Below are 72,089 nucleotides of genomic sequence, written 5' to 3'. Positions count from 1 at the left end.
TACCTGGGTCCTAAACTCTCATTCAAACTGAAAATGGCAGACACAGAAGCAAAGCCTCTCTTTGAACCTGACCAGACAATTAAGAAATATCTCAAGAATTACCTCCACCTACCCATGCAATGGTCGGTTGTACTCAAACAGGCCAAATGGTGGCTTAGGTACACCAAAGTTGTGTACAACTGCACGCATTAACAAAGAGAACAATCTATTGCATCTCAGAGAAATTCCAGACTAGTACAATGCTCACTTTTACATGTAAGCAGGAAATATATAAACAATATATTTGATCACATTATCAAAGCTCACAATCTCAAACTATCAGACAGCAGATTTCTAGGCTACACTTTGTAGCTATTAGCATCTTAAGATTGGAGAAAAGCAAATTTTGAAAAATGGAAAAATCTCACCATACAATGGTGAAGGTATAAAATATTTAGAAAATAATCGAACCTCAATCTTTGAGATTAGGAAATGCATGTAACTAAAAGAAAATTAATACATAGCCATGTATATGCTTAGAGCAAATGTCATGAAAATTAGAGAAACAATATCTAGAAAAAGAGACCAATAATTTGCTGCTGGTAGATATTGTAAAGATGTATGTGAAGCAATTGCATCAGGTGCATGCTCTAAAATAAAAGACAGAAGAATTACAAGATATAACAAAATCCTGGATTTACTCATTGATCGAACTAAGAGATGTGGTTGGCTAACATTAAAGAAACCTTATTTAAAGAACAGTCGAGGTGAATTAAGAAAACCTGATATAGGGGGTTATTACAACTTTGGAGGAGGTGTTAATCCGTCCCAAATGTGACGGATATACCACCAGCCGTATTACGAGTTCCATAGGACATAATGGACTCGTAATACGGCTGGTGGTATATCCGTCACTTTACCGTCACTTTTGGGACGGATTAACACCTCCTCCAAAGTTGTAATAACCCCCATAGTGTCATAAACGTTAGCATAGGGATAACTGGTTTGTGATGACCAAGCATTGATAGGGACATCGCTTTTTTGATCCTTCGATGTCGACTTGTCTTACCATTGTGAAGCAGAATTCACCAAGCGTTAAGTTGTTCACCCACTAATAGGGAATGTTAGCTGGGTTTAGGCTGTTGTGAGACAGGTTAGTTTTGCCTTTCTGATGATGTGCTGTTGCAGTAGCAATCCTGCTCAGTACAAGAGGAACTGCAGGGTTACACATTTGCGTTTATATGCTTGGCTGAGGAGCCAATGGGGCCAAGCGACCATCTGTAGGATTATGATGGAATCAAATCAAATCAAATCATTAACATTTATAAAGCGCGCTACTCACCCGTGCGGGTCTCAAGGCGCTAGGGGAAAAAGGGGGGGGTTATCGCTGTTCGAACAGCCAGGTCTTTAGGAGTCTCCGGAAAGCGGAGTGGTCCTGGGTGGTTCTGAGGCTGGTGGGGAGGGAGTTCCAGGTCTTGGCCGCCAGGAAGGAGAAAGATCTCCCACCCGCCGTGGAGCGGCGGATGCGAGGGACAGCAGCGAGTGCGAGGCCAGAGGAGCAGAGGAGGCGGGTGGGGACGTAGAAGCTGAGGCGTCTGTTGAGGTATTCCGGTCCCTTGTCGTAGAGGGCTTTGTGTGCGTGGGTGAGAAGTCGGAAGGTGATCCTTTTGCTGACAGGGAGCCAATGCAGGTGTCTCAGGTGTGCGGAGATGTGGCTGCTGCAGGGTATGTCGAGGATGAGGCGGGCCGAGGCGTTTTGAATGCGTTGCAGGCGATTTTGGAGTTTGGCTGTGGTCCCGGCGTAGAGGGTGTTGCCGTAGTCCAGGCGGCTCGTGACGAGGGCGTGGGTCACGGTTTTTCTGGTGTCGGCGGGGATCCAGCGGAAGATCTTGCGGAGCATGCGGAGGGTGAGGAAGCAGGCGGAGGACACGGCGTTGACTTGCTTGGTCATGGTGAGAAGAGGTTCCAAGATGAAGCCGAGGTTGCGGGCGTGGTCTGTGGGGGTCGGTGCGGTGCCGAGGGTCGTGGGCCACCAGGAGTCATCCCAGGCGGACGGGGTGTTGCCGAGGATGAGGACTTCAGTTTTTTCAGAGTTCAGCTTTAGGCGGCTGAGCCTCATCCAATCTGCGACGTCCTTCATACCCTCTTGTAGGTTGGTCTTGGCGCTGGCGGGGTCCTTGGTGAGGGAGAGTATAAGTTGGGTGTCGTCGGCGTAGGAGGTGATGATGATGTCGTGCTTGCGTACGATGTTGGCGAGGGGGCTCATGTAGACATTGAAGAGTGTCGGGCTGAGTGATGAGCCTTGGGGTACGCCGCAGATGATCTCGGTGGGTTCTGAGCGAAACGGAGGGAGGTAAACTCTTTGGGAACGGTTTGAGAGGAAGGAGGCGATCCAGTCCAGGGCCTGGCCTTGGATCCTGGTGGAGCGGAGGCGGGTGATTAGGGTGCGGTGACAGACGGTGTCAAAGGCAGCCGAGAGGTCGAGCAGAATGAGGGCGACTGTTTCACCGTTGTCCATCAGGGTTCTGATGTCGTCAGTGACTGAGATGAGGGCGGTTTCAGTGCTGTGGTTGGTTCGGAATCCGGTTTGTGAGGGGTCGAGCAGGTTGTTGTCTTCCAGGAAGGTGGTCAGCTGTTTGTTGACGGTCTTCTCTATTACTTTGGCTGGGAAAGGCAGAAGAGAGATGGGGCGGAAGTTTTTTAGGTCACTCGGGTCAGCCGTAGGTTTCTTTAGTAGGGCGTTGACTTCGGCGTGTAGGTAGCAGAAGGTAGGTAGCAGAAGAAAAAGAAGAGTTGATGACGGTCTGGAGGTGCGGGCGATGATGTCGTCGGCTTTGTTAAAGATGAAGTGCGGGCAGGGGTCCGAATGGGCGCCGGAGTGGATAGAGTTCATGATGGATTTGGTTTCTTCCGTGTTGATGTGGGACCAGTTGTTGAGGGTGATGGCCGTGGATGCCGGTTCGGTGGTGTATGGTTGGGTCTGGTGTCCGAAGCTGTCGTGGAGGTCGCTAATCTTGTGATGGAAGAAAGTGGCGAGGGATTCGCACAGATCCTGTGAGGGCGTGACGGCGTTGGAGCTGGGGTTGGAGAACTCCTTGACGATGCTGAAGAGTTCTCTGCTGTTGTGTCTGTTTTTGTCCAGTCTGTCGGTGAAAAAGTTCCTTTTGGCAGCACGGATCAGGTGGTGGTGTTCGCGGGTAGCGTTCTTGAGGGCAGTCATGTTGTCAGCGGTGCGGTCCTTGCGCCAGGCTTTCTCAAGGGCACGACAAGTTTTCTTTGATTCTTTGAGGGTGTCAGAGAACCAGAGAGGTTTTTTGGTGTTGGTGTGTCGATGCGTGCGTTTGAGGGGAGCAAGGATGTCTGCGCAGTTGGAGATCCAGTTTGTGAGGTTGAGGGCTGCGTCGTTGGGGTCGGTGGTGAGGGTGGGTTGGTTGGCGGCGAGTGCGGAGAAGAGTTGCTCTTCAGGGATCTTGTTCCACTGTCGACGAGGGATGGGTTGGGTGCGGAGGTGGCAGGTCTCGTGTCGGAATGTGAAGTGGACGCAGCTGTGGTCGGTCCAGTGTAGGGCGGAGGCGTGGCTGAAGAAGACGTGTTTGCTGGCGGAGAAGATGGGGTCAAGCGTGTGTCCGGCGATGTGGGTGGCGGTGTTCACCAGTTGTTTGAGGCCGAGGTTGGCGAGGTTGTCGAGCAGGGTGGTGGTGTTGGGGTCGTTGTTTTGTTCCAGATGGAAGTTGAGGTCACCTAGGAGGATGTAGTCCGGCGAGGCGAGGGCGTGCGGGGAGATGAAGTCGGCGATGGCGTCGCTGAAAGGGGCGCATGGCCCGGGAGGACGGTAGACGAGGGATCCTCTGAGGGTGGTCCTCGGATCGGTGCGAATCTGAAAATGCAGGTGTTCAGCGGCGAGAGGGGTGTCTTCGGTGGAGGTGGTGACGCTGATGGAGTCTTTGAAGACGATGGCGATACCTCCTCCTATCTGGTTGGTGCGGTCTTTTCTGAAGATCTTGTAGCCTTCGGGGATGGCAGTGGCGATGTCAGGGGCCGAGGAGGAGTTCATCCAGGTCTCCGTGATGAAGGCGACGTCCGGTGCTATGGAGTCCAGGAGGTCCCAGAGTTCAATGGCGTGTTTGTGGACGGAGCGAGCGTTGACTAGGATGCACTTGAGTTGGTTGATGGCGCGTGGGCTTGTGGTCGTTGCGTGGTGGAAGGTGCGTTTGCAGGAGTTGCAGGCGAAGGGTCCATGGGTGCGTTTGGGGTGAGCTTGGAAGCAGGTGTTGGAGCGTCCTGGGTTGAGGGCGTGGAGGGTGGTGGGGTCGTAGCGGGTCAGCGGGGCTTGGGAGAGCTGGGGACCAGGGGTCGTGGCGCTGGGCGCGGGCCAGGCGCGGACGGGCGCAGACGGGCTTGCCTCTGGTGCGCCGGAGTGGCGCGGTCGCGCAGCAGCCGCCATATGAGGTAGGAGGGGGGGGAGGGGTCAGGTGGGGGCGAATGGGAGCTGGGGGGCGGGGGCGTGCAGGAGGTCGCGGCGGGAAAGCGCGAGGGAGGGGGGGACAGGTAGAGTGAGAAGAGCTGGGGGAGGGGGGTTTAAGGGTGGAGGGGGGTGAGTGTTAGGAGGTTTAGGAGATAAGGGAGAAAGATAGGAGTAGGGTTGAGAAGATAGGGGAGGGGGGGTTGTAGAGGTGGGTGAGGGTGAGAGGTAGAGTGAGAGGATAGGAAGATAGGTAATAGAAGATAGGTAATAGATGGATGCCTCAAAGTCAAAATCCCCTTAAACCATAACAATGTTGGAGTGCTGTGGAGCCTTGGTTGGCCTGGCCTAGCTGGCCTCTTGGCAAATTCATGGAGCCGCTCGCTCGGGGACCAGAGCGTGGACGGGAGGGGCTGCCTCCATCACCCTTAGTATCACTCATTATTAGCACCCGGTGCTAAATCATTTGTAGAGAATTTGATTCTGGATCAGTTTTCATAAGAAGCAGAGCAGATACCTCGCTGCAGTCTACTAAAAGTCATCCTCAGAGCCAAGCTTTTGTCTCCGTTCATGGGCACCCATGCTCCTCCGGGTCCCTCTGCTGCCAGGCCAGCAGTATAGGTGTGGCACGAGCCTGCAGGAGGCTGCCTCCACCACATACAGAGTGGAACAGGGGCCTCCCCCTACCTCCTTCAGTCGCCGGGTGCAGAAATGGGGGCACACTTTCTCGCTGGGCAGCAGGATCACCAGGTGAAGCAAGCGCCAGCGGAGTCATCTGGAGGTATGAAGCTTCTGGGTGTCTCTAGGAAGGATCCTCTGGAGCGTTAGCCTCTTCTCCGGCGGCCGCCTGGGCATTCTGGTCCCCAAGTGTAGGAAAGTACCATCTTCCTTGGCATGTTACCCCCATTTTTCACATGTATGTCAGTGTGCTTTGCCTGTCTCACTGGGATCCTGCTGGTCAGGACCCCAGTGCTCATAGTTTGTGGCCTAATGTGTGTACCTGTGTAGTAACTAACTGTGTCACTGAGGCTCTGCTAACCAGAACCTCAGTGCTTATGCTCTCTCTGCTTTTAAATTTGTCACTATAGGCCAGTGACCACTTTTACCAATTTCAATTGGCATACTGGACCCCCCTTATAATTCCCTAGTATATGGTACTTAGGTACCCAGTATTGAGGTTCCAGGAGATCCCTATGGGCTGCAGCATTTCTTTTGCCACCCATAGGGAGCTCAGACAAACCCTTACACAGGACTGCCATTGCAGCCTGCGTGAAATAGTGCACACACTATTTCACAGCCATTTTCACTGCACTTAAGTAAGTTATAAGTCACCTATATGTCTAACCTTCACTTGCTGAAGGTTAGGTGCAAAGTTACTAAGTGTGAGGGCACCCTTGCACTAGCAAAGGTGCCCCCACATAGTTCGGGGCCATTTTCCCGGACTTTGTGAGTGCGGGGGCTTCATTACACGCGTGCACTACATATAGGTCAATACCTCTAAATAACTCCAAATGTGGCCATGTAATATGTCTAAGATCATGGAATTGACCCCTAATTCCAAATCTGGTATTGGGGAGCCAATTCCATGCAACCTGGCTGCTCCACCATGAACCCCCAGTACTGCCATACCAGCCTTCTGAGGTTTTCACTGCAGCCCCAGCTGCTGCCATCTTACAGACAGGCTTATACCCTTCTGGGGCTTGAGCAGCTCAATCCTGGGAAGGCAGAACAATACATTTCCTTTAGGAGAGGGGTGTTACACCCTCTCCCTTTGGAAATAGGTGTTATAGGCATGGGAGGGGTAGCCTCCCAGAGCCTCTGGAAGTGCTTTGAAGGGCACAGATGGTGCCCTCCTTGCATAATCCGGTCTACACCAGTTCAGGGATCCCCCAGTCCCTTCTCTGACACGAAACTGCACAAAGGAAAGGGGAGTGACAACTCCCCTGTCCATCACCTCCCCAGGGGTGGTGGCCAGAGCTCCCTGAGTGTCCCTGGGCTCCCTGGGCTCTGCCATCTTGTTTTCAGGATGGTCAGGGAACTCTGGAAGCATCTGAGTGGCCAGTGCCAGCAGGTGACGTCAGAGAATCTGGGAGTGATTTTTCATTCGTCGTAATACCATCCGACAACACCTCTTCCAGTGATTCTGAGGGAGACGATGAGGACAGACGTGCCGTCCCTTCACAAGCACAGTCTGTGCAGAGAGACAACAGCTGGTTATCCCAACCTAGAGAGCAGGTGCGTGCGGCCGCAAGCACAGAGAGAGTCCTCTCTTGGCAGCCCCCCTGATTTAGTTCAGCCCCATATTACTTTTAATGGTGATGCTGTATGTAAGGTCGATAACACCAACTTTTTAACAGTCGACTGCATCAATCTATTTTTGGATGTTGACTTCCTTCAGGAAATTGTGCAGCAAACAAATTTGTGTGCAGACCAATTTCTGAGGGAGTTCTTAACCAGTATAGAAGGTCCAAAATTCCTTTCCTAATTGATTGCCCAATTGAGAAAAGTATTATGTGGGAACTCAAACTTTAAGGGGTATGGACCATAACCCCTTTCGTAAAGGAATCCAAAACTTTTAAAGGAATGAGAACCCACGTTGATAAGTTTAGTGTGCACAGTCTTTATTTATAAGTTCATGAATCCATTCTGGTGCAGTAGATAAGAATTGAGCCAAAAAGAAGTGATCATTGTTGCAAAAATTTATCCAGAGAGTTCAATGAATGTAAGACAGATTGCAGCAGCCGACACGTGTTTCGCCCCCTATGGTAATTCCACCTGGGGCTTTTTCAAGGCTGAAAACAATTTAGAGTGAACAAATTAAGGTCACTTATAGACCTATTAAGGATAGTTTTAGTAATAGATAGGATCTGAGCATGCAATATAACATGCAGGGCTGTGACCATTCCATTCTTTTCATCAATGGACTATATAAAGAGAGAAACAAATTAAGATAAAGATAAAAGAGTGACTAAGGATCCCTGTTAACCCGGTATATAACGATAAGATAGTTTTATAGTTTCCGTGAAATAAGAAGAAAATAAGATATAGTGAATTAGTTCTAGTCCATGGATGACTGATAGTGACTATTTAGTCCTATCGTGAAAAAGATAATTCGTTAAGATCACCCGTGAGGAAAGTACATACTTTAAACTAAAATATTTTTTAAGAATTGCTGGCACTACAAAAAAGCCAAAAGTGAGTTTTTTTAGTAGGCCATAACCATGATTAATTCCTAGTGAGCATTTTGTAAAAAACACTGAGAAAGTAGTGAAAAAACAAATAGTCATACCAGTATAACATTCATGGTTATTCATCACATCATTATGGTCATTGGTCTGAATTTTGAGAAAAAATGTGACTAATTAAAGACTTCAAGAAAGACAGTCTCCTGAATTAGAGTCAAATACAACCTATGTAGAAATACCAACATAGTATTGCAACAAGTAATATAAAACTATTGAGAGAGAAAATTAAGAGAAAAAAGTAAAGGTTAAATTTAAAGAGGTAATTTAACAGTATGTTAAATAACTATTTTAGACTAAAATTATGTATTTGCCCCGATAATAGAGAATTAGCAGATAGCTCCTTAGTTGTTCATAATTGTGGTGAAATCTAGAATACTGGCAAACCAGATATCAGAAAATAACTATTTCTGGGGTCAGGGTAGTAAAAACGGACCCGAATACCTTTACAAAACAATCCCTCTATTAATCAACATCTCTTGCCTTATCCGCAAATGGGTTTCAGAAGGGCTTCAAATCTTAAGGATAAAATCTGTTCTTCTTTCTACTCGGATTTACCCTCAATACAGAGTGTGTTACCAAGACCTAATGGTTTTATTGCTGTACAAAATGCTCCATCTGTAGACTTGGTCTTTCAATATCTAAAACTGTTCTGATTAACGATCATGTATTCAAGATTAGAGATTTCATTAATTGTCATAGCACTAATACTGTCTACATTATCATTTGTCCCTGTAAAAAAGCATATATTGGGAGCACGATCCGAGCACTGAAGACCAGGATACAAGAACACTTTCGCAATATACAGAAAAATGATACTAAACATCCGCTGGTGGAACATTATCTGGAACATCACCCTAATGACCGCACCTTTTCATTCTGTGGTCTCAAACAGTTGAAACCCCATCGCAGAGGGGGCAATTTGGAACTTCAACTACGTCAGAATGAAAGTCGCCTCATAATCCGTTATGACACCGTACGGAGAGGATTAAATAAAGACTCGGAATGGCATTATTGGCTTTAATAATCATCTTTATCTTTTAGATCATGTATAGTGGTATATAATGTTTTGTACAAAACGTCTTTTGAATTCCTTTTTTATTTTGAATAAGGTCTATACTTCATACCACTTACATGTCTATGGTTTTCTCCAATATAGCCACAATATAATTTTATTTCTTGTCTTTAATTCTCATTACTACTTGTTTCTGTCTTTTTCTTTGCCTTAATTTTTCTCTCTTTCATTGCAGCAACATGTAGAATTGAATTATAACTCATAGTTTTCGAGTATACATCACTTTTTCTTAATTATCCGAGTTTTTGATTTGTTCGAGCACAATGCTCGTAACTCCACAACTTTAGAGCAGCACTCAGGATTAATTTAACTCTGACGTACACGAGTGTTGTGACTCTCTATTAAGGGTGCTTGATCACCTTAGCACTTCTGCCTAATTTTTCCCGTTTTCCGAACTTTTTTCGACATTACTGATTAAATTAAAGTAATCTTTTCCCAAAACTCTGGGCTCTTCGGCCCACCTTAACATGGCAACAGTTTTTTCCTGGAGTTCTTACTCTGATGGCTAAAAAAGTGAAAAAGGACTAAGCAAGTCAAGGATAGTCCTTTTAAACGCGCACACACGGGTGGACACCTTTTCAAGATGGAGTCCGATCAAGACACGCATTCGGCAACTAACTGCCGTTCTCCCCGAACATTATTATTCCAAGGTATTCGGGTACTTCTTTACTACCCTGACCCCAGAAATAGTTATTTTCTGATATCTGGTTTGCCAGTATTCTAGATTTCACCACAATTATGAACAACTAAGGAGCTATCTGCTAATTCTCTATTATCGGGGCAAATGCATAATTTTAGTCTAAAATAGTTATTTAACATACTGTTAAATTACCTCTTTAAATTTAGCCTTTAATTTTTTCTCTTAATTTTCTCTCTCAATATTTTTATATTTTACGTGTTGCAATACTAGGTTGGTATTTCTACTTATGTTGTACTTGACTCTAATTCAGGAGACTATCTTTCTTGAAATCTTTAATTAGTCAAATTTTTTCTCAAAATTCAGAAAAATGACCATAATGATTTGATGAATAACCATGAATGTTATACTGGTATGACTATTTGTTTTTTCGCTACTTTCTCTGTGTTTTTTACAAAATGCTCACTAAAACTTAACCATGGTTATGGCCTACTAAAAAACTCACTTTTGGCTGTTTTGTAGTGCCAGCAATTCTTAAAAAATATTTTAGTTTAAAGTATGTACTTTCCTCACAGGTGATCTTAACGAATTATCTTTTTCACGATAGGACTAAATAGTCACAATCAGTCATCCATGGACTAGAACTAGTTCACTATATCTTATTATCTTCTTATTTCACGGAAACTATAAAACTATCTTATCATTATATACCGGGTTAACAGGGATCCTTAGTCACTCTTTTATCTTTATATTAATTTTTTTCTGTCTTTTATATAGTCCATTGATGAAAAGAATGGAATGGTCACAGCCCTGCATGTTATATTGCATGTCCAGATCCTATCTATTACTAAAACTATCCTTAATAGGTCTATAAGTGAGCTTAATTTGTTCACTCTGAATTGTTTTCAGTCTTGAAAAAGCCCCAGGTGGAATTACCGTAGGGGGCGAAACACGTGTCGGCTGCTGCAATCTGTCTTACATTCATTGAACTCTCTGGATAAATTTTTGCAACAATGATCGTTTCTTTTTGGCTCAATTCTTATCTACTGCACCAGAATGGATCCATGAACTTATAAATAAAGACTGTGAACACTAAACTTATCAACGTGGGTTCTCATTCCTTTAAACGTTTTCAATTTCTGAGGGAGCATGGAGGCACTCTAGGGCCCCATTCTAAGGCACGCCAGTGGACTCCCACTTTACTGGTGGAGTTGAAGATATTTTTGGGCTTTACACTCAAAAAGGGGTTAGTGCAGAAACCCACCTTGCAGTCCTACTGGACGACTCGCACGGTTTGGGTAAGCCCCATCTTTGCACCATACATGAGCAGAGATAGTTTTTTTGCTATTGCAGTGCATGCTGCATTTCAATGGCAATTCTGCAGCATTGCCCCGGGACCATCCAGACCATGACAGGTTGTTCGAAATTCGGCCTGACATGGAACATTTGTCAGCCAGGTTTCCAGACATTATACTCCTGGAAAGAATATAGCAGAAGATGAGTCCTTGATCCTGTACGAAGGACGGCTGCTGTTCAGACAGTACATTGCGAGCAAAAGAGCTCACTATGGCATAAAGCTGTACATGCTGTCTGAGAGCTCTTCTGGCTATGTGTACAGCTTGACCCTACCCTAAACCATGTAGGTTGCCTCCCGGGTTAGGGGTCACAGGTAAGATTGTATGGGAACTTGTCCAGCCACTTCTTCACAAAGATTACAACCTTTATGTGTACAATTTCTATACAGTAGTAGAGCTGTTCAGTGAGCGCTACAAAGCTGGCACTGTGGCCTGCGGTAGAGTTCGTTGTAACCGCAAAGGATTTCCACAGGAGCTTGTTTGCAAGAAGCTCCAGAAATCCCAGAGTATTGCACTGCATTCCAACGAACTGCTCGCAGTCAAGTTCTTGGATAGGCGTAATGTATACGTGCTCACTACAATTCATGATGAGAGCACTTCCCCATCATGGTTTGGGGTCAGATGGCCGTAGTCCACAAGCCCATCTGTATACTTGCTTACAATAAGTACATGGGCGGAGTGGACAAGAACAACCAGGTTCTTCAACCATACAATGCGTGTCGTAAAACTCGCACTTTGTACAAGAAACTGTTTACCCACCTGATCCAGATGGCAACATACAATGCGTATGTTGTTTACAACCACGGGAAGACTCATGACTTTCCTTGACTTCCAGTTATCTGTGATTGAAAGCCTCACTGCTGTTACAGAAGCAGCCTCCACATCAAGGGCCATATTTATACTCCGTTTGCACCGGATTTGCGTCGTTTTTTTTAACGCAAATTTGACGCAAAACGAACTCCATATTTATACTCTGGCGTTAGACGCGTCTAGCGCCAAAGTTCATGGAGTTTGCGTCATTTTTTTGCGTGGACACCTACTTTGCGTTAATGATATGCAAGGTAGGCGTTCCCTTCTAAAAAATGACTCCGAGGCATGTGTGCCGTATTTACACTCCTGGGCAAAAATGACGCCCGGGAGTGGGCGGGTAAAAAAAAATGACGTCCAGCCGCTTTTGCGTCGTTTTATAGCGCCTGGTCAGGGCAGGCGTTAAGGGACCAGTGGGCTCGGAATGAGCCCAGAGGTGCCCTCCCATGCCCCAAGGGACACCCCCTGCCACCCTTGCCCACCCCAGGAGGACGCCCAAGGCGTAGGGGGGCCTGATTTGTGCCCCCCTACATGCCACTATGCCCAATGACCATGCCCAGGAGACATAAGTCCCCTGGGCATGGCCATTGGGCAAGGGGGCATGACTCCTGTCTTTGCTAAGACAGGAGTCATTTCAATGGGGGTTGGGAGTAAAAAAAAATGGCGCAAATCGGGTTGAGGCGAAAATTTTGCCTCAGCCTGACTTGCCCCATTTTTTGACGCCCAAGCTCCATATTCACCTACGCCGGCGCTGCCTGGTGTAAGTCATTTTTTTTTACGCACACCAGGCAGCTCCGCCGGCTAACGTCATTGAATAAATACGGCGCCCGCATGGCGCTTCAGAATGGCGTTAGCCGGCGTTAGATTTTTTGACGCACAACTGCGTTGGCGCAGTTGTGCGTCGAAAAGTATAAATATGGCCCCAAATGTTCTGGAGGATGTGGCAAGGCTGCAGGAGCGACACTTTGCAGATCGCATTCCTTGGAGGAACACATAGTAGAAGAACAAGTGTTATTGTCCCTTGTCTTTGTCTACATTTTGTCCTTCCATTTGTAAGACAGCGTGTAAAAAAGAAGTCTATTTGAGAAATGCCCTGTAATTCACATGCTAGTATGGGGACCCCAGAATTCAGAGATGTACAAATAACCACTGCTTCTTAACACCTTATCTTGTGCTCATTTTGGAAATACATAGTGTAGGAAGTTGGCTCTGTATATTTCAAAGTAAGCAATAGTGTGCACAGAGTCCAAGGGTTCCCCTTAGAGGTAAGACAGTGGCAAAAAGAGAGAATTCTAATGTTCTATTTTGTGGTAGTGTGGTCGAGCAGTAGGCTTATCAGAGGGTAGTGTTAAGCATTTGTTGTACACACACAGGCAATAAATGAGGAACACACACTCAAAGACAAATTCCAGGCCAATAGGTTTTTATATAGAAAAATATATTTTCTTAGTTTATTTTAAGAACCACGGGTTCAAGATTTACAAACAATACTTTAAATGAAAGGTATTTCACTCAGGTATTCTAGGAACTTTGAATAACCACAATAGCATGTACAGTTTGGACAAAAATGGCAATAAGCTATTTTAAAAGTGGACACAGTGCAAAAATCAACAGTTCCTGGGGGAGGTAAGTATTTGTTAGTTTCATAGGTAAGTAAAACACTTACAGGGTTCAAATTTGTGTACAAGGTAGCCCACCATTGGGGGTTCAGGGCAACCCCAAAGTTACCACACCAGCATCTCAGGGCCGGTCAGGTGTAGAGGTCAAAGTGGTGCCCAAAACACATAGGCTTCAATGGAAATAGGGGTGCCCCGGGTCCAGTCTGCCAACAAGTAAGTACCCGCGTCTTCGGAGGGCAGACAAGGGGGGTTTTGTAGGGCACTGGGGGGGACACAAGCAGGCACAGAAAGTACACCCTCAGCGGCACAGGGGCGGCCGGGTGCAGGGTGCAAACAGGCGTCGGGTTTCTAATAGGAATCAATGGGGAGACCCGGGGGTCTCTTCAACGATGCAGGCAGGCACAGGGGGGGTTCCTCTGTGTAGCCACCACCTGGGCTAGGCAGAGGATCGCCTGGGGGTCGCTCCTGCACTGGAGTTCGGTTCCTTCAGGTCCTAGGGGCTGCGGGTGTAGTGTGGTTTCCAGGCGTCGGGTTCCTTGAAGCAAGCAGTCGGGGAGCCTCTGGATTTCCTCTGCAGGTGTTTCTGTGGGGGCTCAGGGGGGTCAACCCTGGCTACTCACGGGCTCGCAGTCGCCGGGGAGTCCTCCCTGTAGTGTTGGTTTTCCACAGGTCGAGCCGGGGGCGTCGGGTGCAGAGTGGAAAGTTTCACGCTTCAGGCGGGAAACGTGTGGCCTTTAAAAGTTGCTTGTTTTTGCAAAAAGTTGCAGTTTCTTGAACAGGGCCGCTGTTCTCGGGAGCTTCTTGGTCCTTTAGATGCAGGGTGGTCCTCTGAGGCTTCAGAGGTCGCTGGACCCTGTTGGATGTGTCGCTGTTGCAGGTTTCTTCGAAGTAGGGAGACAGGCCGGTGGGGCTGGGGCAAAATCAGTTGCCCTTCTTCTTCTTTAGGTTGCAGGAATCTCTCTTCCTCGGTTCTGGGAGCCCCTAAATACTCAATTTAGGGGTGTGTTTAGGTCTGGGAGGGCAGTAGCCAATGGCTACTGGCCCTGAGGGTGGCTATACCCTCTTTGTGCCTCCTCCCTGTGGGGAGGGGGGCACATCCCTAATCCTATTGGGGGAATCCTCCTTCTACAAGATGGAGGATTTCTAAAAGTAAGAGTCACATCAGCTCAGGACACCTTAGGGGCTGTCCTGACTGGGGGGTGACTCCTCCTTTTTTTTCTCATTATCTCCTCCAGCCTTGCTGCCAAAAGTGGGGGCAGTGTCCACGGGGCGGGCATCTCCACTAGCTGGAGTGCCCTGGGGTGCTGTAACAAAGGGGGTGAGCCTTTGAGGCTCACCGCCAGGTGTTACAGTTCCTGCAAGGGGAGGTGAAAAGCACCTCCACCCAGTACAGGCTTTGTTCCTGGCCACAGAGTGACAAAGGCACTCTCCCTATGTGGCCAGCAACATGTCTGGTGTGTGGCAGGCTGGCAAAAACTAGTCAGCCCACACTGGAAGTCGGTATGTTTTCAGGGGCATCTCTAAGATGCCCTCTGGGTGTATTTTTACAATAAAGTGCAACCTGGCATCGGTGTGCATTTATTGTGCTGAGAAGTTTGATACCAAACTTCCCAGTTTTCAGTGCAGCCATTATGGTGCTTTGGAGTTCGTGTTTGACAGACTCCCAGACCATATACTCTTATGGCTACCCTGTACTTACAATGTCTAAGGTTTTGCTTAGGCACTGTAGGGGCATAGTGCTCATGCACATATGCCCTCACCTGTGGTATAGTGCACCCTGCCTTAGGGCTGTAAGGCCTGCTAGGGGGTGACTTACCTATGCCACAGGCAGTGTGAGGTTGGCATGGCACCCTGAGGGGAGTGCCATGTCGACTTAGTCATTTTCTCCCCACCAGCACACACAAGCTGGCAAGCAGTGTGTATGTGCTGAGTGAGGGGTCCCTAGGGTGGCATAAGACAGGCTGCAGCCCTTAGAGACCTTCCCTGGCATCAGGGCCCTTGGTACCAGGGGTACCAGTTACAAGGGACTTACCTGGGTGCCAGGGTTGTGCCAATTGTGGAGACAAAGGTACAGTTTAGGGAAAGAACACTGGTGCTGGGGCCTGGTTAGCAGGGTCCCAGCACACTTTCAAATCATAACTTGGCATCAGCAAAGGCAAAAAGTCAGGGGGTAACCATGCCAAGGAGGCATTTCCTTACACATAGGTTTCCTTGATACCTATTTTTCACTCTTTATATTTTACCAAATGAATTGCTGTATACCCGGTGTACAATGAAAATCCATTGCAAGGCGCAGCTCATTTATTGGTTCTGGGTACCTAGGGTTCCTGATGAACCTACAAACCCTATATATCCCCACAACCAGAAGAGTCCAGCAGACGTAACATTATATTGCTTTCAAAAATCTGCCATATCTGAAATAAGTTACAGAAGAAAACGTAGATAGACGTTGCTGTTTTTTTCAACTCAATTTCAATATTTATTTTTATTTCAGCTGTTACTTTCTGTAGGAAAACCTTGAAGGATCTACACAAATTACCACTTGCTGAATTTAGAATTTTGTCTACTTTTCAGAAATGTTTATCTGTCAGGGATCCACCATTGGTTTCACACCCATTTCTGTCACTAACTGGAAAGAGGCTGAAAGCACAAACAATAGTAGAAATGGGATATGTCCCAGTAAAAGGCCAAAACTATGTTGAAAAATGTGTTTTTCTGATTCAAGTCTGCCTGTTCCTGAAAGCTGGGAAGATGGTGATTTTAGCACCACAAACCCTTTGTTGATGCCATTATAAGGAAAAAAACAGACACTTTTTCCCATTTTTCAAAAAACAAAACAAATTTTAGCTTTATTTTGGCTAATTTCTTGGTCTCCTCCAGGGGAACCCACAAACTCTGGGTACCTTTACAATCCCCAGAATGTTGGGGAAAAAAAGGATGCAAATTTGGTGTGGATAGTTTATGTGGACAAAAAGTTATGGGGGACGAAGCCCAAACTACCCCAAATAGCCAAAAAAGGGCTCAGCGCTGTGTGGGGTGGAAGGTGGGAGGCCCGATAGCTAAGTGGTTAATTCATCAAAAGATACAAAGGCATTGTTATAATAAATATATTTTAAATAAAAAATACCAACTTTAATCAAGGATTGCCAAAATTTTGTCTGACGTGCTAATTTTAACTAAGGATTTTACCATAGTGACAACTTTGAGGTAGGTGATATAGGGAATTGGAAAATAAAGTCTAAATCTTGTAATATTAATTTTGTAGATTTCAGTATTATTGATCTTTTTAGCAAAGCAGTAGAATTATCCATAGTGAGCAATGCAGTTAGCAGAAATGGTGAGTTCAATTTGAAGACATGAAGGTCGATTATCAATTTTTGTATGATGAAACCATAGGGAGTTTTGTTTTAAAATAAACACTTTATGATAATTAAGAAAATCTGCTAAATCAAAACCGCCATTGGCCTTAGACATTTTAATTTTTTTATGACATTCACGAGCACATTTGTTAGATTGATTGAGGGTTGCCAATATACAGAAGAACATCATCAGCACATGCTGAGGTTTTGATAAGGAGATTTTTTATATTGAGACATTCAGAGTCTATACAATTTCTGATGGCAATTAGTAAAGATTCAATGGCAAGAAGACAAATTAAAGGTGATAATTGGCAGCAATGTAGTGCAAGAATTAGAACAGAGAGCTGATATCATGTGAATAAATGAATTTCCAAAATTAAATGCAGCTAAGGTACAGAAAAGATATTGCCAATAAACTTTATCAAAAACCTTTTATGCATCTAATTTCAAGACACCTGCTGGTATTGGTAATGATGATCCAAGATCGATGGCATGGAATAATAATCTGACGTTATTTACTGTCTATTTTTCATAAAATCAAATTGGTCAACATGCACAATAGTATTTAACGGCTCCCGTGAGCCTTTGAGCTGACGAGTTCTGGTGAAGCACCTGTGCGCCTACTGAGTGGTACAAAAACCTGAGAATATGTTTAGGCGGCATTTCAAGCAACCCCGTCTGCCACACTTTGCTCTCCGCTGATGACGGCCGAAAGCCAGAAACACGTGTCCGGAGATACGGCATTCGCCGCACCAACTTATGGTGAAAAACTTTCTACAACGTTACAGCACCTGCTGCACCCATTTATGCTGAAAGACTTTTTGAAATATTATTCGAATTCATTCTAATGACTGCATTGATCATGATGCTTTGGGGCTATTCGAGCTGAAATGTAAGACAGGGCGCTCCCTTTTTGGATTATGCACAGTAGTATCAAGGATAGAAGCCAACCTTGTTGCAAGAAATGTTGCGTACATTTTGCAATCTTGATTAATTAAGGAAATGGGGCGGTAATTTGAAACAATATTAGAATCCTTGTTAGGCTCGGGTAGAACTATAATCAAAGCTTCAGTAAAAGACCCAGTATTTGTTCCTGTACTACTGAAGTTAGTGAATAGCTTGAGTAAATGAGATTCAAGATGAGGAGAACATTCTTTATAAAATTCCGCCGGGATACAGTCTGGACCTGGAGATGGAAGTAATTTAAGTGATTTAACTGCCACTTGTACTTCTTCCAAAGTGATCGTCAAATCTTTATTTTGCTTTATTATTACAAATGTGTATGCCAGCTCTACTGCTTAATATAGAATTTAATTCCTAACAAAGTTTTTGTAATTGTATCTTATATTGGCTGTTGTTGGATGTGAGAAAAGGGCATTAATATTTTGCTATTTGTGTAATTCTAGTGTTAAATGATTTATTGTTATATGCCATAATAGATATTGCTGCACCTCTAATATAGGCTTAAATGCATACCAACTATTAACAACTGAAGTAGAATCGACAGAATCAAAGGAAAAATAATCATGCATAACTGACAGCAATAATGGATCACATATAAGGTTAAAGCCACCTCCAATAATAAGTTGAATGTTACCCAATTTTAACACTTCCGTTGTAAAAAGGGACCAAAAAGTCTGCTAATTAGGCTAGTTAAATACATTTTTAAGGCATTTTTTTCAAGTATTAGCCTCGTTCGCTTCCATGGAGAGTTATGAATGTTGGTCCAAAAAGAGGCGAAGGTCACCAGGAGGTGAAAGGACTTTGAAGTACCATCTTTCCAAATTTGCATAGTAGAGGGGTCAAAATGCCCATATTTAAAGCCACAACTACCCAACCTTGGCCGAAGATCAGTGAATTCTTTGTGGAACTTAAGCGTCTCCTTGGCAAAGTCTTAACGGATGTGACTGACCCAACCTCAGCCCGATCAGCTTTTCAGAGGCAGGAAGAGGACTTGTGACTGACCCGGACCCAGCGTCACTGACGTCCCTGGGAACCAGCGTGGCACGTGGCTGATTCAGCCCCAGACGTGCAGGCCTTTCGGAGGCACTGGACTGGTTCATACCCGACTCTGCCCTAGCTCCGCTGCCAGCGGAAGCCTGGAGCCCTGCACGCCCACTCACCTTTGTGTGGCAGAGGAGGTTTGGGTAAACACTGGCACGGCCTCACAATAGGGGAGCAAACATTGCCAGACAAATGGAAAGAGAGCCCTGAAAGCAGCCACAAGGCAACCTGCCGCTGGCAGGTGTGCGCAAGCCAGGTGAGTCTGCGGTAACAAAGGGGCCGGTGTCAGCAGTGATGTCATCTGTGTGTGTGGCTGGTGGGGCACCCTGAGGCTGATAAAGATCTGAAGCCAAGGCACCTGCTACTGCGATGATGTGTGTGAGCACTGCAGAGGTTTGGAATGGTACACTGACTGCTGGGTGGGACTACGGGACCCTGACTGCACGGTGGGGTGCACCATGGTGCCCTGACTGCTAGGTTGGCATACCACGGGATACTGACTGCTGCAGGGACACACCGTGGGACCCTGACTGCACGGTGGGTGCACCATCGGGCCCTTACTACACACTGGGTGAATGTATGGGACCCTGACTACACAGTTGGTGTACCAAGGGGCACTGACTGTATGGTGGGAGCACCATGGGACCCTGGCTGCATGGTGGGTGCACCAAGGGACCCCTGACTGCTGCTGGGGCACACAGTGGACTCTGACTGTACATTGGGTGCATCATGAGAACCTGACTGCTAGGTTGGCACACTATGGGACTCTGATTGCACAGTGGGTGCATCCTGGGGCCCTGACTGCACAGGGCGTACCAAGGGACACCGATCACTCGGTGGCCATACCATGGGACACTGACCGCTTTGTGGTATTATGGGACCCTGGCTGCACAGTGGGGGTACTAAGAGACACTGACTGCTGGGTGGGAGTATGGGACCCTGACTGCACAGTGGGTGCACCATGGAACCCTGACTGCTAGGTGGGAGTACCATGATAACCTGACTACTGCTGGGGCACACCGTGGGACTTTGACTGCACGGTGAGTACACCATGGGGCCTTGACTGCACCCTGGGTGGGAATATGGAACCCTGACTGCAAGATGGGTGTACCAAGGGACATTGACTGCTGGGTGGGCGTATGAGACCCTGACCTCACGGTGGGCATACCATGGGACACTGACTGTACAGTGGGCGTACCAAGGGCCACTGATTACTGGGTGACAGTATGGGACCCTGACTGCACGGTGGGCGTACCATCAATCAATCAATCAATCATAACACTTGTAAAGCGTAACCTGTCACCCGCTAGGGTCTCAAGGCGCTGGGCCCCTTACTGCACGGTGGGTGCACCATGAGACCCTGACTGCATGCTGGGTGCACCATGGGACCCTGACTGCACGCTGCATGCACCATAGGAACCTAAGTGCACGGTGGGTGTACCATGGGACCGTGACTGCACTCTGGGTGCACCATGGTACCCTAACTGCTGGGTGGGACTATGGGGCCCTGACTAAAAGGTGGGTGCAACATGGGACCCTGACTGCACACTGGGTGCACTATGAGACACTGACTGTACGGTGCGTGTACCATGGGGTCCTGACTCTCCACTTGGTGTACCATGGGACCCTGACTGTAGGATAGGTACACCTTGGGAGCTGGCTGTACGTACTGTGGGTGTACCATGGGACCCTGACTCTCTCCTTAGTCTACCATGGGACACCGACTGCAGGATAGGTACGCCTTGGGTTCTTTGTAGTCAATCAGACACTAGGGCATGGAATAGTAGAGACTGAGGGGGTCATTACAACATTGGCGGTATAAGGCGCTTACCGCCGTGCAGAAGACCGCCAATACACCGCCGCGGCGGCGGTAGACCGCCACAGCTATTATGACACACATCACGGAATCCGCCGAAATTCAGACATCCACACAACACCGCCACACCAAAGGTCAGCGATAAACATGCGGAAACAAATCCTCCACCTCCACGCCAACAGAAACACGCCCATGCTATTACTACCCACGAATCCACGGTGTTTCAACCGCGGTATTCCATTGGCGGTACACACCGACGCGCTCAAAATACACACACATCTCCAAAACACCGCCACATTGGACAATTACAAATACACACAACTGATACACATACAAACAACACTCCCACACACCCAACACAATATAAAACACACACCCACATCACCCACAAACCCCTACAACCAGAAATTCTGAGAGAAGGCCAGAGAGAGAGCACAGCTATTGACAACCCCATCACACAGAGGCACACAACACCATCATCCACACAACATCCACGCACAAAACACCACATACCACTACACTCACCACACTCATCAACACATACACCACCCCACACCTCACACACACCACCCCATGTCACGCCAAAGACACCCCCGCTTCTCCGAGGAGGAGCTCAGGGTCATGGTGGAGGAAATCATACGGGTAGAGCCACAGCTATTTGGCTCACAGGTACAGCACACCTCCATAGCCAGGAAGATGGAGTTATGGCGCAGAATAGTGGACAGGGTGAACGCCGTGGGACAGCACCCAAGAAATAGGGAGGACATCAGGAAGAGGAGGAACGACCTCGGTATCCAGGCACAACATCGCGGTGCAGCGGACTGGCGGCGGACCCCCACCGCCTCCCCCACAACTAACAACATGGGAGGAGCAAGTCTTGACCATCATGCATCCCGAGGGCCTCGGAGGAGTCGGTGGAGGATGGGACACTGGTAAGTCAAATCTTAACTATCACATCCCCCACCCTACCTGCATGCTATCACACACCCCCACCCTCACACCATCCCCTATCAACCCAAATCCTCACTAATGTACCCATAACACAAACCACCCATCCCAACACCAAGCCCTGCATGACACAACTAAGCATGGGCACCCCTCACTAAAGCATTCTCACTGCACATACCCAGAACACCCCCCAACCATCATCACACAAGCCCCCACACAGGAATGCTTGCACTGGGGTACACAAACACCCACCCTTTGCACACCATGAAACACACACATGCAATAATCATGTTCTCATACCCCTGCAGGAACCCGAAGGACCGTCACCACACCAGAGGGTCCAGACAACACCACTCCACCCCCAGAAGAGGCCCACAGTGACGACAGCAGCTCTGCCCCACTGGATCTTGATGACCAGCCCGGACCATCGTGGGCCTCCGGACAGTCGGTTCCCCTTGCCCAGCCACAGCCCAACACCAAGCTGCCACCCTCTGGTAACACCAGCACAGCACCCACCCAGCGGGCCCAAACCTCCCTACCCAGGACAGGTCAATCAGCGGTGTGTCCACCACTACAGGGCACCCAGGCTAAACCACCACCCCAACAACAACAGGGACCTGGGGGCAGTGGTAGTGGGCACACGGTCCAGGGGACGGAGGCACAGGAACCCTGGGGAACTGGGAGGGCTGCTGTGCGACAGAGGGAGGACAGGCCAAGGGAACCAACTCTCCACGAGGCCCTCTCCTCCATCATGGGAGCATACCACCACTCTCAAGAGACGATGGCGACGGTCCTGGACAAGTTGCAGGAGGCCCTGCGCCTGCAGGAGGAGCAATATTTGGGGTTCAGGGAGGAGCTCAGGACCATCGGCTCCGCCCTGTGCACCATAGTAGGGGTGCTGATGGACATTCAAAAGACCTTGAGGGACACCGTGGCACTCCAAGGGGCCCCTGACACTAGCATGGACGATGAATTGCCCACCACCTCCACCGGAGCTAGTGGACAGGACGCCCCGCCACAGGACCACCACACCAGCACCCCACCCCCTGCAGACGGACAACCACCACGCAAGCGGTCCCTGAGATCCAGGAAAAGGACAGAGCAAGATGGCAAGACCCCTGCCAGGAAATAAGACCACCCTGATTGTCCTCCCACTGTCCCACTTTGTTACCCTGTCCATATTCGAACTGCCCCAGCTCCACTTCCTATGCCAAGATGGGCAGTGCACCTGTGAGACTAATAGACTGGACTCTGCCATGGACATTCCTCCACCATCACCCATCTCCATTTTACAACCCCCCTTCATTTTTTGAGCACTTAAATAAACACCCTTGAAACACCAAAAAATCTGGAGTCAGTCTATGATTTGGTACTTTGTATTATCAATCACAGTGTCATAATGGGTTACCCATTGTAAGGCTAACATACCTATGTCACACATCACAAGCCCTTGAAGGATGCAAGCAGTTGACACGTAGGTTAGCACACTTGTGAAACTGAAATGGAAGGGTACCACTCAATTAACAAATAGTGAGTGAAATGGAGGTACAGGATAGAGGTAGACGTGTGAAAGTTAATGTAATGTTAAACCAGAAAATGTTCTCACCTGTGTGTCACTGGAAATATTGCTGTATGACTGAATCCCTGTTGTCGTTTTCTTCTTCCGCAGCTTCATCCTCATCACTGTCCACAGGCTCCACAGGCTCCACAGCTGCTACAACACCGTCATCTGGATCATCCTCCTGCAGAAAAGGCACCTGGCGTCGCAAAGCCAAATTATGGAGCATGGAGCAGGCGACGATGATGTCGCACACCTTCTTCGGTGAGTAGAATAGGGATCCACCTGTCATATGGAGGCACCTAAACCTGGCCTTAAGGAGGCCGAAGGTGCATTCGATAACCCTCCTAGTCCGCCCATGGGCATCATTGTACCGTTCCTCTGCCCTGGTCCTGGGATTCCTCACTGGGGTCAATAGCCAGGAAAGGTTGGGGTAACCAGAGTCCCCCAATAGCCATACACGGTGCCTCTGGAGTTGACCCATCATATCAGGGATGCTGCTATTGCGCAGGATGTAGGCGTTATGCACTGAGCCAGGGAACATAGCATTTACATGCGAGATGTACTGGTCTGCCAAACAGACCATCTGGACATTCATGGAATGATAACTCTTCCTGTTCCTGTACACCTGTTCACTCCTGCGGGGGGGGACCAGAGCTACATGGGTCCCATCAATGGCACCTATGACGTTGGGAATATGTCCAAGGGCATAGAAGTCACCTTTCACTGTAGGTAAATCCTCCACCTGAGGGAATATGAAGTATCTCCTTACGTGTTTCAGCAGGGCAGACAACACGCTGGACAAGACGTTGGAAAACATAGGCTGGGACATCCCTGATGCCATGGCCACTGTTGTCTGAAATGACCCACTTGCAAGGAAATGGAGCACTGACAGCACCTGCACGTCAGGGGGGATTCCAGTCGGATGGCGGATCGGTGACATCAGGTCTGGCTCCAACTGGGTACAGAGTTCCTGGATAGTGGCACGGTCAAACCTGTAGGCGACGATGACATGTCTTTCTTCCATTGTCAACAGGTCCACCAGCGGTCGGTACACCGGAGGATTCCACCATCTTCTCATATGTCACAGCTGACGGTGCCTACGAAGGAAAACAGCGAAGAACCAGTCATTAATCCTCCAGGTATGTACCCACTGTTAAACACAAGACTACACCAGACACAAACCCCTTCCTGTATGTGTGTTGAGTGTAGGCCTAGCTATGTGTGACGCAGTAGTAAATGAAGCCATGTGGGCCCCCGAAATGGCGGCTGCCTGACCTCTAAACTGGGACAATGGGATTGAGGGGTAACTGCGCTGGCGTTGCACACCGTCGCGGAAGGCGGTCGTAGACCGCGGCGCAATGCTGCATTGGTTAACATTGGACCCTATGGGTCCCAGGAGCCAATGAACAGGTGCGCTGGCGGTGATGATGCGCACCGCCGCGGACGTCACCGCCGCGGACGTCACCGCCATGTTCATTATGTTCACTCACTAGATACCTGACCTTCGACAGGAGAGGACCTACACTGCTAGTGCTGCTGCGACCTCGGTCTGGAAGCGACGATGGCTGCTGCGTCTGGGGTAAGGGCCCCTGCCTTCACTGCACAGGAGTTGGAGAAACTTGTGGATGGGGTCCTCCCCCAGTACACGCTACTCTACCGTCCTCCAGACCAACAGTTAGTACACAGGGAGCACGTTGTATGGGCTAGGCCTGGGTGGAGAGGGCTGGGTGGAAGAGGAAAGGGGGCAGAGTACATAGAACAGTTATGCATGGGAATGAATGGGCCACATGGCCAGAGTAGGGAGGGGGCCACTCACATTGACGGTGCAGTTGGTAATGACTGTACCTCTTCCATTGTGCATGTCATGTAGGTCAGCGCCCATCAGAAGAGGTACATTTGGCGTGCCATCGCCAAGTAGGTCTGGACCCTGGGGGCCCACCAGAGACGGGGCACCCACTGCCATAAGAGATGGGAGGACATTCGCCGCTGCAGCAAGAAGACGGCTCAGCTGGGGATGGCCTCCCAACGTGGGAGGGGTGCCCGTCGCACCATGACCCCCCTGATGTTCCGGATCCTGGCGGTGGCCTACCCGGAGTTGGATGGGCGCTTGAGGACATCACAGCAGACACAAGGGGGTGAGTACAACCTCATTCTGTGGACTTTGCGTGCAGTGGAGGGGTCTGAGTGGGGGAGGTGGGTTGTGGGTGTCCCTAGGCCAGGGCGAATTCGGTAGACAAAGCCCCTCCGTAATGTAGGCCATTGTAGGAAAGTACCATCTTGCCTGGCATGTTACCGCCCATATTTTCACTGTATATATGTTGTTTTAGTTGTATGTGTCACTGGGACCCTGCCAGCCAGGGCCCTAGTGCTCATAAGTGTGCCCTGTATGTGTTCCCTGTGTGATGACTAACTGTCTCACTGAGGCTCTGCTAACCAGAACCTCAGTGGTTATGCTCTCTAATTTCTTTCCAAATTGTCACTAACAGGCTAGTGACCAATTTTACCAATTTACATTGGCTTACTGGAACACCCTTATAATTCCCTAGTATATGGTACTGAGGTACCCAGGGTATTGGGGTTCCAGGAGATCCCTATGGGCTGCAGCATTTCTTTTGCCACCCATAGGGAGCTCTGACAATTCTTACACAGGTCTGCCACTGCAGCCTGAGTGAAATAAAGTCCACGTTATTTCACAGCCATTTACCACTGTACTTAAGTAACTTATAAGTCACCTATATGTCTAAGCTTTACCTGGTAAAGGTTGGGTGCTAAGTTACTTAGTGTGAGGGCACCCTGGCACTAGCCAAGGTGCCCCCACATTGTTCAGAGCCAATTCACTGAACTTTGTGAGTGCGGGGACACCATTACACGCGTGCACTACATATAGGTCACTACCTATATGTAGCTTCACCATGGTAACTCCGAATATGGCCATGTAACATGTCTATGATCATGGAATTACCCCCTCTATGCCATCCTGGCATTGTTGGTACAATTCCATGATCCCAGTGGTCTGTAGCACAGACCCTGGTACTGCCAGACTGCCCTTCCTGGGGTTTCACTGCAGCTGCTGCTGCTGCCAACCCCTCAGACAGGCAGCTGCCCTCCTGGGGTCCAGCCAGGCCTGGCCCAGGATGGCAGAACAAAGAACTTCCTGTGAGAGAGGGTGTGACACCCTCTCCCTTTGGAAAATAGTGTGAAGGCAGGGGAGGAGTAGCCTCCCCCAGCCTCTGGAAATGCTTTGTTGGGCACAGATGTGCCCAATTCTGCATAAGCCAGTCTACACCGGTTCAGGGACCCCTTAGCCCCTGCTCTGGCGCGAAACTGGACAAAGGAAAGGGGAGTGACCACTCCCCTGACCTGCACCTCCCCTGGGAGGTGTCCAGAGCTCCTCCAGTGTGCTCCAGACCTCTGCCATCTTGGAAACAGAGGTGCTGCTGGCACACTGGACTGCTCTGAGTGGCCAGTGCCACCAGGTGACGTCAGAGACTCCTTGTGATAGGCTCCTTCAGGTGTTAGTAGCCTTTCCTCTCTCCTAGGTAGCCAAACCCTCTTTTCTGGCTATTTAGGGTCTCTGTCTCTGGGGAAACTGTAGATAACGAATGCATGAGCTCAGCCGAGTTCCTCTGCATCTCCCTCTTCACCTTCTGATAAGGAATCGACCGCTGACCGCGCTGGAAGCCTGCAAACCTGCAACATAGTAGCAAAGACGACTACTGCAACTCTGTAACGCTGATCCTGCCGCCTTCTCGACTGTTTTCCTGCTTGTGCATGCTGTGGGGGTAGTCTGCCTCCTCTCTGCACCAGAAGCTCCGAAGAAATCTCCCGTGGGTCGACGGAATCTTCCCCCTGCAACCGCAGGCACCAAAAAGCTGCATTACCGGTCCCTTGGGTCTCCTCTCAGCACGACGAGCGAGGTCCCTCGAATCCAGCGACGCTGTCCAAGTGACCCCCACAGTCCAGTGACTCTTCAGCCCAAGTTTGGTGGAGGTAAGTCCTTGCCTCACCTCGCTGGGCTGCATTGCTGGGAACCGCGACTTTGCAGCTGCTCCGGCCCCTGTGCACTTCCGGCAGAAATCCTTCGTGCACAGCCAAGCATGGGTCCACGGCACTCGAACCTGCATTGCACGACTTTCTAAGTTGGTCTCCGGCGACGTGGGACTCCTTTGTGCAACTTCGGCGAGCACCGTTTCACGCATCATCGTAGTGCCTGTTTCTGGCACTTCTCCGGGAGCTACCTGCTTCAGTGAGGGCTCTTTGTCTTGCTCGACGTCCCCTCTCTCTGCAGGTCCAATTTGCGACCTCCTGGTCCCTCCTGGGCCCCAGCAGCGTCCAAAAACGCCAAACGCACGATTTGCGTGTAGCAAGGCTTGTTGGCGTCCTTCCGGCGGGAAAACACTTCTGCACGACTCTACAAGGCGAGAGGGATCCGTCCACCAAAGGGGAAGTCACTAGCCCTTTTCGTTCCTGCAGAAACCTTAGCTTCTTCTGTCCAGTCGAAGCTTCTTTGCACCCGCAGCTGGCATTTCCTGGGCATCTGCCCATCTCCGACTTGCTTGTGACTTTTGGACTTGGTCCCCTTGTTCCACAGGTACCCTAGATTGGAAATCCACAGTTGTTGCATTGCTGGTTTGTGTCTTTCCTGCATTATTCCTCTAACACGACTCTTTTATCCTTAGGGGAACTTTAGTGCACTTTGCACTCACTTTTCAGGGTCTTGGGGAGGGTTATTTTGCTAACTCTCACTATTTTCTAATAGTCCCAGCGACCCTCTACAAGGTCACATAGGTTTGGGGTCCATTCATGGTTCGCATTCCACTTCTGGAGTATATGGTTTGTGTTGCCCCTATCCCTATGTTTCCCCATTGCATCCTATTGTAACTATACATTGTTTGCTCTGTTTTCTAAGACTATACTGCATATTTTTGCTATTGTGTATATATATCTTGTGTATATTTCCTATCCTCTCACTGAGGGTACACTCTAAGATACTTTGGCATATTGTCATAAAAATAAAGTACCTTTATTTTTAGTATAACTGTGTATTGTGTTTTCTTATGATATTGTGCATATGACACTAAGTGGTACTGTAGTAGCTTCACACGTCTCCTAGTTCAGCCTAAGCTGCTCTGCTAAGCTACCATTATCTATCAGCCTAAGCTGCTAGACACCCTATACACTAATAAGGGATAACTGGGCCTGGTGCAAGGTGCAAGTACCCCTTGGTACTCACTACAAGCCAGTCCAGCCTCCTACATTGGTTGTGCAGTGGTGGGATAAGTGCTTGAGACTACTTACCACTCTTGTCATTGTACTTTTCATAAGAGAAAAATATACAAAACAAGGTCAGTGTATATACACATAGCCAAAAAGTTTTGCATTTCCTCTTTTCACTCTTTTCTAAGTGCTGAAAAGTACTTCTAAACTTTCAAAAAGTTCTTAAAAGTTTAAAAAGTTTTTTCTGTCTTTCCAAAAAGTTCTGAAAACTTTTTTCTCTTTTTCTATCACTTTAACTCTCTCTAAAAAATGTCTGGCACAGGAAAAATTGTTGAACTGTCCAAACTTGCATATGATCACCTTAGCTGGAAAGGAGCAAGGAGTCTCTGCATAGAGAGAGGTTTGAGTGTAGGGAAGAATCCTTCTTTAGAACTGTTAATTAATATGCTTAGAGTACAGGATAAGGCCATAAGTGCCCAATCTGTAGAAAAAGTAGCTAATGGTTCTCAATCTGATCCAGGGACTCCCCCAGGAAAAGGTTCAGGAAAGAAACTTCTCAGCCTGCCCATTACTAGACAGTCTAGCATCGTTGGTACAGAGGTTGAATCACATCATACTGATGATGTGCTCTCACATTATGCTGGTAGCCAAGCTATTAGGGTGCCCTCTGTAAGGGACAGGTCTCCTTCTGTTCATTCCCATCATACCTCTGTATCTAGAAATGTCCCTCCCACCCACCCTGATGACAGATTGTTAGAAAGGGAGCTCAATAGATTGAGAGTGGAACAAACCAGACTGAAGCTCAAGAAGCAACAGCTGGATTTGGATAGACAGTCTTTAGAAGTAGAGAGGGAAAGACAGAAATTGGGTTTAGAAACCCATGGTGGCAGCAGCAGTATTCCCCATAGTCATCCTGCAAAAGAGCATGATTCCAGGAATCTGCACAAGATAGTTCCCCCTTATAAGGAGGGGGATGACATTAACAAGTGGTTTGCTGCACTTGAGAGGGCCTGTGTTGTACAGGATGTCCCTCAAAAGCAGTGGGCTGCTATCCTATGGCTATCATTTACTGGAAAAGGTAGGGATAGGCTCCTTACTGTAAAAGAAAATGATGCTAATAATTTCCAAGTTCTTAAGAATGCACTCCTGGATGGTTATGGCTTAACCACTGAACAGTACAGGATAAAGTTCAGAGATACCAAAAAGGAGTCTTCACAAGACTGGGTTGATTTCATTGACCAGGCAGTGAAGGCCTTGGAGGGGTGGTTACATGGCAGTAAAGTTACTGATTATGACAGCCTGTATAACTTGATCCTGAGAGAGCATATTCTTAATAATTGTGTGTCTGATTTGTTGCACCAGTACTTGGTGGACTCTGATCTGACCTCTCCCCAAGAATTGGGAAAGAAGGCAGACAAATGGGTCAGAACAAGAGTGAACAGAAAAGTTCATACAGGGGGTGACAAAGATGGCAACAAAAAGAAGGATGGTAAGTCTTCTGACAAGGGTGGGGACAAATCTAAAAATGAGTCTTCATCAGGCCCACAAAAACACTCTGGTGGGGGTGGTGGGTCCAAATCCTCCTTTAATCAGAACAAGGAAAAGAAACCATGGTGCTATTTATGTAAAATAAAAGGCCATTGGACAACAGATCCCAGTTGTCCAAAGAAAGGCACCACAGCTCCTACCACTACAACCCCTACTGCTACACCTAGTGTCCCTACTAATAGCAGTGGTGGTGGGAGCAAACCTACTAATAGCCAATCCAAGGGAGTAGCTGGGCTCACTTTTGGTAATTTAGTTGGGGTTGGTCTGATTAGGGAGACCACAGAGGCTACTTTAGTCTCTGAAGGGGCTATTGATGTAGCCACTTTGGTTGCTTGCCCCCATAACTTGGAGAAGTACAAGCAACTAACCCTAATAAATGGTGTTGAGGTCCAGGCCTACAGGGACACAGGTGCCAGTGTCACAATGGTGATTGAGAAACTGGTGCACCCTGAACAACACATACTTGGACACCAGTACCAAGTAACCGATGCTCACAACATAACACAAAGCCACCCCATGGCTGTTGTAAATCTCAACTGGGGGGGGGGTATCTGGTCCAAAGAAAGTTGTGGTAGCTTCAGATTTACCTGTAGACTGTCTATTAGGGAATGATTTGGAGACATCAGCTTGGTCAGATGTGGAGTTGGAGGCCCATGCAGCAATGCTGGGCATCCCAGGGCATATTTTTGCTTTGACAAGGGCTCAGGCCAAAAAGCAAAAAGGACAGGGAAGCTTGGATCCTGGAACAATGGACCAAGTGCTCCCTAAAGCTAGGGTTAGTAGAAGCAAACCACTTCCTACTATCCCTCCCTCTACAGTGGATTCAACTTCTGAGGAAAAAGAATTCCCTCCCTGTGCAGAACCTACACCAGAGGAGCTGGAAGCAGACACTGCTGAGCTTTTGGGTGAAGGGGGGCCTGCCAGAGAGGAGCTGAGTGTGGCACAGCAAACCTGTCCCACATTAGAGGGTCTCAGACAGCAAGCTGTCAAACAGGCTAATGGGGATGTCAGTGACTCTCACAGAGTTTACTGGGAGGACAACCTCTTGTACACTGAGCATAGGGATCCTAAACCTGGAGCTGCCAGGAGATTAGTGATTCCTCAGGAGTACAGAAAGTTCCTCCTAACACTGGCACATGACATTCCCTTAGCTGGGCACCTGGGTCAAATGAAAACTTGGGACAGATTGGTACCATTGTTTCATTGGCCTAGGATGTCTGAGGACACAAAAGAATTTTGTAAGTCCTGTGAAACCTGTCAAGCCAGTGGCAAGACAGGTGGCACTCCAAAGGTACCCCTTATCCCACTGCCTGTGGTTGGGGTTCCCTTTGAAAGGGTAGGGGTTGACATAGTTGGCCCCCTTGCCCCTCCTACTGCTTCAGGCAATAGGTTTATCTTGGTGGTAGTGGACCATGCCACAAGATATCCTGAAGCTATTCCTTTAAGGACCACTACAGCACCTGCAGTGGCAAAGGCCCTCCTGGGAATATTTTCCAGGGTGGGCTTCCCAAAGGAAGTAGTATCAGACAGAGGAAGCAATTTCATGTCTGCATACTTAAAGGCCATGTGGAAGGAGTGTGGTGTAACTTACAAGTTCACAACACCCTATCATCCACAAACAAATGGACTGGTGGAGAGATTTAATCAAACTCTCAAAGGCATGATTATGGGACTCCCTGAAAAACTCCGCAGGAGATGGGATATCCTTCTACCATGCCTCCTTTTTGCCTACAGGGAGGTACCCCAGAAAGGAGTGGGCTTCAGCCCCTTTGAACTTCTTTTTGGACACCCTGTTAGGGGTCCACTCACACTTGTAAAGGAGGGTTGGGAACAACCTTTAAAAGCTCCTAAACAGGATATTGTGGATTATGTACTTGGCCTCAGATCAAGGATGGCTGAGTACATGAAAAAGGCCAGTAAAAACCTTCAGGCCAGCCAAGAGCTCCAGAAGCAATGGCATGATCAGAAGGCTGTTTTGGTTCAGTACCAACCAGGGCAGAAAGTGTGGGTCTTGGAGCCTGTGGCCCCAAGAGCACTCCAAGATAAATGGAGTGGACCCCACACAATTGTTGAAAAGAAGGGTGAAGTCACCTACTTGGTTGACTTAGGCACTGCCAGGAGTCCCCTTAGGGTGCTCCATGTCAACCGCCTGAAACCCTACTATGACAGGGCTGATCTCACCCTGCTCATGGCAACAGATGAGGGACAGGAAGAAGACAGTGATCCTCTACCTGATCTCTTCTCTTCCACAGAACAAGATGCTCTTGTGGAAGGTGTAGTTTTGGCTGATTGTCTTACTGCTGAGCAGAAAGATAATTGCATAAATCTCCTAGGACAATTTTCAGAACTCTTCTCCATTGTGCCAGGCACCACTTCTTGGTGTGAGCACACTATAGATACTGGAGACAGTTTACCTGTCAAAAGTAAGATCTATAGGCAGCCTGACCATGTCAGAGACTGCATAAAGCAAGAAGTTCAGAAAATGTTGGAACTAGGAGTGGTTGAGCACTCTGACAGTCCATGGGCTTCTCCTGTGGTACTGGTACCAAAACCCAATTCTAAAGATGGAAAGAAGGAAATTAGGTTTTGTGTAGACTATAGAGGTCTCAACTTGGTAACCAAAACTGATGCTCACACTATACCCAGGGCAGATGAGCTTATAGATACACTGGCATCTGCCAAGTATCTAAGCACTTTTGATTTGACTGCAGGGTATTGGCAGATCAAATTGTCAGAAGATGCTAAACCTAAGACTGCATTTTCTACCATTGGAGGACATTACCAGTTTACTGTAATGCCTTTTGGTTTGAAAAATGCACCTGCCACTTTTCAGAGGTTGGTGAACACAGTCCTGCAAGGGCTGGAAGCTTTCAGTGCAGCATATTTGGATGATATAGCTGTCTTTAGCTCCAGCTGGGATGATCACCTGGTCCACCTATGGAAAGTTTTGGAGGCCCTGCAAAAGGCAGGCCTCACTATCAAGGCTTCAAAGTGCCAGATAGGGCAGGGTAAGGTGGTTTATCTGGGACACCTTGTTGGTGGGGAACAGATTGCACCACTTCAGGGGAAAATCCAAACTATTATTGATTGGGTTCCCCCTACCACTCAGACTCAGGTGAGAGCCTTCCTAGGCCTCACTGGGTATTACAGGAGGTTCATTAAGAACTATGGCTCCATTGCAGCCCCTCTTAATGACCTCACTTCCAAGAAAATGCCTAAAAAGGTATTATGGACAGCAAGCTGTCAGAAAGCTTTTGAGGAGCTGAAGCAGGCCATGTGCTCTGCACCTGTCCTGAAAAGCCCTTGTTACTCTAAAAAATTCTATGTCCAAACTGATGCATCTGAATTAGGAGTAGGGGCAGTCCTATCACAACTTAACTCTGAGGGCCAGGATCAACCTGTTGCTTTTATTAGTAGAAGGTTGACCCCTAGAGAAAAGCGTTGGTCTGCCATTGAGAGGGAGGCCTTTGCTGTGGTCTGGGCTCTGAAGAAGTTGAGGCCATACCTGTTTGGCACTCACTTCATTGTTCAGACAGACCACAAACCTCTACTTTGGCTAAAACAAATGAAAGGTGAAAATCCTAAATTGTTGAGGTGGTCCATATCCCTACAGGGAATGGACTATACAGTGGAACATAGACCTGGGAGTAGCCACTCCAATGCAGATGGACTCTCCAGATATTTCCACTTAGACAATGAAGACTCATCAGGTAATGGCTAGTCTTATTGTCCTTCGTTTGGGGGGGGGTTGTGTAGGAAAGTACCATCTTGCCTGGCATGTTACCCCCATTTTTCACTGTATATATGTTGTTTTAGTTGTATGTGTCACTGGGACCCTGGTAACCCAGGGCCCCAGTGCTCATAAGTGTGCCTGAATGTGTTACCTGTGTAGTGACTAACTGTCTCACTGAGGCTCTGCTAATCAGAACCTCAGTGGTTATGCTCTCTCATTTCTTTCTAAATTGTCACTAACAGGCTAGTGACCAATTTTACCAATTTACATTGGCTTACTGGAACACCCTTATAATTCCCTAGTATATGGTACTGAGGTACCCAGGGTATTGGGGTTCCAGGAGATCCCTATGGGCTGCAGCATTTCTTTTGCCACCCACAGGGAGCTCTGACAATTCTTACACAGGCCTGCCACTGCAGCCTGAGTGAAATAACGTCCACGTTATTTCACAGCCATTTTACACTGCACTTAAGTAACTTATAAGTCACCTATATGTCTAACCTTTACCTGGTAAAGGTTAGGTGCAAAGTTACTTAGTGTGAGGGCACCCTGGCACTAGCCAAGGTGCCCCCACATTGTTCAGAGCCAATTCACTGAACTTTTTGAGTGCGGGGACACCATTACACGTGTGCACTACATATAGGTCACTACCTATATGTAGCTTCACCATGGTAACTCCGAATATGGCCATGTAACATGTCTATGATCATGGAATTACCCCCTCTATGCCATCCTGGCATTGTTGGTACAATTCCATGATCCCAGTGGTCTGTAGCACAGACCCTGGTACTGCCAGACTGCCCTTCCTGGGGTTTCACTGCAGCTGCTGCTGCTGCCAACCCCTCAGACAGGCAGCTGCCCTCCTGGGGTCCAGCCAGGCCTGGCCCAGGATGGCAGAACAAAGAACTTCCTCTGAGAGAGGGTGTGACACCCTCTCCCTTTGGAAAATGGTGTGAAGGCAGGGGAGGAGTAGCCTCCCCCAGCCTCTGGAAATGCTTTGTTGGGCACAGATGTGCCCAATTCTGCATAAGCCAGTCTACACCGGTTCAGGGACCCCTTAGCCCCTGCTCTGGCGCGAAACTGGACAAAGGAAAGGGGAGTGACCACTCCCCTGACCTGCACCTCCCCTGGGAGGTGTCCAGAGCTCCTCCAGTGTGCTCCAGACCTCTGCCATCTTGGAAACAGAGGTGCTGCTGGCACACTGGACTGCTCTGAGTGGCCAGTGCCACCAGGTGACGTCAGAGACTCCTTGTGATAGGCTCCTTCAGGTGTTAGTAGCCTTTCCTCTCTCCTAGGTAGCCAAACCCTCTTTTCTGGCTATTTAGGGTCTCTGTCTCTGGGGAAACTGTAGATAACGAATGCATGAGCTCAGCCGAGTTCCTCTGCATCTCCCTCTTCACCTTCTGATAAGGAATCGACCGCTGACCGCGCTGGAAGCCTGCAAACCTGCAACATAGTAGCAAAGACGACTACTGCAACTCTGTAACGCTGATCCTGCCGCCTTCTCAACTGTTTTCCTGCTTGTGCATGCTGTGGGGGTAGTCTGCCTCCTCTCTGCACCAGAAGCTCCGAAGAAATCTCCCGTGGGTCGACGGAATCTTCCCCCTGCAACCGCAGGCACCAAAAAGCTGCATTACCGGTCCCTTGGGTCTCCTCTCAGCACGACGAGCAAGGTCCCTCGAATCCAGCGACACTGTCCAAGTGACCCCCACAGTCCAGTGACTCTTCAGCCCAAGTTTGGTGGAGGTAAGTCCTTGCTTCACCTCGCTGGGCTGCATTGCTGGGAACCGTGACTTTGCAGCTGCTCCGGCCCCTGTGCACTTCCGGCGGAAATCCTTCGTGCACAGCCAAGCCTGGGTCCACGGCACTCGAACCTGCATTGCACGACTTTCTAAGTTGGTCTCCGGCGACGTGGGACTCCTTTGTGCAACTTCGGCGAGCACCGTTTCACGCATCCTCGTAGTGCCTGTTTCTGGCACTTCTCGTGGTGCTACCTGCTTCAGTGAGGGCTCTTTGTCTTGCTCGACGTCCCCTCTCTCTGCAGGTCCAATTTGCGACGTCCTGGTCCCTCCTGGGCCCCAGCAGCGTCCAAAAACGCTAAACGCACGATTTGCGTGTAGCAAGGCTTGTTGGCGTCCTTCCGGCGGGAAAACACTTCTGCACGACTCTCCAAGGCAAGAGGGATCCGTCCACCAAAGGGGAAGTCTCTAGCCCTTTTCGTTCCTGCAGAAACCTTAGCTTCTTCTGTCCAGTCGAAGCTTCTTTGCACCCGCAGCTGGCATTTCCTGGGCATCTGCCCATCTCCGACTTGCTTGTGACTTTTGGACTTGGTCCCCTTGTTCCACAGGTACCCTAGATTGGAAATCCACAGTTGTTGCATTGCTGGTTTGTGTCTTTCCTGCATTATTCCTCTAACACGACTTTTTTGTCCTTAGGGGAACTTTAGTGCACTTTGCACTCACTTTTCAGGGTCTTGGGGAGGGTTATTTTGCTAACTCTCACTATTTTCTAATAGTCCCAGCGACCCTCTACAAGGTCACATAGGTTTGGGGTCCATTCATGGTTCGCATTCCACTTCTGGAGTATATGGTTTGTGTTGCCCCTATCCCTATGTTTCCCCATTGCATCCTATTGTAACTATACATTGTTTGCACTGTTTTCTAAGACTATACTGCATATTTTTGCTATTGTGTATATATATCTTGTGTATATTTCCTATCCTCTCACTGAGGGTACACTCTAAGATACTTTGGCATATTGTCATAAAAATAAAGTACCTTTATTTTTAGTATAACTGTGTATTGTGTTTTCTTATGATATTGTGCATATGACACTAAGTGGTACTGTAGTAGCTTCACACGTCTCCTAGTTCAGCCTAAGCTGCTCTGCTAAGCTACCATTATCTATCAGCCTAAGCTGCTAGACACCCTATACACTAATAAGGGATAACTGGGCCTGGTGCAAGGTGCAAGTACCCCTTGGTACTCACTACAAGCCAGTCCAGCCTCCTACACCCCCACATTGTTCAGGGCAAATTCCCCGGACTTTGTGAGTGCGGGGACACCATTACACGCGTGCACTATACATTGGTCACTACCTATGTATAGCTTCACAATGGTAACTCCGAATATGGCCATGTAACATGTCTAAGATCATGGAATTGCCTCCCCAATGCCATCCTGGCATTGGTGAGACAATCCCATGATACCCCGGGTCTCTAGCACAGACCCGGGTACTGCCAAACTACCTTTCCCGGGATTTCACTGCAGCTGCTGCTGCTGCCAACCCCTCAGACAGGTTTCTGCCCTCCTGGGGTCCAGCCAGGCTTGGCCCAGGTAGGCAGAACAAAGGACTTCCTCAGAGAGAGGGTGTTACACCCTCTCCCTTTGGAAAAAGGTGTCAGGGCTGGGGAGGAGTAGCCTCCCCCAGCCCCTGGAAATGCTTTGATGGGCACAGATGGTGCCCATCTCTGCATAAGCCAGTCTACACCGGTTCAGGGATCCCCCAGCCCTGCTCTGGCGCGAAACTGGACAAAGGAAAGGGGAGTGACCACTCCCTTGACCTGCACCTCCCCTGGGAGGTGCCCAGAGCTCCTCCAGTGTGCTCCAGACCTCTGCCATCTTGGAAACAGAGGTGCTTCTGGCACACTGGACTGCTCTGAATGGCCAGGGCCAGCAGGTGACGTCAGAGACTCCTTCTGATAGGCTCTTACCTGTGTTGCTAGCCTATCCTCCTTCCTAAGTAGCCAAACCTCCTTTTCTGGCTATTTAGGGTCTCTGCTTTGGGGAATTCTTTAGATAACGAATTCAAGAGCTCATCAGAGTTCCTCTACATCTCTCTCTTCACCTTCTGCCAAGGAATCGACTGCTGACCGCGCTGGAAGCCTGCAAAACCGCAACAAAGTAGCAAAGACGACTACTGCAACCTTGTATCACTGATCCTGCCGCCTTCTCGACTGCTTTCCTGGTGGTGCATGCTGTGGGGGTAGTCTGCCTCCTCTCTGCACTAGAAGCTCCGAAGAAATCTCCCGTGGGTCGACGGAATCTTCCCCCTGCAACCGCAGGCACCAAAAAAGTGCATCACCGGTCCTCTGGGTCCCCTCTCAGCACGACGAGCGTGGTCCCTGGAACTCAGCAACTCTGTCCAAGTGACTCCCACAGTCCAGTGACTCTTCAGTCCAAGTTTGGTGGAGGTAAGTCCTTGCCTCCCCACGCTAGACTGCATTGCTGGGTACCGTGTAATTTGCAGCTGCTCCGGCTCCTGTGCACTCTCCCAGGATTCCCTTTGTGAACAGCTAAGCCTGGGTCCCCGACACTCTAACCTGCAGTGCACGACCTCCTGAGTTGTCCTCCGGCATCGTGGGACCTTCCTTTGTGACTTCGGGTGAGCTCCGGTTCACTCTTCTTCGTAGTGCTTATTCCGGCACTTCTGCGGGTGCTGCTTGCTTATGAGTGGGCTCCTTGTCTTGCTGGGCGCCCCCTCTGTCTCCTCACACAATTGGCGACATCCTGGTCCCTCCTGGGCCACAGCAGCATCCAAAAACCCTAACCGCGACCCTAGCAGCTAGCAAGGCTTGTTTGCGGTCTTTCTGCACGGAAACCCCTCTGCAAGCTTCTCCACGACGTGGGACATCCATCCTCCAAAGGGGAAGTTCCTATTCCTCTGCGTTCTTGCAGAATCCACAGCTTCTATCATCTGGTGGCAGCTTCTTTGCACCCACAGCTGGCATTTCCTGGGCATTTGCCCACTCCCGACTTGATCGTGACTTTTGGACTTGGTCCTCTTGTTCCACAGGTACTCTCGTCTGGAAATCCATTGTTGTTGCATTGCTGGTGTTGGTCTTCCTTGCAGAATTCCCCTATCACGACTTCTGTGCTCTCTGGGGAACTTAGGTGCACTTTGCACCCACTTTTCAGGGTCTTGGGGTGGGCTATTTTTCTAACCCTCACTGTTTTCTTACAGTCCCAGCGACCCTCTACAAGGTCACATAGGTTTGGGGTCCGTTCGTGATTCGCATTCCACTTTTGGAGTATATGGTTTGTGTTGCCCCAATACCTATGTGCTCTCATTGCAATCTATTGGGACTGTACATTGCTTGCATTGCTTTCTATTGCTATTACTGCATAATTCTGGTATTGTGTACATATATCTTGTGTATATTTGCTATCCTCATACTGAGGGTACTCACTGAGATACTTTTGGCATATTGTCATAAAAATAAAGTACCTTTATTTTTAGTATATCTGTGTATTGTGTTTTCTTATGATATTGTGCATATGACACCAGTGGTATAGTAGGAGCTTTACACGTCTCCTAGTTCAGCCTAAGCTGTTCTGCTAAGCTACCCTTTTCTATCAGCCTAAGGTGCTAGACACCTCTTCTACACTAATAAGGGATAACTGGACCTGGTGCAGAGTGTAAGTACCCCTTGGTACCACTACAAATCAGGCCAGCCTCCTACAGCCATGTGGCACTCTACCCCACCTCACCAGAGTGCCAAGTTGAGGTATAGTTGCCCCTGTGGCATCCATGTGCGCAGATGTCCACCATTGCCATGTAGGCCATATCCCAGAAATTGCATGTGCAGAGGGCAGGAGCACGGCGTAATGCAGGGGGCTGCTGCGTCTGTCTTGTCCGCCAACGGTAGCGGAATGGCAGGCACTAAAACTCTCTTTCTTCTGTCTCCCCCCATTTTCCTGCTCTCCCTGTCCTTTTGTACATCAGCATCATCAGGCGGAGGTACAGTGGCACCGGAGCACGAGGGAGCTGCATCCCACATGGCCATGGAGGGCCACACCACAGACTCTGAATGCACCAGTGGGACGGAGGGCGAGGGGAGCTTCACGTCGGCCACCGGATCACCAACCAGCGACACAGACTCGTTCGCCGATGGGAGCTCCCCTGTGGTGGCGGCACCATCTGTGCGCCCCACTTCTACAGGTACAGCCGCCACCTCCCCTATCAGCACCGCCCTCCCAGCAGCCCCTCAGCATTCGCCCCGTGCCCGCTCACCCAGGAGGGTGGGCATCACCTTCGCCCCAGGCACCTCAGGCCCTGCCCCAGTCACCTCTGCCTCAGGTCACTCACTGTTGGGCAGTCTACCATTGTGAATGCCATCCAGGGTGTAGAACGAGAGTTGCAACACGGTAATGCATTCCTGGAGGGCATTCATTCTGGTCAGGCTGTCCTTCAGCGAACCCTGCAATCTCTGGCCTCAGCACTGATGGCAGCCATTGTCCCTGTGTCCAGCCTCCCCCCTCCAACTTCCTCCACCCAGACCCAATCTCCTGTACCCCAGCCCATCCCAAGCACACCTACAGACCAGCATGCACATAAGTCAACACACACAAGTAGCTCAGGCAAACATAGGCACCACACACACCACAGGCACTCACGCAAGCCTCACCCACATACAGACACAGCAACATCCACTGTCTCCACTGTGTCCCCCTCCTCCTATTCTCCCTCCTCCCTCCCAGTCTCGTCTACACACACACCTGCATGCACCACATCTACAGGCACTAGTACTCGCACCAGGACACCCAGCACCACAAGCCACTCACCTGCACTCACCACCTCCACTGCCATTTACACGTCCCCTGTGTCCTCTCCCATTGTGTCTGTGACGCCCCCTACCAAAGTACACAAACGCCGGCAATCACTCACCCAACATCCATCCACCTCACGACAGCCTCCAGTACCTGCACCTGCACCCAAAACACCTAAAGTGACACCTCCTACAACCACCTCCTCTTCCTCCATCCCCAGGCCCCCTCCAGCTACCCATCCCAGTGTTCGTCAGAAACTGTCCCTATGTCAAATTGACCTTTTTGCCCCCCCCCCCTCCAATTCATCAGTCCCGTCGTAGCGCCTCAGCCAAAAAGCCTCCAATACCAGTGGTGCCTGTTCAAGGTTTGTGGAGTGTACCGGCCACCAGGGCAGGCAGTAGGACCCGGAGCCAAGGCACTGGCAGCCCACCCCCTGTAAAGGCTCTAAAATTGGAGAGTGGACGACGGGACCGTGTTAAGACTCCTGGTGGGACAACAAGTGACATGGGTTCGAAGGGGATTGGTGAGTCAGCTGTAACTCCAACAAAGGTGGGGAAGGTCCAGTGGAAGTCTGTCCAGCCTGTTGTAAGTGTCTCGGCGGAGAAGTGCGCCATCATTTCTGGCGGTCCAGACACAACCGCCAGCACCGTCGTCACTGGTCCAGAGACCACCGCCAGAGTCACAGCCCAGGAGGGCCCAAGTATCGTCACTGGTCAGGAGACCCTCACCACCGCCGGGGTCACAGCCCAGGAGGGCCCAAGTATCGTCACTTGTCCAGAGACCACCGCCAGAGTCACAGCCCAGGAGGGTCCAAGTATCGTCACTGGTCAGGAGACCCCCGCCACCGCCGGAGTCACAGCCCAGGAGGGCCCAAGTATCGTCACTGGTCCAGAGACCACCGCCAGAGTCACAGCCCTGGAGGGCCCAAGTATCGGCACTGGTCCAGAGACCACCGCCAGAGTCACAGCCCAGGAGGGCCCAAGTATCGTCACTGGTCCAGAAACCACCACCGGAGTCACAGCCCAGGAGGGCCCAAGTATCGTCACTGGTCCAGAAACCACAGCCGGAGTCACAGCCCAGGAGGGGCCCGGATGCCACAGCCCCGCTGGGCAATGATGGAACGTCATGCCGCCCACCAATGCTCATTGTAGAGAACGTCATGCCACACACCAATGCCCAGTGTAGAGATCGTAATGCCACACACCAATGTCCAGTGTAGAGATCGTCATGCGACACACCAATGCCCAGTGTAGAGATCGTCATGCCACACACCAATGTCCGTACCAGAACCGCCATGGCAAAGCACCGCTGAACAGGGCAAAGACCGCCATGGCAAAGCACCACTGAACAGGGCAAAGACCGCCATGGCAAAGCACCGCTGAACAGGGCAAAGACCGCCATGGCAAAGCACCGCTGAACAGGGCAAAGACCGCCATGGCAAAGCACCGCTGAACAGGGCATGCACCGCGTAGGAATGAAAAGGCCGCCACATCAGGCATCCTTCTCCCATGTGCAGCTGGGACAGTGACCAGACATGAACTTTCACGGGGAGACTCATTCAGTCTGGGCCCCAGTCCCCCCCAGTACCAGTAGAGAACTGCATCTACTTGAGAGACTGTGGCTTTGCACTCCCCAGGATGGCACAGTGGGCAAGCCACCCACTGTAGAGACTTGAGAGACTGTGGTCTTGCACTCCCCAGGATGGCACAGTGGGCAAACCACCCACTGTAGAGACTTGAGAGACTGTGGCTTTGCACTCCCCATGATTTAGCAGTGGGCAAACCACCCACTGTAGAGACTTGAGAGACTGTGGCTTTGCACTCCCCAGGATGGCACAGTGGGCAACCCACCCACTGTAGAGACTTGAGAGACTGTGGCTTTGCACTCCCCAGGATGGCACAGTGGGCAAGCCACCCACTTGTGAGACTTGAGAGACTGTGGCTTTGCACTCCCCAGGATACATCAATGGGCATGGAGCCCCGTCGTGGATCTGGCTTCGCATTCATCTGGCTGAGGTGCCCCCCCTTCCCTTAACCCTGAGGTGCCTGTAGTGTTTCTATCTGATGCCCCGGCAGTGTTCTCTCCGATTTTGGTCAGGTATAGTTTGTGGGCCTCGACCATGCATTTTTGGACTGTTGGTGCACGGACATTGTTGTGTACATATCTGCACTACTTCTCGGATTGTATGTGTAAATAAGAGTGATTTTGAGATATATATATCTGTATACTTTTTATATGACATGTATATTGGCACATTACAATGTTTGACCGAATTTCGCATTGTCTTTTCATTCTTCCGGGGGGATTGTGGGTTGTTACTGTGATTTTTGTGAATGCATTGGTGTGTATGTTGTAATATGCGAGGGTGTGGGTGTTTGGTGGGTGTCCCCCTAACTTTTGCCTCCCATCTCCCCCGTGTCGTAGATGCAGTACTCACCGGTGTCTTCGGCGCCTACGTAGCTGTTGGTTGTAGAGGAGCAAAAAGACAAGGGCAGGTAGGATTTGTAATTCGGCCTCCATGGTGTCCTCCTTCCTCGTGGAGTATGTTGAGGTGAGCGTTTTCCCATAGCAAAAGCTGTTTCCGTCGTGTTTTTATCCACGGTGAATCCGCCCCGGAAAAGGTGGCGGATTAGCGGGTTGTAATAGAGTGGGCGTACATTGTCTCCCGCCTGTCTGTTGGCGGTGACCGCCGCGCTGCTTGTCTGTACCGCCGTGGCGGGCGGTGTGTTAAAGTGGCTGTCTTTGTTGGCGGTTACCGCCAGGGTCATAATTCCCTTTTTTTGTCTGCCGCCCTGTTTGCGGTATTTCCGCAGCTTTAACACCGTCCGCCAGGGTTGTAATGACCACCTGAGTGTCCTTTGTAGTGAGCCAGATATTAAGGCATGGAGGAGAGGAGACTGAGGGCCTCATTGCGAGTCTAGAGGTCTCTTGACCGCCAGACTCTAGGTGGTGAATGGACCGCCGCCAAATGTGGCAGTCCAAATGCCACATTATGATCACAGAGGTTGTGCCATGGTCAGACCGCCAGCACTGCCAAGATTAGTTGTCTCTGCGATCTGGCAGTCGTGGCGGTCCTAGCCCTGCAGCGCTGCCCTGGGGATTACGACTACTTTCTCCGGCAGCGATTTCATGGTGGTTTCACTGCCATGAAAAGGCTGGTGGAGAACAGGGGCAGGGGGCCCCAGGGGGACCACTGCACTGCCCATGCACTTGGCATGGGCAGTGCAGGGGCTCCCCTGGTCAGCACCATCGCAATGTTCACTGTCTGCATTGTGAGCGTGCTGGTGCACCCTGCGCACTACAGCATTGCTGCCGGCGCTATTATGAGCCAGAGATAGTGATGTAGGCCGTTTCCCGCTGGGCCAGTGGGCGGAAACTCAGGTTTCTGACCTCTGACCGAGCGGGAAACTCATAATGGGCCAGGCAGGGAGGCTGCTAAATGGCAGAAACCTACCCGTCGGAATTTCAGCGGATGGGCTTTTCCATCCGCCTAAATTGTAATAAGGCCCTCAGTGTCCTTTGTACACCAGACATTAGGGCCTGGAGGAGAAGAGACTGACGGGCAGATCTACTAACATTTTGCACTGGGTTTGCATCATGAAAGTGTCACAAACCAGTACAAAGTGTTTTTTCCATTATTTACTGTATTGCACTGGAAAATGGCGAAAAGTAACGCAAAGTAGGGCAAGGCGCTGCTTTGCATTACTTTGTGTCAAGGGGGCATTACATGGGCATTCCATGCAACCACCCACCCTTTTTAACGCAAAGCCCTATCTACCAAAAATGTGAGACAGGGTATTGTATAAAAAATTACCGCTTTTTAAACCAGACATTAAAACGAGAAATGTAACTTCTTCCCTTTTCTACTTTGTATGCATGCTGCACTGTGCACAGCACACATACAAAGTACGAAAAGTTTTAGAAGTTGTCTAGGCATAGTGTTTTGTACTGGAAGGGTACTTTTCCAGTACAAAACCTATGCCAGACCCTCACACACACCCTTGCACTAAGGCGCAAAGGTGTGTGTACGGTGCACGGCAGCTGAAATCAGCGTCAGTGCTAAGGGAAGGGGAGGAGAGAGCCATATCTCTGCAGATATCGTGCTCTTCTGCTCCCTCCTTCTCGTGCAATGCAGCGCAGATTTTTTGGCTGCTGCACTGCGTTGTTGGGAAGGATGGTGTCGTTTGTAGTGAGCCAGACTCCAGGGCATGGAGGAGAAGAGTCTGAGTTTTAAGTTTGGCGGGCAGCGGAGGCCACCCGCCAAACTCGTTAGGATGGAAAACCGCCACTCCGGTTTTCCGCCCGGTGGCCCTGTTATGAGTTTCCTGCTGGGCCAGTGGGAAACAGGCCACAACATTGACACCAGCTCATAATCGAGCCGGCGGCAATGTTGTGGTGCGTCGGGTGCGACTGCACTCTTCACACTTTTCACTACCTGTAATTCAGGCAGTGAAAAGCAAAACAGGGCTGTCCATGGGGGCCCCTGCACTGCCCATGCAAAGTCGGCAGAGAGGGGACTCATAATCCCCAGGGTTGCACTAGCACTGCCAGGCTGTTGTGCCACTTTGCAGTGTGCCGGACTCCAGGGTGTGGAGGAGAGGAGACTAAGGGCCTCATGGACCGCCGAAGCCGCAGCAGGCAAAAGACGACCAGTAATGGAGGTCTTTTGCCTGCCATATTAGGAGTATTCCGCTGAGCTAGCAGGCGAAAACAGCGTTTCTGCCCGCTGGCCCAGCGGAAGACTCACCACAACATTGATGCCAGCTTGTAATCGGTGAGACCGCCATGCAAAGGCTGGCGGAAAGGAGACTCTTATTCCCCAGGACAGCGGCAGGCCCATTAAGAGTTTCACGCTAGGTCAGCGGGCGGAACCCTAGTTTCCACCCACTGGCCTAGCAGGAAACAGCCTACAGTATTGTCTACAGCTCGTAATTGAGCCAGCGGCAATGCTGTAGAGCACAGGGAGCACTAGCACCCTTGCAAATTTCACTGTTTGCAAAGCAGACAATGAACATTACAAGGGTACTGGCCAGGAGGACCACTGCATTGCCCATGCCAAGTGCATGGGCAGTGCAGGGGCCCCCCTGGGGGCACCTCACCAGTTCTGTGCCAGCCTTTGCATGGCGGTGCTACCGCAATTAATCTGCTGGTGGAGAAGGGGGTTGTAAACCCCAGGGCAGTGCTGCTTGCAGCACTGTCCTGGCAGATTAGGACCACCACCAACCTTCAGACCGCCGGGATCTGAGATCCTGGTGGAGTCGGCGGTTCCCTGGCGGCCCAACTGCCAGGGTTGTAATGTGGCAGTCGGACCACTGCATTGGCAGTGGTCCAGATCGCTACCGTGAGTGTGGCGGTCCAGAGGCTGCTACACTTGTAATCGGGCCCTGAATGTCCTTTGTAGTGAGCCGGACTCCAGGGCATGGAGGAGAGGAGACTGGGTGTCCTTTGTAGTGATCCAGACTCCAGGGTGTGAAGGAGACAGAGGGACCTTTGTAGTGAGCCAGAATACAGGGCGTGGAGGAGAGGAGATGGCGGGCACTTTGTAGTGAGCCATACTTCAGGTCATGCAGGAGAGGAGACTGAGGCGGTCATTATGAACATGGCTGTAAACACCGCAGACCGCCGTGGTGACGCTGAACAGAAGACCGCCATTGGCGGTGAACAGAACACTGCCATATGATGATCACAAAAACAGAAACCTCCAAAAATTCTGCTACCTACAGCCACCGCCAGGGCCCTTGATGGCAGAAAGGCTGCACATCCCACCCCGCCACCGCCAAGCAGACAAATCCCCAGCCCTCCAAATAATGATGCACAAATCACTGCAGCAGATAGTGGATGATGATCGAACATTGGCGGTATGGACCGCCACGGCCAGCAATGGGACCCAACAGCAAGAAATGCACACATTGGCAAGTATGAAACCCACACACCTGACACACATCCACAACACTATGGGCCAGATGTAGCAAAGGATTTGCGCGTCGCAAACGGCGAAAATCGCCGTTTGCGAGGCGCAAATGCCTCTTTGCTATGCAGAAATGCATATTGCGAGTCGGGACCGACTTGCAATATGCATTTCAGAATCGCAAATAGGAAGGGGTGTTCCCTTCCTATTTGCGATTTGGAGTGGCATGCAATACCATTTGCGACCGCATATGCGGTCGCAAATGGTATCGCAGTTACCATCCACTTCAAGTGGATGGTAACCCACTCGCAAATTGGAAGGGGTCCCCATGGGACCCCTTCCTCTTTGCGAATGGACCCAAAACAATTTTTTCAGGGCAGGTAGTGGTCCAAGGGACCACTACCTTCCCTGAAAAAATACCGAAACTAAAGGTTTCGGTTTTATTTTTTAAGTGCAGCTCGTTTTCCTTTAAGGAAAACGGGCTACACTTAAAAAAAAAAACTGCTTTATTGATAAAGCAGTCACGAACATGGAGGTCTGCTGATGACAGCAGGCCTCCATGTTTGCGAGTGCCTAGACTCACTATGGGGCCGCAATTTGTGACCCACCTCATGAATATTAATGAGGTGGGTCATTGCGACCCCATAGCGAGTCGGAGACAGTGTCTGAGACACTGTTCTGCATTGGAAATTGCGACTTGCAATTTGCGAGTCGCTCCGACTCGCAAATTGCAAGTCGCAATTTCCAACTTTGCTACATCTGGCCCATCTGGTACATCTGGTGTTTGGGACCCAACAGCAAGAAATGCACACATTGGCAAGTATGAAACCCACACACCTGACACACATCCACAACACTATAAAACACTCACATACACACCCCACAATCCTTTGCATCGCCAATAGGACAACTGAGATTGACAACACAACACGCATACACTGAACGCAACATCACACAAGTCACACACCCAACCAAACAACAGCACCCTCACCAATATTCCTACATCACACCACCCACAACACACACCGTGGCACCCCCACTTCACAGATAGAGAGCTAAGAACAATGGTGGATGAAATACGGAAGGTCTAGCCGCAGATCTTCGGGGCACAGGTCCAGCACACACCCATCGCCCGGACGATGAAGTTGTGGCAGACAATACTGAACAAGGTCAACGCAGTGGAAAACCATCCACGCACGAGGGACGACATCCGCAAGAGATGGAACGACCTGCACATGAAGGTGAGGTCGATGGCATCCAGGCACAACATTGTGGTACAGAAGACTGGGGGAAGACCCACACCTACACCCCCGACTACACCGGCTGGGAGGAAAAGCTACTGGCCATCCTATACCCTGAGGGCCTTACTGGACCCACTGGACGAATGGACTTGGGTAAGTCATCTACAAGTACTTCATATCCACCACACCTGTAATGCATGTACCACCCCACCCCTCCAACTACCACCAGGACCACTAGCCCACCCATGCCACAATCACTACATCCAGTCACCCTGCATGCCCACACTCCACCAACAGGCCCACATCCCTCCCCCTGTGCACAGCCCCCTACCCCTGCAAGGAATCACAATGGCATTACACCACCCACAATGCACCTCCACACCCCATTCAAAATTTTAAGGCAACCCCACAATAGGTCCCTGCAAGGCCCAACAGGAGAATAAACAGCACAAAATAGGGCAGAGCTGTGCATCCTTATTCGAATTAGTACATGTAACATACATGTCCATTCCCCCCCACAGGCACCACTACCCATGCCACCCTGACGAAAAGGCCAAGGAGTGCCAGCGCCCCACATGGAGACAGAGGCTCCACTCAGGAGACTGGAGAGGAAAGGGTGGACAGTAAGGAATACCCGGCCGCATCACACAGTCCTGGACTGTCACCCTCCAGTAACCCCACCCAGGTCACCACTGACACCCATACCACCCAGCCACCAACATCAGTTTCTCCAGGTCACAGACTGGTGGCGGACCACAAGTACAGAGGCCAGAGTCTCCACCTACTAACAGGCAGGATGACGATGGCCCCAGTGCAAGTGGGACTGCCAGACCTGTGCAGGGAACACAAGCCCAGGGGGCTAGGCCCAGTGGGAGAGAATCAGTGGCCCAGGGGGGAGGCCAAAGAATGGATGCTGAAGCCCAGGAGGTGATATCTGAGGTCCTGGGAGCATACCACCATACACAAGACAGGATGGGCCAGATCCTGGCCACCCTGGAACAGAGTCAAAGGCTGCAGATAGCCCAACATCAAGAGACCATGGAGCAATGGAAACAACTCAATGCCACAATTGCAGGGGTGGTGCAGCACCACTACCCAAACCAGCATGAGACCCCCACAAACCTGGAAGCCCCTACCACTGCCCAGGACACAGACCAGCCATCTACATCAGCAGCAGCAACTAGACTGGTGGCACTGGCAGAGGACACACAAGAGACCAGCACCCCTAATCGTGCAGCCCAGCACCAGACCCTCAAATGGTCCCTCAGACCCAGATATGGCACGGGAACAACTGCCAAGACCAAGGCCCCCACAAAGAAGTGACTGTGACATGAACTGTCTCCCAAGTGTGCCACTGTGCTACCATCCTCACACGCCAATAGCAACTTAACAACCTGCAAGGGACATATGGACCTATACCCACTGCCACCAATCGCTGAGCCCATGTACCTAGTATGGACATCCACCATTAGCCCACTCTCTATCACTGTACAGAGCACCAATGCATTAGTGACACCAAATAAAACACATGTACACCAATTCGTATGTCCCCTCTCATTCTGTAGAATCAATTGTAAATGTGAATGCATTTGCCAGTCAATTCCATAAACAGACCTTTATTGCAGGAATGGTACCCCACACACACCATCGTCTGGAGTAAACCAAAATGTACACCATGTATGTTCCCATGGCACATGTCACCTAATTCCACAGCTAACAGTGTCAATGACTACAGACCCCCACATCCACAAACAAATGAGTCAGACAAACATTATGCAGTGCAGACAGCATCATCAGTGAACAGTACCTCATAGTCACTGGAAGTACAGTTGGATCAGCTGGTTCCTGGAATGGACATCTTTCCTCTCTTCTTCCTCACCATCACTCTCATCCCCTCTCAGAGGAAGCAGGTCTGGACGTACAGCACCCTCCTTCTCTACGAGGGGGATAGCTCTCCTCACAGCTACGTTGTACAGCATGCAGCAGGTCACCACTAATCTACACACCTTCTCAGGGCCACAGCACAGGGAACCCCAGAGAGATGGAGGCAACAAAATCTAGCCTTCAAGAGACCTATAGTGCGCTCAATCACCCTCCTAGTACGTCCATGTGCCCCATTATAATTCCTCTCTGCATCTGTCCTGAGATTTCTCACAGGTGTCAGGAGCTATTGCATGTTGGGGTAGCCAGAATCACCTGCAATAGTGGATGAGAGAGGACTGTAACAAACTGCCATTACTTGCAGACAGCCTGGCTGTCAGCTATGTACTGATCCAGTGTCATACACACTCACCTATGAGCAAAGCTCTGTCCCCCTGTAGTTGTTGCATCAAGTGTGGGACATTGCTGTTTCTGAGGACAAAGGAATCATGAATTGATCCTGGAAACATGGCATTTACATGTGATATGTACTGGTCAGCAGTACACACCAATTGTATGTTCATTGAGTGGACGTTCTTCCTGTTCCTGCACACCTGTTCATTCACTCTTGGGGGTCTGAGACCTCTGTAGGTGCCATTGATGGCACCTATTGTAGGAAAGTACCATCTTGCCTGACATGTTACCCCATTTTTACTTGTGTGTCAGTTTGTTTTTGCCTGTCTCACTGAGATCCAGCTAGCCAGGACCCCAGTGCTCATAGTTGTGGCCTGAATGTGTGCTCCCTGTGTGGTGCCTAACTGTGTCACTGAGGCTCCGCTAACCAGAACGCCAGTGCTTATGCTCTCTCTGCCTTTAAAGATGTCACTGCAGGCTAGTGACCATTATCACCAATTCTGATTGGCACACTGGAACACCCTTATAATTCCCTAGTATATGGTACCTAGGTACCCAGGGTATTGGAGTTCCAGGAGATCCCTATGGGCTGCAGCATTTCTTTTGCCATCCATTGGGAGCTCAGACAATTCTTTTTTTTTTTTTAATATGTTTTTATTATTATATTACACACCAAGTAAACATAAAAAAGAAATACAGATGATCATGCTACAATGCAAATAATGGCATATTCTGTACTGCCCCCGCCCGTCACCTCTAACTTTTACGAGCGGGTGTAGTCGCTAGCGCCCGCCCATGTATCTGCGAAAGCTTTCCCATGGGCGCGCGCCGGGCCGGAGGGATAGGGTCCGGGGGGAGCATTAATCTAATCAGCCTTGATAGAGTGGGAAGCTACGAACAGGGGGGGGGTTTAGGAGGACCCAGGGCGAGGGACGGGGGAGCGGAGACCCAGATAGTGCGCGCAGGGGAATGGGGGGAGGGGCGAGCGGGGGGGAGCACGGAGGAAAATAGGCCTCTGACTCCCGTCACCTCCCCAGCGGGCCATTCCGAGGACTGCGGATGTGCTGCACGACACGCCGATTCGGGGCCAGCAGGGAACCGAAGGGGGGAGCTCGTTTGTCGGGGTGCGTCCTTGTAGTTCTTGTGTTGATGTATAGCTATGTTAACTTAACTGTTATCAATACCCTCGGGGTTAACGTTTCGTGAGATATTCATGAAGGATGCACGTCATCTTTGCTTTCTATGGTTTTCACAAAGGAGTTCCAAGTGTTTAGGCCCTTAGCTGGGATCCCCTTGTCCATCAGGAGCTGCAGCGTCTGCGCCTCGGCTCTGGCCCACCGCAACAGCTCAGCACGCCACAGGTCAATCCCTGGGGCGGCCGGGGCTTTCCAGTGCATTGCGATGAGGCGTCTGTACATGACCAGTGCCAATGCTATGCATCTGAATGTATGCTTCTGTTTTTTAGGAGAGGGGCCTATACCCAGTAGGCACATTTCAGGTGTCGTGGGGAGCGCAACGGCGGTCCATTCCGACAGTAGTGTTATTATTTCATTCCATATCGTTCGGATCGGGGGGCAGTCTCAGGTCATGTGAAAAAAGTTGGCATCGGGACTTGAGCATCTCTGGCACGCCTGTGGCGATTGAGGGAACATGCGCGTGATGCGGTGAGGTGAGAGATATGTTTGATGCAAATAATTGAACTGGGTGAAGCGGAAACGCGGGTTTCGTGAGACTGATTTGATCATATTCATGGCCTGAGTCCATGCTTGCTGTTACAGGGGTGTTGCCAACACGCTATCCCATTTATTTTTAGCTTGCTCTTGACTGTGTTCAAGGTGGGAAGCAAGGATCGTGTATGTACTAGATACATTTAGTGGGGCTGTAATGTTACCTAGTATGTCGTGAAGCGTAGGTGAGATGTTGGGTTCTAAGTTACCACTATTCCAGCAAGAGCGTATTGCCTGCCGCACAGCTCCAAACGTTATGAAGCCTCCCTGCCCCAAATTATGTTTGTCGGAAAGAGCGTTGAATGTAATGAGACAACCTTAATTGTATATATCACCGATTGTGCGAATGCCCTTATCGTACCACCCACTCAGACCCACCTTGGGAGCTATATTGGCAAGTTTCGGGTTGGCCAAGAGTGGAATCCTGGGGGAGTACTGTGTCCTTTGGACACCGGTTAGGACATAGCAGCTGTAAAGAAATGGCTCCCTGTTGCAGTTACCCCCCACTTTGTGCCTGATACTGATGCTGACTTGACTGAGAAGTGTGCTGGGACCCTGCTCACCAGGACCCAGCACCAGTGTTCTTTCACCTAAAATGTACCATTGTTTCCACAATTGGCACACCCTGGCATCCAGGTAAGTCCCTTGTAACTGGTACCCCTAGTACCAAGGGCCCTGATGCCAGGGAAGGTCTTGAAGGGCTGCAGCATATCTTATGCCACCCTGAGGACCCCTCACTCAGCACAGACACACTGCTTGCCAGCTTGTGTGTGCTAGTGGGGATAAAATGACTAAGTCGACATGGCACTCCCCTCAGGGTGTCATGCCAACCTCACACTGCTTGTGGCATAGGTAAGTCACCCCTCTAGCAGGCCTTACAGCCCTAAGGCAGGGTGCACTATACCACAGGTGAGGGCCTAGGTGCATGAGCACTATGCCCCTACAGTGTCTAAGCAAAACCTTAGACATTGTAAGTGCAAGGTAGCCATAAGAGTATATGGTCCGGGAGTCTGTCAAAAACAAACTCCACAGCTCCATAATGGCTACACTGAATACTGGGAAGTTTAGTATGAAACTTCTCAGAATAATAAACCCACACTAATGCCAGTGTTGGATTTATTAAAAAATGCACACAGAGTGCATCTTAGAGATGCCCCCTGTATTTTACCCAATTGTTCAGTGCAGGACTGACTAGTCTGTGCCAGCCTGCTGCTGAGAGACGAGTTTCTGACCCCATGTGGTGAGAGCCTTTGTGCTCTCTGGGGACAGAAACAAAGCCTGCTCTGGGTGGAGGTGCTTCACACCTCCCCCCTGCAGGAACTGTAACACCTAGCAGTGAGCCTCAAAGGCTCAGGCTTCGTGTTACAATGCCCCAGGGCACTCAGCTAGTGGAGATGCCCGCCCCCTGGACATAGCCCCCACTTTTGGCGGCAAGTCCAGGAGAGATAATGAGAAAAACAAGGAGGAGTCATTGGCCAGTCAGGACAGCCCCTAAGGTGTCCTGAGCTGAGGTGACTCTGACTTTTAGAAATCCTCCATCTTGCAGATGGAGGATTCCCCCAATAGGATTAGGGATGTGCCCCCCCTCCCCTCAGGGAGGAGGCACAAAGAGGGTGTAGCCACCCTCAGGGCTAGGAGCCATTGGCTACTAACCCCCCAGACCTAAACACACCCCTAAATCGAGTATTTAGGGGCTCCCAGAACCTAGGAAACTAGATTCCTGCAACCTAAGAAGAAGAGGACTGCTAAGCTGAAAAACCCTGCAGAGAAGACGGAGACACCAACTGCTTTGGCCCCAGCTCTACCGGCCTGTCTCCCCCTCTTCTGAAGACACTGCTCCAGCTACGCTTTCCCCAGGGACCAGCAACCTCTGAAATCCTCAGAGGACTGCACTGCTCTAGTAGGACCAAGAACTCCCGAGGACAGCGGCTCTGTTCACCCAAGACTGCAACTTTGTTACAAAGGAGCATCTTTAAAACAACTTGCGTTTCCCGCCGGAAGCGTGAGACTTGGCACTCTGCACCCGACGCCCCGGCTCGACTTGTGGAGAACAAACACTTCAGGGAGGACTCCCCGGCGACTGCGAGACCGTGAGTAGCCAGAGTTGACCCCCCTGAGCCCCCACAGCGATGCCTGCAGAGGGAATCCCGAGGCTCCCCTGACCGCGACTGCCTGCTTCTAAGAACCCGACGCCTGGTAGGGACACTGCACCCGCAGCCCCCAGGACCTGAAGGATCCGACCTCCAGTGCAGGAGCGACCCCCAGGTGGCCCTCTCCCTTGCCCAGGTGGTGGCTACCCCGAGGAGCCCCCCCCTGGCCTGCATTGCTGAAGAGACCCCTTGGTCTCCCATTGCTTTCTATTGAAAACCCGACGCTTGTTTGCACACTGCACCCGGCCGCCCCCGTGCCGCTGAGGGTGTACTTTCTGTGCTGACTTGTGTCCCCCTGGTGCCCTACAAAACCCCCCTGGTCTGCCCTCCGAAGACTCGGGTACCTACCTGCTGGCAGACTGGAACCGGGGCACCCCCTTCTCCATTGAAGCCTATGCGTTTTGGGCACCACTTTGACCTCTGCACCTGACCGGCCCTGAGCTGTTGGTGTGGTAACTTTGGGGTTGCTCAGAACCCCCAACGGTGGGTTACCTGGACCCAAACTTGAGCCCTGTAGGTGGTTTACTTACCTGCAAAAACTAACTAACTCTTACTCTCCCCAGGAACTGTTGAAAATTGCACTGTCTAGTTTTAAAATAGCTATATGTGATTTATTTGAAAACTGTGTATGCTATTTTGATTATTCAAAGTTCCTAAAGTACCTACCTGCAATACCTTACATTTGAAGTATTACATGTAAAATTTGAACCTGTGGTTCTTAAAATAAACTAAGAAAATATATTTTTCTATACAAAAACCTATTGGCCTGGAATTGTCTCTGAGTGTGTGTTCCTCATTTATTGCTTGTGTGTGTACAACAAATGCTTAACACTACTCCTTTGATAAGCCTACTGCTCGACCACACTACCACAAAATAGAGCATTATTATTATCTCTTTTTGCCACTATCTTACCTCTAAGGGGAACCCTTGGACTCTGTGCATACTATTCCTTACTTTGAAATAGTGCATACAGAGCCAACTTCCTACATTGGTGGATCAGCGGTGGGGTACAAGACTTTGCATTTGCTGGACTACTCAGCCAATACCTGATCACACGACTAAATTCCAAAACTTGTCATTAGAAACTGATTTTTGAAACTTGAGCTATTTTTCTAAATTTTTAAAAGTCCTGCTAGGGCCTTGTGTTAGTCCCTGTTAGCATTTCTTTTAGAGTTTAAAAGTTTTGTAAAAGTTTGAATTAAGTTCTAGAGATAGTTTTAGATTCTTAAAAAGTATTCCAACTTTTAGAACCACAGGGGGTCATTCCAACCTTGGCGGTCGGTGTTAAAGCGGCGGCTAAACCGCCAACAGTCTGGCGGTAAAAAAAATGGAATTCCGACCCTGGCGGAAACTGCCAACAGAGACCGCCACTTCAACACACCGCCCGCCACGGCGGGACAAACAAACAGCGCGGCGATCACCGCCAACAGACAGGCGAGAGTCAATGTACCGCCCACCCCATCACAACCTACCAATCCGCCACCTTTTCCGGGGTGGTAGCCCCGCCGATAAAAACACGGCGGAAACAGCCATTTCTAACGGAAAACGCTCACCTCCATACACCCCACGAGGAATCTGGACAGCATGGAACCCGAACTCCACATCCTCCCAGCGATTGTCTTCCTGCTCCTCTACCAGGAGCACGAACGCCGCCGCAGAAGACAACGGTGAGTACTGCACCTATGACACAGGGGAGGGGGGATGGAAAAAATTACGGGGACACACATACGCGACACACCCACCCCCACCCTCACCCACTACAACACACACATCAATGCATAGCAACAACTCAGAGTTACACCCCCAAATCCCCCGGAAGAATGCAAAGACAAAAGGAAATGATTCTAAACATTGGAATATATTGTATCACTGGCTTAAAAATATATCACACATCTAAAACCTTTATATACATAAATTTTAAAGTCCGATCATTGTAGCAGGCATTGTCCGTGGACCACTGGGCCCAAATCACATGGGCAAAGCCCACACAGGATACCTGACTCCAACGGAGAGAACACTGCAGGGGCATCAGATAGCAAAACTACAGGCACCTCAGGGGGAAGGGAAGGGGGAGCACCTCAGCCAGATGAGTCCACGACGCCAGATCCACAAGGGGCCTCCATGGCCACTGTTCCATCCTGGGGAGTGCAAAGCCACAGTCTCTCAAGTCTCTACATTGGGTGGTTTGCCCACTGTTACATCCTGGGGAGTGCAAAGCCACAGTCTCTCAAGTCTCTCCAGTGGGTGGGTTGCCCACTGTTACATCCTGGGGAGTGCAAAGCCACAGTCTCACAAGTGGATAACAGTCTCCACTGGTTCTGGAGGGGGACTGGTGCCCAGAGTGCTTCGTGCAGCCCTACCCGACACAGAGGCGGGCCTGCCCCTTCTGCCAATGGGCCAGCGGTGCTTGAGACGGTGGTGCCCTGTTCAGCGGTGCTTGAGACGGCGGTACCCTGTTCAGCGGTGCTTGAGATGAAGTGCCCAGTTCAGCGGTGCTTGAAACGGTGGTGCCCAGTTCAGCGGTGCTTGAGACGGCGGTGCCCTGTTCAGCGGTGCTTGAGATGAAGGGCCCAGTTCAGCGGTGCTTGAGACGGCGGTGCCCTGTTCAGCGGTGCTTGAGATGAAGGGCCCAGTTCAACAGTGCTTGAGACGGCGGTGCCCTGTTCAGCGGTGCTTGAGATGAAGGGCCCAGTTCAGCGGTGCTTGAGACGGCGGTGCCCTGTTCAGCGGTGCTTGAGATGAAGGGCCCAGTTCAGCGGTGCCTGAGATGAAGGGCCCAGTTCAGCAGTGCTTGAGATGAAGGACCCAGTACAGCGGTGCTTGAGACGGCGGTGCCCTGTTCAGCGGTGCTTGAGATGAAGGGCCCAGTTCAGCGGTGCTTGAGACGGTGGTGCCCTGTTCAGCGGTGCTTGAGACCGCGGTGCCCAGTTCAGCGGTGCTTGAGATGAAGGGCCCAGTTCAGCGGTGCTTGAGACGGCGGTGCCCAGTTCAGCGGTGCTTGAGACGGCGGTGCCCTGTTCAGCGGTGCTTGAGACGGCGGTACCCTGTTCAGCGGTGCTTGAGACGGCGGTGCCCAGTTCAGCAGTGCTTGAGACGGCGGCGCCCAGTTCAGGGGTGCTTGAGACGGCGGTGCCCTGTTCAGCGGTGCTTGAGATGAAGGGCCCAGTTCAGCGGTGCTTGAGACGGCGGTGCCCAGTTCAGCGGTGCTTGAGACGGCGGTGCCCAGTGCAGCGGATCCGGCCATGGCATGGAGGTCATTCACCACCTGACCTGTGGCTGGCGGTGCCCTCCTGGGCTGCAGTACCGGGCCTGTGCGTGTCCTCCTGCCCACCTGGGATGGGGCTTGCGGGGCCCTCCTGGGCTGCAGTACCGGGCCTGTGGGTGTCCTCCTGCCCACCTGGGATGGGGCTTGCGGGGCCCTCCTGGGCTGCAGTACCGGGCCTGTGGGTGTCCTCCTGCCCACCTGGGATGGGGCTGGCGGGGCCCTCCTGGCCAGCTGGGCTGCTGGTGGACTTGTCGGGCGTGCTGCCCTTCCCAGCCTTCCCTGTTCGCCTCTGGCCCTTCCCCACCTTTGGCGGTGTGCCAGATGGCACCACACTTCCTGCCGGAGCCATGGTAGGGATTTTGGTCCCTGGTGTCTTCGGCCTCTCGCGCCGGCCACTGACAATCTTCGGATATTTTACCGGGGGTGGGCTGGCCGTGCCTTGGCTCCTTCCTCAACTGGCTGCCCTTGAGGGTGGGGGACTCCACAGCCCATGACACACTGTCATTACAGGTCCCGCTTTTGTGGTGGCTGAGGTGCTGACTGGAGTCCTATGAGATGGACGGGGTGGGGGAGTTGTTGGAAAGAGGTCAAGTTTGGAAAGGAAAAGCAATTTAGGAACAGAGGGACGGGTAGGTGTAGTGGGTATGGGAGTGGAGGAAGAGGTTGTGGTTGTAGGAGTCTTCAGTCTGGTGTATTTGGGTGCAGGTGCTTGGGCTGGATGCTGTCGTGAGGTGGATGGCTGTTGGGTGGGTGGCTGCCTGCGTTTGTGTAGCTTGGAAGAGGGGGTCACAGACACAGTGGGAGAGGACACAGGGGACGTGTAAATGGTAGTGTGCAGGGGGTTCTGGTGGGTGTGCTGGTGATGGACGTAGTGGCTGAAGATGTTGTGCATGCAGGTGTGAGACATGACAGGGAGGGAGGAGAGAGATGAGGAGGAGGGGGACACAGTGGAGGCAGTGGGTGTTGCTATGTCTGTATGTGGATGTTGCTTGTGTGAATGCTTGTGTGATGCGTGGTGCTTATGTCTGGATGAGCTTCCCTTGGGTGTTGAGGTGTGTGCAGGCTGGTCTGATGGTGTGTCTGGGATAGGCAGAGGTACAGGTGATAGGGTATGGGTGGAGGAAGTTGGAGGGGGGAGGCTAGAGACAGGGACAATTGCTGCCATCAGTGCTGAGGCCAGAGTGTTGAACGATCGCTGATGGGCAGCCTGACCAGAATGAATGCCCTCCAGGTATGCATTACTCTCGTGCACCTCCCTTTCTACACCCTGGATGGCATTCAAAAGGGTAGACTGCCCAACAATGAGCGTCCTCAGGAGGTCAATGACCTCCTCACTGAGGTCAGCAGGGGTGACAGGGGCAGGGCCTGAGGTGCCTGGGGCGAAGGAGATGCCCACCTTCCTGGGTGAGCGGGCACGGGCCAAACGCTGAGGGGCTGCTGGGAGGGCGGTGCTGGTGCGCTGGGTGACGGATGTTGCCGCCACCACAAGGGAGCTCCCTTCAGAGGACGAGTCCGTGTCACTAATGTCTGCACGAGTCCCCGCTGTGGAGCTCCCCTCGACCTCCGTCCTACTGGTGTATTCGGAATCCGTTGCATGGCCCTCCAGGGCCATGTGGGATGCAGCTCCCTCGTGCTCCAATGCCACTTCTCCTCCGCCTCACGATGCTAATGCACACATGAACAGGAAGACCACAGAAAAGGGGGGGGAAATAAAGACATGTTGAGTGCATGCATTGGCGACACCGTTGGCGGAGAGGACAGACACAGAAGCCCCCTGCACTACGCCGCGCACTTGGGGTCCACTACTCAATCCGTGGGACATGGCCTACAAGCCTATGGACGACAAATGCACACATAGATGACACAGGGCCATGGATAACTGTACTTGGCACCCTGCAGAGGTGGGGGGCGGGGCACAGGGCCATGCCTTACGGAGGGGCCTAGCCTACAGAAATCGCCCTGGCCTAGGGATACCCACAGCCCTCCTCCCCCACCCAGACACCTCCACTGCGCGCAAAGTCAGCAGAATGAGGTTGTACTCACCCCCTTGTGTCTGCTGTGATGTCCTCACGCGCCCATCCAAATCGGGGTAGGCCACCGCCAGGATCCGGGACATCAGGGGGGTCAAAGTACGACTGGCACCCCTCCCACGTTGGGAGGCCATCCCCAGCTGCCTGTGTCACGCATGAGCCATTGTCTCTTCCAGACCGAGGTCACAGGAGCACTTGCAGCGTAGGTCCTCTCCTGTCGAAGATCAGGTATCGAGTGATTAAGCAGATAGAAAATGGCGGTCCCCGGATGAGGCCCATGGGAGAACTAGGAGGGTGATCGAGCGGACCTTCGGCCTTTTGAAGGCCAGGTTCCGCTGCCTCCATATGACAGGTGGATCCCTACTGTACTCACCAAAGAAGGTGTGCCAGATCATCGTGGCCTGCTGTATGCTTCACAACCTGGCTTTGCGACGCCAGGTGCCTTTTCTGCAGGAGGATGGTCCAGATGGTGGTGTTGTAGCAGCTGTCGAGCCTGTGGAGAGTGAAGAAGAGGAAGCCGAAGAGGACGACATAGACAACAGGAACACAGTAATACAGCAGTATTTTCAATGACACACAGGTAAGAGTCCAACCCGTCATATTACATATACTTAACCCCCTACTACATCTCTACTGTCTGACCTTTTCCCCCTGTGTATGGTAACTGAGTTGTGACTTTCCCTTCCAATTTCAGAGATGTGGGCCATACTGTGTGACATCTGCTTTATTTCCCCATGGACTACAGCTGTGTGACAGTGATATGTTGGCATCACAATGTAAATATGCATTTTGGGACGGTAATGTCTAATACATTAGTACAAAATCACAGCCAGACTCCTGATTGTTTTGTCGAATAACTGTTTATTTCAGTGTCCTATATTGGTGGGTGGTTGCAAGTCGGTGAGGGGTGATGGTGGAGGATTGTCCATGGCAGAGTCCAGACTATTAGTCTCACAGGTGCAATGTCCAAATGCCTGTGGAAAGTGGAGCATGGGCAGTATAAGAATGGACAGGGTGTCAATGTGGGACAGTGGGATGACAATCAGGGAGGTATCCTTTCCTGGCGGCGGTCTTGGCATCTTACTCTGTCTTCTTCCTGGATCTCAGGGCCCGCTTGCGGGGTGGTTCTCCTTCTGCAGGGGGTGGGGTGCTGGTGGCCTGTTGGTCCTGTGGCGGGGCCTCCTGTCCACTAGCGCCGGCGGAGGTGGTAGGCAGTTCTTGGTCCATGCTAGTGTCAGGGGCCCTTTGTCCTGCCACAGTGTCCCGCAATGTGGTGACTACCTGATTCAGAGCCCCTACAATGGTGGCCAGGGCGGAACTGATGTTTCGTAGTTCCTCCCTGAACCCCAAATACTGTTCCTCCTGCAGAAGCTGGATCTCCTGAAACCTGGCCAGGACCGTCACCATCGTCTCCTGGAAGTGGTGGTAGGCTCCCATGATGGAGGAGAGGGCCTCGTGGAGAGTGGGTTCCCTGGGCCTGTCCCCCCCCCCACCTGTCGCACAGCAGCCCTCCCAGTTCCCCTGTTTCCCTGTGCCTCTGTCCCCTGGACTGTGTGCCCACTACCACTGCCCCCAGGTCCCTGTTGTTGTTGGGGTGGGGGGTTAACCTGGGTGCCATGTAGTGGTGGACACACCGCTGATTGACGTGTCCTGGGGACTGAGGGATGGGCCCGCTGGGTGGGTGCTGTGCTGGTGTTGCCAGAGAGGGGAAGGTCCCCGATGGGCCGGGCTGGTCATCTAGATCCAGGTCGACAGAGGTGCTGTCCTCACTGTGGGCCTCTTCTGGGGGTGGAGTGGACATTTGTGGACCCTCCTGCACGGTGACGTGGCGTTCGGGTCCTGCAGGGGTATAAAAGTATGGTTATTGCATTTGTGTGTGCCATAGCGTGTAATGGGTGGGTGCCCTTGTACCCCAGTGCTGGCATTCCCGTGTGGGGGCTTTTGTGACGGTGATTTGGTGGGGGATGGGTATGTGCAGTGGGCATGCTTTGGTGATGGGTGTCCATGCTTTGTGATCGCATGCAGGGCTTGGTGTTGGGATGGGTGGGCTGTGATGTGGAGACATTTGCAAGGAGCAGGATGAGATGGGGTGAGGGTGAGGGTGGGGGTATGAGTTGGCATGCTGGTGGGGTGGGGGGATGAAGTAGTGAAAATGAGACTTACCAGAGTCCATTCCTCCGCCTACTCCTGCGAGGCCCTCAGGACGCAGGATCGCCAAGACTTGCTCCTCCCATGTTGTAAATTCTGGGGGAGGAGGTGGTGGTCCGCCGCCAGTCCGCTGCACCGCGATGTTGTGCCTGGATACCATTGAACGCACCTTCCCCCGTAGGTCGTTCCACAGCTTCCTGATGTCGTCCCTATTTCTTGGTTGCTGTCCCACAGCGTTGACCCTATCGACTATTCTGCTCCATAGCTCTGTCTTCCTGGCAATGGTGGTGTGCTGCACCTGTGTCCCGAAGAGCTGTGGCTCTACCCGTACAATTTCCTCCACCATGACCCTGAGTTCATCCTCGGAGAACCTGGGGTGTCTTTGCGGTGCCATGGGGTGGTGTGGGTGATGTGTGGGGTGGATTGTGTGGTGATGTGTATTGGTGTGTTGTGTGAAGTGCGTGGAAATATTGCTGGGTGAAAGTAAAATGCGCTTCTGGGTGCTCAGTTCTCTTTTTCTCAGTGCGTGGTCCCGATTCTGTAGAAGTGGGGGTTTGTGGGTGATGTGGGTGTGTGTTTTATATTGTGTTGGGTGTGTGGGAGTGGTGTGTGTATGTGTATCAGGTGTGTGTTTTTCGATTTGTCCAATGTGGATGTGTTTTGTAAATGTGTGTGTATTTTGAGCGCGGCGGTGTGTACCGCCAATGGATTACCGCGGTTGAAAGACCGCCGCGTGGATTCGTAGGTCGTGATAGTGTGGGCGTATTTCTGTTGGTGTGGCGGTGGAGGTTTGGTCATCGCCAGTTTCTTGCTGGCCTTTGGTGTGGCGGACTTTTGTGGATGTCCACATTTTGGCAGTTTGCCTGTTGTTGGTCAGAATGACCGTGGCGGTTTACCGCGGCCGCAGCGGTATGTTGGCGGTCTTCTGACAGCGGTAAGCGGCTTTTACCGCCAAGGTTGGAATGACCCCCATAATGTCTACTGCAGAAGAGACAGTGGTGGAGCTCAACCTCACACCCTACCTGCGTCTTAGGATGTCAGAGTTAAGAACTCTCTGCAGAATCAACAAAATAAAAACTGGATCAAACCCTACCAAAGAACAGCTCCAGGAGCTCTTGGCAGAGTTTGCTAAAAACAACCCCTCTGATGATGCCCTCACAGAGGGAGAAGCTAGTGATGTGGAGGAGAATTCCCCCCCTCCAGTCCTAGTTAGGGAGAACAGGGTCCCTCAAACCCTGACTCCAAATGTGATAGTCAGAGATGCTGCTTCTCTCACAGGAGGGTCCAGCACCTCTGGAATCACTGAGGATAGCCTCAGTGAAGATGACCTACTGTTAGCCAGGATGGTCAAAAGATTGGCTTTAGAGAGACAGCTCCTAGCCATAGAAAGGGAAAGGCAAGAGATGGGTTTTGGTCCCATCAATGGTGGCAGCAACAGAAATAGGGTCAGAGATTCTCCTGACATGTTGAAAATCCCAAAAGGGATTGTAACTAAATATGAAGATGGTGATGACATCACCAAATGGTTCACAGCTTTTGAGAAGGCTTGTGCAACCAGAAAAGTAAGCAGATCTCACTGGGGTGCTCTCCTTTGGGAAATGTTCACTGGAAAGTGTAGGGATAGACTCCTCACACTCTCTGGAAAAGATGCAGAATCCTATGACCTCATGAAGGCTACCCTGATTGAGGGCTTTGGATTCTCCACTGAGGAGTACAGGATTAGGTTCAGGGGGGCTCAAAAATCCTCGAGCCAGACCTGGGTTGATTTTGTTGACTACTCAGTGAAAACACTGGATGGTTGGGTAACTGGAAATGAAGTGCATGACTATGTTGGGATTTATAATTTGTTTATGAAAGAACACATTTTAAGTAACCGCTTCAAAGAAAAGTTGCATCAGTATCTGGTAGACCTAGGTCCAATTTCTCCCCAAGAATTGGGAAAGAAGGCAGACCACTGGGTCAAGACTAGGGTAACCAAAACTTCCACTGGGGGTGACCAAAAGAAAGGGGTTACAAAGCCTCCCCAGGAGAAAGTGGGTGACACTAGAAACAAAGAAAAAGAGTCCTCTGTAGGCCCCCAAAAACCAGAACAGGTGGGTGGGCCCCAAGACACAACCCAAAACAAAGGTGGGTACCAGGGTAAGAACTGGGATGCCACTAAGGCATGGTGCCACAACTATAGACAGACAGGGCACCACACCAAGAACACTTCTTGTCCCAAAAACAAACCCCCTAGCAAAATCCCAGGGGTAACCAGTGTAGCCATTGGGGATGACTCCTCAGATGAGGAGGTCTTCATAGCCTTCAACTGGAAAAAGGGCCCAACAGGTGAGTTGGAGATTCCAGAGGGAAGTAGACACTTCCACCACCTACTGGTGAATGGAATCCCAGCCACTGGCCTGAGAGACACTTGTGCCAGTCACACTATCGTGCATGACAGGCTGGTGTTCTCAAACCAGTACATCCCATGTGAGACTGCCAGAGTAAAAGTTAGCCCAGACAGGGTCACTGATAGGCCTGTGGCTTTTGTGCCCATAGAAGTGGGTGGGACTTTTAGCTGGAGAAGGGTGGTTGTCAGTACAGACCTCCCCCTTGATTGTCTCCTTGGAAATGACTACCCAGAGGTTAGTCAGAGCCCAAGAGAGGAACTGGTCCAGTGCCAGTCCTCTCCCAAGGATTCTGGAGGTGCTGCCTCTGCAGTAACTGCAAGCAGGCCCCAGAAGAAAAAGAAAAGAAAACAGTGTAGGAAGGGTGGACAACCTTTAGCCAAGGTTCCAGCAAGCCAAGGAGATTCTGCTCCAGTAGGGGAGAACTCCAAAAGTGGCACTGGTAAAGTCCAACCTGACCCACAAGAAGTCCTGGCTTGTCAGGCAACTGTTAAGCCTGAGTGGGTGGCTCCTCAGCTAACAGAAGAAAGAGTGGAAGAAGGGTGTTTACTACAAGATGTGGTAACCCCCCACTCTAATACAGCAGACAGGCACCCTGAACCCAAAGAAGCCTGTAACTTAGCCCCTTCCCTTGTAGGTGAAGAGCTAAAGGTGTGGTTCTGGGCACTGACAGCTGTCAGTGGCCTCTGCTGGGTGTTAGCCTTTATGGCTGCACTATCCTTGGCATGGTGGTCTGACCCCATGCCAAATAACAAGTTAGGCCCCCTGACCCTGTTGGTCATGGTGGGGTTACTCCAGCTCGGGGTAACCTCTTTGGGTAAGCTAGGGGTGACCCTGGCTAAGATAAGATTATCAGAGGTGGATACCTCTAACCCCAAAATAGAGAGAATGGGTAAAGACATTAAAAGCACAGACAAGAGGCAGTTCAGATTAGGTCCTATCACTGTGGAAATGGGTCAGTTCCCCAGAGGGAATGACCTGAACAGGAGGATGTAAGGCAGAGTAGGCCCTGCAACAAACCAGCCTATTTCCTCTACTCTTCCTCGCCTGACAGACTAGGAAGACTCTCCCAGCTTTGGCTGAGTCTCCTGGTCTGTGGGCTGGGGGGGGGGCTTGTGTAAAGAAATGGCTCCCTGTTGCAGTTACCCCCCACTTTTTGCCTGATACTGATGCTGACTTGACTGAGAAGTGTGCTGGGACCCTGCTAACCAGGACCCAGCACCAGTGTTCTTTCACCTAAAATGTACCATTGTTTCCACAATTGGCACACCCTGGCATCCAGGTAAGTCCCTTGTAACTGGAACCCCTGGTACCAAGGGCCCTGATGCCAGGGAAGGTCTCGAAGGGCTGCAGCATATCTTATGCCACCCTGGGGACCCCTCACTCAGCACAGACACACTGCTTGCCAGCTTGTGTGTGCTAGTGGGGATAAAATGACTAAGTCGACATGGCACTCCCCTCAGGGTGCCATGCCAATCACACACTGCCTGTGGCATAGGTAAGTCACCCCTCTAGCAGGCCTTACAGCCCTAAGGCAGGGTGCACTATACCACAGGTGAGGGCATAGGTGCATGAGCACTGTGCCCCTACAGTGTCTAAGCAAAACCTTAGACATTGTAAGTGCAGGGTAGCCATAAGAGTATATGGTCTGGGAGTCTGTCTAAAACGAACTCCACAGCTCCATAATGGCTACACTGAATACTGGGAAGTTTAGTATCACACTTCTCAGAATAATAAACCCACACTAATGCTAGTGTTGGATTTATTAAAAAATGCACACAGAGTGCATCTTAGAGATGCCCCCTGTATTTTACCCAATTGTTCAGTGCAGGACTGACTAGTCTGTGCCAGCCTGCTGCTGAGAGACGAGTTTCTGACCCCATGTGGTGAGAGCCTTTGTGCTCTCTGAGGACAGAAACAAAAGCCTGCTCTGGGTGGAAGTGCTTCACACCTCCCCCCTGCAGGAACTGCAACACCTAGCAGTGAGCCTCAAAGGCTCAGGCTTCGTGTTACAATGCCCCAGGGCACTCCAGCTAGTGGAGATGCCCGCCCCCTGGACACAGCCCCCACTTTTGGCGGCAAGTCCAGGAGAGATAATGAGAAAAACAAGGAGGAGTCACTGGCTAGTCAGGACAGCCCCTAAGGTGTCCTGAGCTGAGGTGACTCTGACTTTTAGAAGTCCTCCATCTTGCAGATGGAGGATTCCCCCAATAGGATTAGGGATGTGCCCCCCTCCCCTCAGGGAGGAGGCACAAAGAGGGTGTAGCCACCCTCAGGGCTAGTAGCCAATGGCTACTAACCCCCCAGACCTAAACACACCCCTAAATCGAGTATTTAGGGGCTCCCAGAACCTAGGAAACTAGATTCCTGCAACCTAAAAAGAAGAGGACTGCTAAGCTGAAAAACCCTTTGTTACAAAGGAGCAACTTTAAAACAACTTGGGTTTCCCGCCGGAAGCGTGAGACTTGGCACTCTGCACCCGACGCCCCCAGCTCGACTTGTGGAGAACAAACACTTCAGGGAGGACTCCCTGGCGACTGCGAGACCGTGAGTAGCCAGAGTTGACCCCCCTGAGCCCCCACAGCGACGCCTGCAGAGGGAATCCCGAGGCAACCCTGACCGCGACTGCCTGCTTCTAAGAACCCGACGCCTGGTAGGGACACTGCACCCGCAGCCCCCAGGACCTGAAGGATCCGACCTCCAGTGCAGGAGCGACCCCCAGGTGGCCCTCTCCCTTGCCCAGGTGGTGGCTACCCAGAGGAGCCCCCCCCTGGCCTGCATCGCTGAAGAGACCCCTTGGTCTCCCATTGCTTTCTATTGAAAACCCGACGCTTGTTTGCACACTGCACCCGGCCGCCCCCGTGCCACTGAGGGTGTACTTTCTGTGCTGACTTGTGTCCCCCCGGTGCCCTACAAAACCCCCCTGGTCTGCCCTCCGAAGACGCGGGTACTTACCTGCTGGCAGACTGGAACCGGGGCACCCCCTTCTCCATTGAAGCCTATGCGTTTTGGGCACCACTTTGACCTCTGCACCTGACCAGCCCTGAGCTGCTGGTGTGATAACTTTGGGGTTGCTCTGAACCCCCAACGGTGGGCTACCTTGGACCCAAACTTGAACCCCGTAGGTGGTTTACTTACCTGCAAAAATTAACTAACTCTTACTCCCCCCAGGAACTGTTGAAAATTGCACTGTGTCTAGTTTTAAAATAGCTATATGTGATTTATTTGAAAACTGTGTATGCTATTTTGATTATTCAAAGATCCTAAAGTACCTACCTGCAATACCTTTCATTTGAAGTATTACATGTAAAATTTGAACCTGTGGTTCTTAAAATAAACTAAGAAAAGATATTTTTCTATACAAAAACCTATTGGCCTGGAATTGTCTCTCAATGTGTGTTCCTCATTTATTGCTTGTGTGTGTACAACAAATGCTTAACACTACTCCTTTGATAAGCCTACTGCTCGACCACACTACCACAAAATAGAGCATTATTATTATGTCTTTTTGCCACTATCTTACCTCTAAGGGGAACCCTTGGACTCTGTGCATACTATTCCTTACTTTGAAATAGTGCATACAGAGCCAACTTCCTACATTGGTGGATCAGCGGTGGGGTACAAGACTTTGCATTTGCTGGACTACTCAGCCAATACCTGATCACACAACTAAATTCCAAAAATTGTCATTAGAAACTGATTTTTGAAATTTGAGCTATTTTTCAAAAATTTTAAAAGTCCTGCTAGGGCCTTGTGTTAGTCCCTGTTAGCATTTCTTTTAGAGTTTTAAAGTTTTTTAAAAGTTTGAATTAAGTTCTAGAGATAGTTTTAGATTCTTAAAAAGTATTCCAACTTTTAGAAACATAGGTGGTCATTACAACCCTGGCGGAAGGTGTTAAAGCTGCGGTAATACCGCAAACAGGCCGGCGGACAAAAAATTTTAATTACGACCCTGGCGGAAACCGCCAACAAAGACAGCCACTTTAACACATCGCCCGCCAGGGCGGTACAGACAAACAGCACGGCGGTCACCGCCAACAGACAGGCGGAAGACAATGTACCGCCCACATTATCACAACACACCAATCCGCCACCTTTTCCGGGGCGGATTCACCGTGGATAAAAACACGGCGGAAACAGCTTTTGCTATGGGAAAATGCTCACCTCAACACATCCCACAAGGAACGAGGACTCCATGGACCCGGAACTACAAATCTTACCTGCCCTTGCATTCCTGCTCATTTACGACCAACAGCGACGTAGGCGCAGAACATACCGGTGAGTACTGCACCTACGACACGGGGGAGGGGGGAGGCAAAAGTTACGGGGACACTCACCAAACACCCCCACCCTCGCATATTACAACATACACACCATTGCAGTCACAAAAATCACAGTAACAACCCACAACCCCCCCGGAAGAATGCAATGACAAAGCGAATAGCGCCCAAACTTTGTATTTAGCCAGTATACTACTCATTAAAAAATATACAATATATATCACGAAATCTGTCAAAAATAAATGTACAAAACAAGAAGTAGTGCAGATATGTACACAACAATGTCTTTGCATCAACAGTCCAAAAATGCATGGGCGACGCCCACAATAGATACCTGACCAAAATCCGAGAGAACACTGCCGGGGCATCAGATAGAAAAACTACAGGCACCTCAGGGGGAAGGGAAGGGGGGGGCACCTCAGCCACATGAATGCAAAGCCAGATCCACGACGGGGCTCCATGCCCATTGATGTATTCTGGGGAGTGCAAAGCCACAGTCTCTCAAGTCACTACAGTGGGTGGTTTGCCCACTGTGCCATCCTGGGAAGTGCAAAGCCACAGTCTCTCAAGTCACTACAGTGGGTGGTTTGCCCACTGTGCCATCCTGGGGAGTGCTAAGCCACAGTCTCTCAAGTCACTACAGTGGGTGGTTTGCCCACTGTGCCATCCTGGGGAGTGCAAAGCCACAGTCTCTCAAGTCTCTACAGTGGGTGGATTGCCCACTGCCATATCCTGGGGAGTGCAAAGCCACAGTCTCTCAGGTAGATGCAGGTCTCCACTGGTTCTGGTGGGGGACTGGTGCCCAGACTGGATGAGTCTTCCCGTGAAAGTACCTGTCCTGTCACTGTCCCAGCTGCACATGGGAGAACGATGCCTGATGTGCCATCCTGGGGAGTGCAAAGCCACAGTCTCCCAAGTCTCTACAGTGAGTGGGTTGCCCACTGTGCCATCCTGGGGAGTGCAAAGCCACAGTTTCTCAAGTCACTACAGTGGGTGGTTTGCCCACTGTGCCATCCTGGGGAGTGCAAAGCCACAGTCTCTCAAGTCTCTACAGTGGGTGGATTGCCCACTGCCATATCCTGGGGAGTGCAAAGCCACAGTCTCTCAGGTAGATGCAGGTCTCCACTGGTTCTGGTGGGGGACTGGTGCCCAGACTGGATGAGTCTCCCCGTGAAAGTACCTGTCCTGTCACTGTCCCAGCTGCACATGGGAGAACGATGCCTGATGTGCCGGACTATTCATACCCACACGGTCTTTGCCCTGTTCAGCGGTCTTCACCATGGCGGTCTTGGCCTTGTTCAGCGGTGCTTTGCCATGGCTGCCTATGGACTGTTCAGCGGTGCTTTGCCATGGCGGTCTTTGCCCTGTTCAGCGGTCTTCACCATGGCGGTCTTGGCCTTGTTCAGCGGTGCTTTGCCATGGCTGCCTATGGACTTTTCAACGGTGCTTTGCCATGGCGGTCTTTGCCCTGTTCAGCGGTCTTCACCATGGCGGTCTTTGCCCTGTTCAGCGGTGCTTTGCCATGGCTGCCTATGGACTGTTCAGCGGTAGCCTAAGATGGCGGTTCAGATACTGACATTGGTGTGTGGCATGACGAACTCCACACTGGACATTGGTGTGTGGCATGACGATCTCCACACTGGACATTGGTGTGTGGCATGACGATCTCCACACTGGACATTGGTGTGTGGCATGACGTTCCATCATTGCCCAGCGGGGCTGTGAGATTCTGGACCCTCCTGGGCTGTGACTCCGGCGGTTGCGGTGGTCTCCTGACCAGTAACGATACTTGAGCCCTCCTGGGCTATGACTCCGGCGGTTGCGGTGGTCTCCTGACCAGTAACGATACTTGAGCCCTCCTGGGCTATGACTCTGGCGGTGATCTCTGGACCAGTAACGATACTTGAGCCCTCCTGGGCTATGACTCTGGCGGTGATCTCTGGACCAGTAACGATACTTGAGCCCTCCTGGGCTATGACTCTGGCGGTTGCGGTGGTCTCCTGACCAGTAACGATACTTGAGCCCTCCTGGGCTATGACTCTGGCGGTGGTCTCTGGACCAGTGACGATACTTGGGCCCTCCTGGGCTATGACTCTGGCGGTGGTCTCTGGACCAGTGACGATACTTGAGCCCTCCTGGGCTATGACTCTGGCGGTGGTCTCCTGACCAGTAACGAGGGTGCTGGCGGTTGTGTCTGGACCGCCAGAAATGATGGCGCACTTCTCCGCCGTGACACTCACAACAGGTTGGGGAGACTTCCTCGGGACCTTCCCCACCTTCTTTTGAGTTACAGATGACTCACCAATTGCCTTGGATCCCATTTCACTGTTTGTACCACCAGGAGTCTTGACACGGTCCCGTCGTCCAATCTCCAATTTCGGAGCCTTCACAGGGGGTGGGCTGACAGTGCCTTGGCTCCGGGTCCTACTGCCTGCCCTGGTGGACGGGACACTCCAAAAACCTGGAACACGCACCACTGGTACTGGAGGCATTTTGGCTGAGGCGCTACGACGGGACTGATGAATTGGAGGGGGGGGGTGGGGGCAAAAAGGTCAATTTGACATAGGGACAGTTTCTGACGTACACTGGGATGGGTAGTTGGAGGGGCTCTGGGAGTGGAGGAAGAGGAGGTGGTTGTAGGAGGTGTCACTTTAGGTGTTTTGGGTGCAGGTGCAGTACTGGAGGCTGTCGTGAGGTGGATGGATGTTGGGTGAGTGATTGCCGGCGTTTGTGTACTTTGGGAGGGAGCGTCACAGACACACTGGGGGAGGACACAGGGGATGTGTATATGGCAGTGGAGGTGGTGAGTGCAGGTGAGCGGCTTGTGGTGCTGGGTGTCCTGGTGCGAGTCCTAGTGCCTGTAGATGTGGTGCATGCAGGTGTGTGTGTAGACGAGACTGGGAGGGAGGAGGGAGAAGAGGAGGAGGGGGACACAGTGGAGACAGTGGATGTTGCTGTGTCTGTATGGGTCTGATGCTTGTGTGAGTGCTTGTGGTGAGTGTGGTGCCTATGTTTGCTTGAGCTACTTTTGGGTGTTGACTTGTGTGCATGCTGGTCTGTAGGTGTGCTTGGGATGGGCTGGGGTACTGGGGATTGGGTCTGGGTGGAGGAAGTTGGAGTGGGGAGGCTGGACACAGGGACAATTCCAGGAATGCATTACCGTGTTTCAACTCTCGTTCTACACCCTGGATGGCATTCACAATGGTAGACTGCCCAACAGTGAGTGACCTGAGGAGGTCAATGGCCTCCTCACTGAGGGCAGCAGGGGTGACAGGGGCAGGGCCTGAGGTGCCTGGGGCGAAGGTGATACCCACCCTCCTGGGTGAGCGGGCACGGGGCGAACGCTGAGGGGCTGCTGGGAGGGCGGTGCTGGTAGGGGAGGTGGCGGCTGTACCTGTAGAAGTGGGGCGCACAGATGGTGCCGCCACCACAGGGGAGCTCCCATCGGCGGACGAGTCCGTGTCGCTGTTTGGTGATCCTGTGGCCGACGTGAAGCTCCCCTCGCCCTCCATCCCACTGGTTAAATCAGAGTCTGTGGTGTGGCCCTCCATGGCCATGTGGGATGCAGCTCCCTCGTGCTCCGGTGCCACTGTACCTCTGCCTGATGATGCTGATGTACAGAAGGACAGGGAGAGCAGAAAAAGGGTGGAGACAGAAGAAAGAGAGTTTTAGTGCATGGCATACCGCTACCGTTGGCGGACAAGACAAACGCAGCAGCCCCCTGCATTACGCCGTGCTCCTTCCCTCTGCACATGCAATTCCTGGGAAATGGCCTACATGGCAATGGTAGACATCTGCCCACATGGATGGCAAAGGGGCAACTATACATCAATTTGCCTTTTTTTGAGCTGGGGTAGAGTGCCACATGGCCTACTTAACGGAGGGGCCTTGCCTACCTAACTCGTCCTGGCCTAGGGACACCCACAGCCCACCACCCCCACCCAGACAGCTCTACAGCACGCAAAGTCCATTGCATGAGGTTGAACTCACCCCCTTGTGTCTGCTGTGATGTCCTTAAGCGCCCATCCAACTCCGGGTAGGCCACCGCCAGGATCCGGAACATCAGGGGGGTCATGGTGCGACGGGCACCCCTCCCACGTTGGGAGGCCATCCCCAGTTGAGCCTCCGCCGTCTTCTTGCTGCAGCGGCGAATGTCCTCCCATCTCTTCCGGCAGTGGGTGCCCCGTCTATGGTGGGCCCCCAGGGTCCGGACCTCCTTGGCGATGGCACGCCAAATGTCCCTCTTCTGGTGGGCGCTGACCTACATGACATGCACAAGGAAAGAGGAACAGTCATTACCTACTGCACCGTCGTTGTAATTGGCCCCCTCCCAACTCTATCCCTGTGGCCCATTCATCCCCATGCATGACTGTTCTATGTACTCTGCCCCCTTACCTCATCCACCCAGCCCTCTCCACCCAGGCCTAGCCCATACAACGTGCTCCCTGTGTACTAACCTGTTGGTCTGGAGGACCGTAGAGTAGCGTATACTGGGGGAGGACCCCATCCATAAGTTTCTCCAACTCCTGTGCAGTGAAGGCAGGGGCCCTTTCCCCAGACGCAGCAGCCATCGTCGCTTCCAGACCGAGGTCACAGCAGCACTAGCAGTGTAGGTCCTCTCCTGTCGAAGGTCAGGTATCTAGTGATTGAACAGATAGAAAATGGTGGTGACGTCCGCGGCGGTGCGCATCATCACCGCCAGCGCACCTGTTCATTGGCTCCTGGGCCCCATAGGGTCCAATGTTAACCAATGCAGCATTGCGCCGCG

Source organism: Pleurodeles waltl, chromosome 3_1 (assembly GCF_031143425.1).
Source record: "Pleurodeles waltl isolate 20211129_DDA chromosome 3_1, aPleWal1.hap1.20221129, whole genome shotgun sequence".
Taxonomy (NCBI): domain Eukaryota; kingdom Metazoa; phylum Chordata; class Amphibia; order Caudata; family Salamandridae; genus Pleurodeles; species Pleurodeles waltl.
This window is presented reverse-complemented; position numbering follows the sequence as displayed.